The 72089-nt window shown below is 39.8% G+C and overlaps 2 protein-coding genes across 2 annotated transcripts; one reads left to right on the top strand and one right to left on the bottom strand.

Moving 5' to 3' along the window:
- The first annotated feature begins 45926 nt into the window (after positions 1-45926).
- LOC139467627 (uncharacterized) lies at positions 45927-59493 on the top strand. The gene is made up of 3 exons (XM_071249154.1): positions 45927-46436; positions 47349-47609; positions 59002-59493. Exons 1-3 carry the CDS (start codon positions 45927-45929, stop codon positions 59491-59493), a joined length of 1263 nt encoding a protein of 420 aa, XP_071105255.1.
- Positions 59494-63780: 4287 nt separating this feature from the next.
- LOC139467626 (death-associated inhibitor of apoptosis 2-like) lies at positions 63781-64260 on the bottom strand. Its single transcript, XM_071249153.1, has one exon. The coding sequence runs from the start codon at positions 64258-64260 to the stop codon at positions 63781-63783; it is 480 nt and encodes a 159-aa protein (XP_071105254.1).
- Between the last annotated feature and the right edge of the window lie 7829 nt (positions 64261-72089).

Raw genomic sequence — 72089 nt, 5'->3', positions numbered from 1 at the left:
AATTGTTGCTTATTCTGAACTTGTGTTTTTTCCTGAATTGCCGGATGTCTCAATATGGCGGTGTTCAGGACAATTGTCTGTCGACAGTGGATGTATTGCAAATGAAATCAAATCAGACCATGTGCAATGAACTAACTATTTTCTGTAAACCACATGTACCAATACCATTGCAACTATGTTGTGACATAGAACTGAATCCTGGCCCAAAAGTACGTAGTCAGAAGGGGCCAACTGAAAAGCAAACGAGACTCCCTTATCATACGAGTGTTGATAGCGATAATGACGAGCAAGACGACATTGTTTCTATGTTAAGAGACATTAAGAAGAAGATACAGTCTTTAAACTCAAAGTTTGAGAGTTTCAGGGAAGAGTTCATGTACGAACAAATTTGACAGAAGAAAATAAGGAACTTAAGACTAAACTTGAGAGGCTTGAAGTAAAGTTTGACAGATACGAAGCCCAGAGGAGAAGGAACAACATCATAACCCATGGCCTTGAGGGCGTGGCCGACACAGAGAAGTTAGCCCGTGACTTCAAGAGTGAGAACCTTGGGATGAAAGACGTAGATAAGTATTCAACTGAGCGAGCACACCGCTTGAATACTAAATCAAAAGTGAACCTGTCATTGTTAAGTTTACCTTTTTTAAAGATAAAAGTTGCGTTTTGGGTGCAGCCAAAACCAAACTCCGAGATGATAAATCACTGAGAGGGTAAGAAATGTTCGATCAGAGCTAATACCGTTCATGGTTCAAGCCCGAAATGATGGTAAAAGGGCATACTTAACATATGACAAATTGGTTATATCTGATCAAGTATATGTTCTGGCAGATGATGGAAGTTCACTGAAACCAGTTCCTCACCCTGGTCGTAGTGCTGGCAGAGTTAGAGCTGCACAGGGAGTCCACGAGCTTCATGAGGTGCTTGAGAACCAACCCATGAGCCACAAGGTGGGACACTCCGGGGGTGAGCAGGAAACTTAGGGACTCGGCAGTGGTCTGGACCACAAACCCATAGTGGACACTGATTCCCGCTTTGGTAGTTGCCACATAGATATATCAACTTGCCTACATATATGTTCATGGAACGTTCAAGGACTGTTACCAAAAATAAAAGATAATAATTTTAAAAGTTTTCTTGAAGGGTTCGACATATTTTGCCTAATTGAAACAATGGTGTACAACGTTGGTAAAATCCGTTATCTGTTTAATGATTATATCTGTTTCCCTGTCCCAGAAAAACGTATCAGTACAGTTGGTAGATTTTCTGGTGGCTTAGCACTGTACATAAGAAAGACATATGCTCACTACTTCAAGAGAATTCACCCAGAATGGGAAAACTGTGTGTTTGTAAGCTTATTAGGCTGTAGAGAACCCGTGATTTTAGGAGGAATATATATACTGCCAGAAAATTCCCCATTGTATGAAAATCCTAAAGGTAATGGTATTGAAGATCTTGGTGATAAAATAGCTGCCATTAAGTCCGAACATGATAGTGACACAGACCTACTCCTATTTGGGGATTGAACGCTCGAGATGCACTGCAGGATGATTTTATTATTGAAAGTGAAGAAGATGTAGATTTGCTGAATCTAGGTGAAATGTATAGCTCTGATATATTTTGTATGCCTAGAACTTCTCAGGATGAAAAAGTAAATAAGTTTGGTTTATCACTTCTTTACATCTGTAAACTTTGGGGTATCCATATAGTTAATGGAAGAAAGCTTGGGGACAGTGAGGGGTGTTTTACGTTTATCAGCTTGAATGGAACGAGCTTGATAGACTATTTTATAGCATCAACTACTATATTTGCTCATATTACCAACATGTTTGTGCATAGTCGTACAGAGAGTGATCAATTACCAATATCATGTCATTTTAGTTATTGTCCAAATCAAATACCTCAGTACCCAAAAGATAACGAACATACAACGAGTATCCCAAGATATATTTGGGAAGAAGGTGGAAAACAATTTAATGCCAATTGATCTTCGGATTAAGTACAATCAATTATTCAGAAATTCTCTAACTTAGTAGATGAGAACATAGATGAAGCTGCAGATGAATTAACAAATTTATTTTATGTTGCAGGTTCTCATTTTGAGAAAGTAAGGAAAGTACAATCAGATTCATATCAGGTTCATAATCAACCTCAGTGGTTCGATAATAAATGTAATGTATTTAAAAAAAGTTGAAATACAACTGTTTGCATCTTCTTCGAACAAAAAGAAATCCCCTAAATTTGAGGTTGTATCTTGAGTCTAAAAGAAATTTTAGAAAATTATGTCATGAAAAGCAAGAGTGTTTTAAGCAAAAAACGACTGAGTCCATAAATTCTACCCTACTAAATAAAAACTGCCAAACTTTCTGGAGTAGTGTTAAACGTTTATTACAGTGTCGCAGTCGAAAATCTAGGGTGCTACCGTCTGTATGGGTTACTTACTTTCATGAACTTTTAAATCCTAAACAAATTTCTGATAATGAGTTTGATAAATCTGTTGCATATTTTATCAGACATCATGATCCTCTGAATTGTGAGAAATGTAACGATACTGAGGTGCTTTCAGATATGATAACAGATGAGGAAATAAAACAAGTATTGAAAACTTTAAAATTAGGTAAGGCGCCTGGATCGGATGGAATACCACCCGAGTTTTACAAAATATTGCATGAATATCGTCCCATACTTAAATATATTTTTCAATGCCATTTTAAAGACAGGGACTTTCCCTTGTGCCTGGAATATAGGCCCTATAATTCCTTTGTATAAATCTGGTGAGTCAACAAATCCTAACAATTATAGAGGAATATCCCTCCTAAATGTAATGAAAAAAATATACTGAACCAAATTAAAAACTTCACAATCCTAAAATTTTAACATTTTGACCAGTTATCATTGTGGGCCCTTATTGTGTATTTAAACAGTAATGGCCACGTATTTTCTTCAGATAACACCCGTTTTTGTGCAGGTGAATCGATCAAAATCATTTGCACAGGACTACAGTGGCAAAAGTGTTTTTTCACGTGCAACTGGTCACGTGGCCATAATACCGCACGTATTTTCAGCCATACTTGTTAGCAGTCATTAACAAAAAAAAAGAAAAACATTAGAAAACAAAAGTCTTTACGGCCATTTGTCATGCCACGCCTTTCAAATGTTCAACGTGAACGTGCCATCGGCATGTTGCAGACGGGAACGTCCGTAGCTGAAGTCGCAAGGACGATGGTTTGTAGTCGACGGACTGTTTATGATTTACAGACGCGTCTACAGCAAACGGGTACCACCGCTGATCGCCCTCAGTCAGGTCGACCACGTGTGACGTCACATGCAGAGGATCGTCAGATTGTCTTACGTCACCTCCAAAACCGATTTTTGACGGCTACATCAACCAGAAATGAACTGTTTAGGGGTAGACTGAGAGCGCAAACTGCTCGAAACCGTCTGAGAACTGCTCACCTTCAAGCACGACGGCCATACTGCGGGCCGATTCTGACTCAATTACACAGACGTCAACGTCAATTGTGGGCACAGCGACACTTACGATGGACTCAGAGGAATTGGAATCAAGTCGTCTTCAGTGATGAATCCCGATTTAATCTTCGATTTGCTGATGGTAGGGCGAGGGTGTGGGGGCGCCGTCATGAACGTTACGCCCAGTGTTGTGTACAGGAAGTTGACAGATTTCGAGGCGGAAGTGTCATGGTGTGGGGTGCTTTCTGTGGCAATGCACGTTCCAGGCTTCTTGTCATCCGTGGCAACCTCAACACTGCTGCTTACCGCTGACCAGGTACTGGCACCAGAACTTCTGCCTTTTATGGCAGGACATGGACCCGGTTTGATCTTCCAACACAATGCCAGACCCCACACAGCAATTTTGACAAGGAATTTCCTTCAAAATGCGGGAGTCAACGTCATGGACTGGCCGTCAAGGTCTCCCGACCTCAATCCAATCGAACACGTCTGGGATGCTCTTGGCAGAAGTCTGCGCACTCTCCAGAACCAACCACAGAATTTGCAAGATCTTGGCACCATTTTGCAGCAACAATGGCGTCGTCTTCCCAATCATGTGTTCACAAGCATCACAAGGTCCATGCGGAGGCGTTGTGTGGCAGTTGTCAACGCACATGGTGGCCATACACGCCACTGAACTTGTGTGCCATCAGATTCTCGTGCTTGGGACTTATGATTTAAACTGTTGATGTTATCACCGAATACCGTAGGTGCTTGGAACAAATTATGGTTACCACCGTTAATTAAAATCCTTCTTTAGACATTAATGATTAAAAATTACCTTCTCTGATACATTTGTCCGTTGTATATCATATATGGGATTACTTTTAAAAATGTGAAGTTTTTAATTTGACTCAGTATATTTACTTCTGTTGTTGAACATAGACTTAGATACTGGGCTGAAATCAACGAGATGTTATCGGAGTCCCAAGCTTGATTTAGAGAGGATCATTCAACAAGTGATAATATTTTTGTTTTGCAGGCGTCGTGTCAAAAGTATTTAAGAAAACCAAAACATCGCTTTTATGCCGCCTTTATAGATTTTAGAAAGGCGTTCGATTTTGTTGATAGAAAGAAACTGTTGTTTGTACTTCTCCAAAAAGGCGTTCATGGTAAAATGGATAAAGGTATTGAAAATATGTATAAACATGTTTGTGCATGTGTGAAGATAAGTAATAGCAGATCGGATGTTTTAACACCTCTTGTGGTGTAAGACAGGGCTGTATTTTGAGCCCATTATTGTTTATCCTCTTTATTAATCAATTAGTGTCTGAAATTGAGGCAAGTGAATGCCGGGGCATTTTTGTAAGTGAAGTTATTGAAACAATTAAGCTGCTGCTCTTTGCAGATGATGTTGTCTTTCTTGCAGACCCGTAATGGAATTGCAAAGAAAATTAGATATATTAGAATTATTTTGCAATAAATGGGCAATGGAGGTAAATATGGAAAAATCAAATATTATTGTTTTCAGAAACGGTGGGTATCCAAAAAAAAGTGGAAAAATGGTTTTATAAATCTATGGAAATGTCAGCAACTTCACATTATAAATACCTGGGCATTATATTTTCTTCCAGGTTAATCTGGTCTAAAGCTTGTGAGACTATTTCATTACAAGCTAGAAAGTCATGTTTTCCGTTATTTCAACTTATGAAAACTTATCCAGATATATCTTTGAAGACAATTGTTGCTTTGTTTGATTCACAAATTGCACCCATTCTATATTATGGCAGTGAAATTTTGGGATATACATACAGACGATCTATAGAAAAAGTACAACGTTTATTTTTTAAAAGATTTTTGAAACTGGGAAAACAAGCACCTTCAAGTGCCGTTTTGGGCGAAGTTGGCCGTTATAATCTATGTATAAATTATTTTAGCAGGTGTCTAAAATATTGGTGTAGACTTATTCGAATGAATCCGAAGCGTTACCCCTATGCCTGTTATAAAATGTTACAGTCACACGATGCGATTGGGGCTTTGAACTGGGTTTCACATGTCAGGATGTTGTTATTTCAAACAGGTTTTGCTCATGTCTGTATTGCTCAGGATTGTCGAAACACGAAGGGTTTCATAACCATGTTTAAACAGATGTGAAGATATATAGATACAGAAATGGTTTCAAAAGATTACCAGCTCACATTTCCTGTCACATTATAATTCATACAAGACATTACTAGCGCCAGAGATGTATATCACATCGGGTGTTTTAGATAAAGACTTGATCTGTGTATTAGCTAAGTTCCGCACTCTTTCGCATAGTTTGAAAATACAAAAACTGCGTTATAGTAAAAATAATGCGAAAACAAAAGTTGATCAGCTGCTGCTATACTGTAACCATTGTGATGAATTAGTTGTTGAGGACGAGTACCATTTTGTACTAGTCTGTTCATACTATTAGCAAAGTAGAAATACATTCATTCCACAATATTACCATAAACATCCTTCTCGTAAAAAAATAATTGAACTAATGTCCTCTACAACACATTCAACAATCAAAGGTCTTGCTTTGTATCTAAAGAGAAATTTGAAAGACACAAGAAACAAACAAACATAATTATGCATTATGTATTACGTCACATATCATGGAAAAGTCAACTGTGTGAGATCCATAAATAAATTAGATGTAAATGTATTGTACTCTGGGCCGCAAGGCCTCCAATACTGAAATAAAGAATCTTGAATCTTGATTGACGTCACGAGCATCGATCCACGCAATTGGGTAACGATTACATGCATCAACCAAGTCAGCGAGTCTGACCAACCGACCCCGTTAGTCGCCTCTTACGACAAGCAAAGTCGCCTTTTACGGCAAGCATGGGTTGCAGAAGACCTATTCTACCCCGGATCCTCACGGGTCAGATTCATCACAAAATACTATACAATAACATTCATGCTTATAAGCAAATAATACAATATCATCATATATTTCTAATAATTAAGATGTTGTAGAATGTCTAGGTACAAAGCCAGATTGGTATTTATACAGAAGATTATTCATATTGAAATATATAATATAAGCGCTTAAAGACTGACAACAGGCTACTTGGTCTGTAGTTTAATGGTAGTACTTTGTCACGAGTTTCCAAGTTTTCTGGAAAGATTGATTCTTTTAACGATCGATTAAAAATAATGGGATAGCAATACATCTAAGGGTTTTAAATGTCTGTGGTTTACATGATCTGGCCAGCTTGATTTATTGCATGGAAGTGACTTATGGTAGAGATCACTTATTTTCCGATTCAATAACAGTAATGTCAGAGAGAGAGGTTTCAAATTGTTGATTGAAATCTGGAAGCGGATGATAACCATCGTCAACATTACAAATAGAAACGTAATTAACGAGTACATCCGACTTTTCAACTTAGTATATGCTGTAGGGATTATAAGGTCGGTACACAGAAGAGATACATGTTGGTGAATTTGCATTTCTCATAATAAATCTCAATAATTTCCAGCAGTTAGAAATCAAAATGGCTAAATTTACCTTTATCGATAACGATTAGGAGCGACAGAAAATATTCTATATTATGATATCATATGGAATGATAATAAGATTATTGTTAATAAGAAGAGTGAGTTTGACAAAGAATGGCAAAATGCTGGTATTACGTTTATCAGACAATTATTTGACGGTGTCGGTCACTTCCATTCCAAAGAATACCTGTTGCACAGATATAATATTGTCATCACTAATCATAAATATAGGATTTATAGAAACGCTGTACGAAGGGCATTTGTACAGAATATTTATTTTTAATGTCTATCGTATCTAGATAATGTTGATGAAGCCCCTAAAACTAATGGAGTAGCTGTATCTGACGTACCGGCAAATAAAATGGATTGGTATTCATATAGTCAGCCACATCAATGGGGATATTGATTTATAGACAGTTATAGACAACTACTATTCTAAATTCTTCACAGTATATTTATAAAAATTAGCATCAAGACCAGTAATAAATGTTGCAGATGTGAAGTGCCGGTAAAAATACAACATTATTTGTTTTACTGTCCAACTGCCCTTCCATTTTGGGTCATTTGTTTTAAATGGATTAAAGTGAATATAAATTATGGTATTTGAAAGTTACAGATATACGGTATTATTTGGAATGAAAAAGAGTGTGTCCATCGACGAAACGATATTCAGTGATCATCCACATACAGCAAAGTTTTATATGTCATTGTCAGTTACACTGAAGAGCTGTCATGAGACAGCGAAAATACTATGTCTGAAACTGATATAAAGAAGATGATGGACTAATGTGAACTTTATTATTTTATTATATATTACATGTACACCGAGTGAACATTTACCTCATTTTTGTATATATATATATATATATATATATATATATATATATATATATATATATATAGTAATAATTAAATAAGTGGGGTAAGATTGAACATAGTTTTAATTGGCTAGCGCTTTCAACTCGTACCACGTACGAGTCTCATCAGGCCATAATAGTCCAGTTCCTTATGTACTTTTGTTGAAAAAAATTGGAGATTAGCAAAACTATACATATTCTGAAAGCTTTCAATGTACAGATGAAGAAAACCAATGTTTCCAAATTTTCCCATCATTCATTTGGCGGCCATCTTGGATTTCAAGATGGCGGCCATTTTTGCCCATATTTGTCAAGTCTAAGGCTTCTGAGGTGTTTATTTTGTCATTTAATTGTTTATATGCGATATTATGCTTACTCATATGTAATTTAGACATGCTTAAGGTAATGATTTCACATTCTTTACAAAAAACTACCTCAATTTTTCTAATATCTTAGTTGGATTTTGCAATATTATCAGTAGTGTGGATAGAATCCTATACGTTACAACTGTCTATCACAAAGTAAAATTGTTAAAGAATATATTGTACCTTAATTATCATATGACCCCTTAAAAACTGTCATTTATCCAATAATTACCTATGGTTACATGTTTCTCCAGCAACTCAGCAACGTAAGAGCCATCTGTATCAATGCCTTGGCATTTAAATTTTCAAAATGTCACATAGAATTGTCATAGTCACATTACACCAAAATAGGTCCCTTAATGTCTTGAATGATAAAGTCACAATTCCTGATATGTGTCTTGATATCATATTCACAGAGAGTCAACAAACATGTCATTGCTGTCATCACCATCATTAGTTGACATATTTGTGTCATCGTCGTTCTCACACACTGAGGTGCAGAGGCAGAGTTCTGTACATGACAAGTTGTTTGATCGACATGTACATCTTTGGGTCAAACAGTCTTTCCTACACTGACACCTCACCATCTCAATAATAGCTTTGGGGACTGGGAGAACATCCATTGTTGTTGGTTGGATCCGGTTATCTTTGTCCTTATGGAATCCATGTTGAAGTGGATCTAATTGGATCTGATGGGCGATATTGGCTTGACCCCACACATAAGCTTGAATATGAACCCTCAGAATGTGCTGCTTTAGAGCACCCAGTGTTGGTGGTAGCTTGTCACTCTAATAACGGACATGAAGTAGTAACATATAGTTACGTGACGTCATAACATTTAGGAGAACTATGACGTCACAATACCAAGGTGACAATGGACAAATAACTTACGCCTTAACATTTAAATTAGGCGCATATTTATGAATAATTTCATACTTTGAAGTTTACCCTGTTTCTTTCTTGCTGATTGGCTGAAGGGGTAGTCACGTGATCTGATATTTTGAGTTCACACACCTGTGAACGGACAAAAAAAAGTTCACACGATGTGAACAATTTTTTTGTGAAAATGATCGTGTGAACTTTTGCCGGAACTATTTTCCGGGGTTTCCCCGTATTCTCGATCGATGTTTATGATCAACTCGTTTTTCTATTTTCTTTTTAATACCTGCATTTATCAGCAATATAATTAATTTAGTATTTTTGCCTCGTCTTGTAACATTTCATTTGACTTATAAATAAATAAATGCTTTGGTTCTGGTGATTGATGTCGTCTAGCTGCTACATGAAACAAAATGGATTGTCCTTGCGGTGATTTGGATATGGAATGGCTTTCTTTCAATACTAATAACGCAAGTGAAGAAAATTAATTCTGTAAAATTACTGAGGTGAACGAAATTGATTTATTGAGCGATACTGACTTTGATGCCTTGTTTTCGGAAATGACAGGAATCTAGCACCAATGAAAACAATGTCTACCCTGCTCAGACGTGGCCGCTGACACAGAGCAAACGCGACTTCTCCTGATCAATCCGAAACTAAAACTCGATTTACTATCGTATCGGGAAAATAATCTAAGATTTTGCGAAACCATAAAACAGAAAACGGTAAGGAAAGAAACTTAATAAATTTTTAAAAAAAACCCAAAACTTGCCTACCTGTTTTATCGATTGGTCATCGGAGACGAGAAAATATCCGTAGACGGAATAAGAAATCTACTATTCCGGTTTCTGAGTTGGCCGACCTTCTCCGTGCATTCTAGGCCGAGAAGCTGGCATCAGGTCATACAGTAGCTAGGTCCATCTGAGGTGACAAGAAACACCAGCTAAGCAAAGTAGTACAGCACACGCGACAAATCCCAAACTCCAAATATAACACACCCTGACGCTGAAAATTAACACAAAACACACACGTTTCAGTGAACTCGGTTCAATCCCCACCAGTCCATTCCGCATCGTCCGAATTGGTTTGCGATTATCCAAACACGTGCAACACAATCATAAATCGGTGATATTCCCAATTTGCTAGTGCCATGAGAGGGTTCACGCGTCGGGGTGTTTTCCATATAACTGCTCCATAAACGTCATTTTCAACAGCAGTCATTTTAAGTATTCATCCTCATGCTCCCGTTCGACTCGAAATGCACCTCTTTACAAACATATGTGACATATAAAAATACGCGCGTGAAGGTTGACCTCGCCTCGGTGCATCGAGGTCATGTTTATATTTTTGTTCAACTTCCTGTAACCTATTTTTAAGATTTGATTTATCCCAAATATTGTTTGTAGATTTGTTCAGAGAATGAAATTATGTTGACATATTTCTAGATTATGTTGTATATATTCAAAGAACTATTTTTCTTTCCGTAACTGAGTATGAGTGGGGAAACGCATGTGACCGAGAGCCGGCAAATACCGACAAAATAACATTGTTGCAATGTTCTTCGGCGAAACCAGAGGACTTCAATTTAAGGAAACATTGTTACGATATTATTCGGCGAGACCAGTAAACTACAAAGTATGAAATTATTCTTCCCCGCCCTTAAGGCGGGGAAGTATACGGGAGAGGTTAATTTTATAGCATGTAAGTCGACATGTTGGTTTCTTTGAAATTTCAAGCCACACAGTTACCGAAACGAAACATACAAATCATGTGAAATATGCGTGAAATGTTGATGTTTATCTTTTCCAGCAATAAGAGATACTTCAAAACTGTCTTGCTATTCTGAGACTTAGTCACTTTTCGTAATGCTGATAACCCATGAAATTTGTTTATTTCGTTTTTAAAAGAGCTAAAAATGATCCCATTTCGCTAAAGTTAACCGGTCTATATTTTTGTAAGAATAAACTATTGCGCATTGAGCGATTATCTCCTTTAGCTATAGGCGTAGTATAGAAGTGATAAATCACGCACTGACCTTGCATTGCTGTACATCGTATCTTATTCAAGCTGTATCACTGAGAGTGAGTGATTATCTCCCTTACCCGAACAGCTCAATTGCGCACTACCTTTGCAATATATCGTATGTTATTCAGGCAGCCATCGAGAAACGTTCCAGGAAGAAATTTAGGCCAAGCCTGTCACGCGCGCTCAATTTTCACACTGCTATTGCAACATATTGTTCAACACGATTAAATACCAGGCTTCTATAAAGTATGACTTTGTTCAATAAACAACACATGTAAAAGAACGGGTTTGATATGAGAATGTTTTTTATTAGTTGTCTTCATAATCACATGTATGACGCTTGCTGTGCATAGTTGAGCACAGCATTGTTTTGAATAATTCACTGTATGTAATGTATGGTACATACCGTTTCATGCGGCGGTTTACGTTTCTGCATGGTTTATTGCTTTGACCAAAAAAAATTAACATCTAGCAGAGATCATACACCCGTATATGTTCTTTGCTTCTGGATACATAGGCAATCAATAGGTTAGTCTGGAGTTTGCAGTTAGTTTCCAAAAAGATAATACGGTTGCATGATATCTTCACGATGTTTGGGTTGAACAAAGTAACATTCTTCTAAACAAATTTCCAATCTAAGCCGGAAGCAATCACAACACAAACCCAGTTAACCAAACGGAACCGTACACAAGAGTGAGTGAGTGAGTTGGGTTTAACGCCGTCTTGAATAGTATTCCGGTTCAGCTTGATGTGGGAGGAAAGTCTGAAGTGATGCAGGTCTTAGACGTTCACCACTTTGGTGAAACCAACGAGCAAGGGTTTTGTGCTGACAACAAAATCGGGGCGAACCGAGATTCAAACACACTGTCATAGGTTTCTGGCGTTCCCAAGGGACACAACTCTGCATAGCGAATTGCAGCGCCTTCGGCGACTGGGCCAACCATGCCCCCGTAAACAACTGTAAGAAACTATTATACAACAAAGATGTTTTAGATGAGATATGTATTGCGGAACATTCCATGAAGAAACAGTGGCAATATTACACAATAACAAACTACAAAATACATGCACAATAAACGACAATTAAAAAACACAGGAACATTCAACATTCAAAGGAGGTACATTATAACAATTTTATTTCAAAAACAAGTGTATTATAATGATATGGAAACAATATGAGAATTGAGCAAAACTATGGTAATGTTGTACATACATGTACAAGGAATTTGTTTGTAATTGTTGATATGTTAACAGATCTTGGAAGTTGATTCTGGATAACTGTTGGTAAACTTATTAAGAATCTGCTCCTTTTAACAGAGTGTACCAAATTCTTTATCATGATTGGGGATTATTCGTGATTCTCTTTCTTGGTTGTATTATGTAAGACAGTGCGTAATGTTGTTCATCTTCTTAGACATCACATGTTTCACAGAGACGTTGTTCAAATGGGGTTGGTGTTTTTGTATATCTACAATTTTTTCAATTTTTAGTTTGTGATTACTTTTACAATATGTAAGATAATTCTCAATATTTATTGATAACGTGACTAAACTGTATGTTCCTAACTTGCTGCTAGATAAATGGGAATCCATTAATGATTGCCTGAATTTTTACATTTGAACTGAAGTATATTTAGAGTGGATTCATTACATTTTTTGTGTTTACTATTTTAAAAGTTTGCTTTATTTAACCCAACCAACAGTTTGACCAGAAATATTGATATTTGCTGCAAAAGCATGCTTTAGAATAACATTTGTTGTGTTATCTATATAGGATATTTTTTATTGGTACTAATAGTGGGTATATATCAAGTTTTGCCTGACAGGCCCAGTTTTCTTGCCTGGGTTTTCTTTGTGCTGACCAATTAAAGACACTGTTTCTTTTATTGTGCTTTCCAAAGATAAGTACATTACTAACAACCAATTTGTACTTAACAAATATTCTCTCCTCCCATAGCTTACACTTCCTTCCTCTGCACATAACATTATATTGCGGGGAGCTATTGATGCTCTGCAGCAATCTCTACTTGTAAGAGGCTCGGAGGTTCACACGGTTTAACCATCGCTTTTCAATCGTTCACACTTCAACGAACCCATCCAAACTGACGTTCAATTCTTAAATGAAATGTTGCTCGTTTTGAAACAATGTAGGTTCATGATCAAACTTTAGCTTATATAGCGGGAAAACTAAAAATTTGCCGCTTCCACAGGTAATAAATGTTCACTGTGTGGAATCGTGCGGTTGTGAGGCTGCTTTATTTGTGAACGGTGAAGATTCATTCTTCTTTTTAATTTAAGTTCTGTCTTTCCGATATACTTTTCATTGCATCCACTACAGACAATCAAGTAAATAACATTTCTAGTATCACAAGTCATATTTTGTTTTACAGTAAATCTAGTGTCTTTGTAATTTGGACTGAACAGCCTTCAATTTTATTGCTGCAAGTTAGGCAACGTTTGTCACCGCACTTAGAAACCTGTGGAGTGATGACAACAGACTCAAATTTAGAACTTCTAAGATTTTTGGTTTGTCTTTGGCTGTTGATAATTTTGTATTTGCTCAATATCTTCTCCATTTTAATATTTTGATTCAAAATAGGCAGGTATCGTTGAACCATGGATAATGTTTTTTCATGATTAGGGTTGAAGGTAGCTACTAGAGTTGAATTATTCCCCATATTGTTTTCTTCAGTCTTTTTTCTCAGTTTTAGTTGCTCAATACTTAGCGCCTTCTGTATGCTATCTTCAATTAGCTTTGCGGCATAATTTTGATGCAGTAGGAAACTCTTAAGTTCAGCAAGGCGAGTAGTTTTAACATCATTCCCGGAAACAATGGTACAAATACATCTTGCGAGACAGTAAGGGATATTACGTTTTGTATGATACGGGTGACATGATCCAAAATCCAAATATTGGTGCGTATCAGTATCTTTATAAAAGATATCAGTTTGTACAAATCTCCCAGATATTAGATTGATTCTTACATAGAGAAAGGTTAAACTGGATTCGCTTTTTTCCATAGTGAAATTGAGTGACGCATTAAGTGAATTTAAAATTTCATGAACAGCTGTACGTTGACTTTCACTGGTTTTTAATATAATAAAACAGTCGTCTAATAACCTTTTCCATGAATATTCAATTTGTTCTTTCATAGATTCACCAAGAGTATCTCTCACCTCATCATAAAACATATTCTCTAACAATCCCAACACAAGGGTTGCATAAGTAGGGGCTACCTTAGTACCCATGGCTACTCCTTTCTTTTGAGAATAATAAGATCCATCGAAATAAAACATGTTATTGTTATAAATATATATATATTTCTTGAAAAGATCTGTACATTTAATGACGATGTTAAAGAGCTTGAGTTTCCTGTACATTAACAAACATCAGAAAATGGACCATGTAACGATAGAGCGAATATCAGAATACCATGTAATGTCTACTAAGCCTGCACATACTACGACTCGTTAGGCTAGCCACGGGGTCCTGTAGGGTCTGTTGTAAAATTGTGGCACCTGATGTGAAATAAAGTTTCAAAACCATGGTTAATCCGTTGGTAGAATAGTTATACACTTTGGGGGCATTCACTAGTCCATAAAATCTTTTATCCGAGAATCGATTCGTTCTCACTTTTCATTAACGCCTTTACATTATTTGAATAATTCATTCCAATTATTATGCATAATTTGCATATTCATTTTATCAAAGTTTGCCTGTTTGTAGAGGCATACTTGTCTTTCATATTTGATCTATTGGTATATATATTTTTTTACTGTTATTATTAAACTAAACAGGGGGCACGGGTGGCCCAGTCGTCTAAGGTGCCGCGATTCGCTGTGCAGAGTTGCGTCCCTTGGGCACACCAGAAACCTATGATAGTGGGTTCGAATCCCAGTTCGCCCCGATTATGTTTCTAGGTTTGTCAGCACCATACCCTTGCTCGTGGGTTTCACCGAAGTGGTAAACGTCTGAGACCTGCATCACTTCGGGCTTTCCCCTGCATTAAGCTGACACGCCGTGATATAACTGTAATACTGTTAAAAGCGGCGTTAAACACAACTCACTCACTCACTTTTAAACTAAACATTAATAGAAACAAAAACGCCTCAGTTGTCTAATACATTGCAATTACAATCAAGTACACCGGATAAGGAACAATCATTACGAACTAAAACAGGATCAATAAGTGTAGCTGAATATGTTGTAAATCGTGTTGTTTCATTTATAACACTGCGTATATTACTTATGTTGGTAATATTCGTATTGAAAAGATCTTCATTTAGGTCGCTAACAAGGACAATGACACGGGAAATATCAAGTGCAATTTCTATCCTGCTAAAGAGCAGTCCACTTTGAAGTTGGGTTAGAGTAGTGCACTTTTCTGAGGTGAATTAACTTTGATTAATTTGATTAATTTTAACCACATTGATTCAGAATTAATTACTTCCAAGTTTCTTTGAAACTATGAGTAAGCATACATCTATTATGAAATAATCCATCCGTTGCCCTTTACGACAACGATGAAAATGTTGTCAAAGTATTTGATAATTGTCTTGACGAATATGACTAATCAAAAATAAAGCGCACACAATACAAATGTAAAGAAAAAGAGTGCAAACGCTATTTGGACATATGCATGTGTACATGCAGTAAGGAGTCTCCATATATTTCCATGATTCTTTTTAGCAAATCAAATAAAGTATCAAAGCAAATATTTTGCAACCGAACAAGATGTCCCCAATATGCACTATGGCGTTCAGGATCATGGTATTATGTTAGCCAAAAGACATTTAGCACAAGAGGAATGGAACATTTTCGCATTCTGAAATCCTAAATGTTTAATTCAATAATTTGCCTAAGAAAGTTGTGTTACAAACATTTAATGTAAAGATATTGCCAGCCTTAATGTCTGAGACGGAAGTTTCCGGGTCTCATCCCATACACTGTTAACGTTCATGTTAAGTTTTGCAAAGGAGTTCTCCGTGTCTCCAGAAACCCACCAAATACTGGTGATCTTGCAAATGGTCGTCCTTCTATGAAAGGTAATCAATGTATTAAACTTTAAATAATAGAAAAGTTTGTTGGTTACAGACAAGTATAAGATCTGGAGAAAAGGTAGGGATCGATCGGCCGGATATTGGTACTATATATAATCTTGTTTCATAATTGAAACAAAAGTGCATTGATTTTTATTTATAAGATTCATATGTGAAAAAAATAATTATATTATCAATCATGTGTAAGTGTATCATTTTGTGTAAATGTCATTGTTTAGATCATTATTTAATGAATTTGGTAGAAATATTAAACGATAGGATCGTAGTTTAAAAAAACCCTCCAGTTTAAAAACCATAAATGATAGATGCATGAAGGAAAATATATAGAAAAGATCAAAGTCTCAACGATATCAACCATAAAGTGACAGTCATACAGCATCCGGTATTGGCATGACAGTTGCCCGAATTGAGGTTGGGTAGCAAACATAAGCTTTCAAGGAGTACACACATCAAATTCGCCCAAGTTCAATGACACGTCACATTAAAAGCGAGTATGACCATTCCCTGCTACAAGACACGGAAAAACCCTCCGGCGCAAAGGAAAAGTCAATCGTCTGATGACGTCAGGTGGGATACTTCGCCATTCTTCTTGGAGGGCCTGGATCGGTAGGTTGAAGGATGTAGTCGTTGTCGAACACGGCGATCCATGACATCCCAAGCGTGTTCTGGGTTATGTCTGGAATGCGAGCAGGCCACGGCAACGCCTTGACTTTTTTGGCTGCAAGGAAGTTCTGTACGATTCAGGCTGTATGAGATCTGGTGTTGTCATGGTGATACAGGAGTGAGTGAATGAGTGAGTATGGTTTTACGCCGCTTTTAGCAATATTCCAGCCATATCACGGCGGGGGACACCAGAAATGGGCTTCACACATTGTACCCATGTCGAGAATCGAACCGACCGCCCCGGTGATACAGGACACCAGGTGGCAGCTATTGTAGAAATGGAAGGACGATCGGACGAAGAATGTCATCGAAGTAACGCTATTCTGTCAAATTTCCATTAACGATGACCAGTGGTGATCTCTCCTGTTCACAAATTCCTCACAACACCATAACACCCCTTCTACCATACGGCATGAACTACTGCACGCAAAATTCAGCCGTTCGTACTCCCTTTTGGCGGTAAACACGCTGTCTTCCATCAGGTCTGAACAGACAGAACCGGCTTTCGTCAGTGAAGACGACCAGTCAGTCACGTTGCTGCAAACGACGTACAGTCCGGGCCAACCTCAATCTCTGACGACGATGTTGCGCTGTCAATAACTTCATCTGCAAGGTCTAATTCCTTGAGACCGGCTCGCATCGGTCGGGTGTCAGTCGTGGCATTTCTGTGGTGTTTTTTTGTCAGCGTAAGTGTCTGACATGCCGCCCGTATCATTTATATACTACTACTACTACTACTACTTCTTCTTCTTCTAAGGATAAGAATAAGAATAAGAATATATGCATTTGTATAGCGCAGCTCTCTGTGCATAAGTATATATACCCTTATTGCGCGTCTAGTTTCGGCTGCCTAGGCGGCACGTGTATTTGACTTTTTCGCATTTTCTGCACACAAAAAAACCCCTGCCGAGGACATGTTTCACTTTCTGCATAGAGCATTGTTGTGTTTGGACGATGTATTTCCATTGATTTAGTATCTATATATCGTTACCGAATTACTATCATAAGTATTTTCCCTATGGAGTGTGTTTGAAATAGAGAATATTTACTATGAATAGAATATACAGATCATAATATGAGGTTACATTTACATGCAATAAATGAAAAATAATTTTGTATAATTGTCAATGAAAATGTTCATATTTATGAACCATATATTGACGGAAAACAAATGGAATGGCACACAAGCCAAAGGTTTAACCAATGTATTTGCTGGAAAATATTCATTGATTTTAATAATCAAAGAAAAAATATCAATATATTTGTAATGACCAGGTACGTTTTCTTAGAGGAATTGTTAAAATGACATATCCATATATTTATCGCAAGGTATTGTGATATTGAAAGAATAAGTACATATTTGATTAATGATACATACGATAAAGGTCAGAAGACTTCGTTCATTAGTTTAGATATGCAAATCTTGGCGGGAACCAAGAAACACAATGTCTAAATATATTTCTGTACACACACATGATCTCTACCCTCGCAAAGTCAACATGGGTATCAGTCAAGCGGCGACATGTCATCAATACAACCAAAATACCTTTCCATTAGCCAATGTGTATATCTATTGGGATATGATCAACCAATAGGATCACAAATAGAAAAGAAGGGCATGGAAATAGTTAAGTAAACATGTGACAAAACAGCTCAGAAATTCTTTCTTCTGGAGAGGCAGACAAGGACTTTCTGAAATGACTGGGACCCGTGAAGATCTGTGTTAGAATAGTGCTTGCCGTAAAAGGCGACTATGCTTGTCGTAATAGGCGACTAACGAAATCGGGTGGTCAGACACGCTGACTTGGTTGATGCATGTAATTGCCCAATTGCGTGGATCGATGCTCATGATGTCAATCACGGGATTGTCTGGTCCAGACTCGATTATTTACAGACCACCGTCATATAGCTGGAATATTGCTGAATGCGGAGTTATACAACAAACTATCAAAGCGATATGACTAGTCACAAGACAGAGTGGACTTTTTAATGCATTGGTATGTTGATGAATGTAGTACGTAAAGAAAATCCTCTTCCATGTCCAGATGATAATGCAACTGTGCATTAGGAAGTTATGCAAATAACTACAACATATCTCTTAACTTAGTGCTCAATTTCATTGTGAGTAATGTGTATCGGGTAACGAGAAACAGCCTGAAGTGAAGCTTTTCGAAATCCTATTATTTATTAAAAGCTTTAGTTGAGTATATCAAACTCTTCAGACAAACATAGTCCATATTACAGTAAACTTTCAATATTGTAGCAAATGCGAACATATGGATGTAGGATTACTTCTTTCGGTGCGGTCCAAACATCTGTAGTCTTACGTGAATAACTGTAAATCATTCCGACCAATCTGTTCAGAAACGTTTTGTTAATTACTTACTGGTGCTAAAGTATTGACATGTTTGTAACATAGCCATAATATCCGTTTTACTTTAACCTATATGAATGACATGATGTTAAAACATGGATGATTAGGGTGATGATGTTTATAATTATTTAATGTGCAGTCAGTGTTTGACGTCTATTTTGACGTTGCGCTTAGAGGGAGAGCTGCGCTTCTTATGGTTATTTCAATAAATTTCAGATAAATGCATGTGTTCTTCTTAAAGTATTTTGGTGACTAAATTCAATTTCGTCTCATTTATCGCATTCTTTTTCTATGCCATATGTTGTGTTTTATCCTGCCAGTCGGACTGAAGTTTATTGACTGCTGTTATTTCAAAATTATGTTTCAAAAGTAAGCAAGTATAACTAACAACAAAGGATGTTCTCTTTATTATCTTATGACATCGTTGCCATATATAAATATTTTTTTATGATAACGGACAACATGATCAACGATTTTCATGTGACAAATGTTACTATGATTATCCATTTGGCTTTGGCATTTGAAACTAATTGGACATAATTCCTCGCTTTATGTTATCCATTACAAAACTTTATGATTCTTTCATTAAGCTGCAAATGTTCCAAGCCAATAATATGTGGTCCAAATACCAATTAAGAGAAATGATTAAGGTTCGTCGTATTTTAGAACGTGTAACTGATCTGTGGGAACATATTGAAGCAGATACGATTTACTCAGTGCACATACGGAAACAAGAATGTCTGTTTAAAAACTATTCTAAACGACATCCCAAACGAGTAAGCAATGCATACCCAGCAGGCACAACAATGTTGAGCTTATGTTGAATCGTGCTTCAACGTTGGAATGACTTTGATTTTTTGGTTGGATTTGAAAGTTGATAAGATGTTGATCAGATTGAAACAGTGTTGAACTTTGGTGTGTATTGGTTGGATATTGGTTGACTATTGGTATCATTGCGAATTTTGAGAGAGTCCAATATAACAATTTTTTTGTTGAGTACGTCGCACGGCTTCCTTCATTTGAAAAAGAAATAGCGCGATAAAACAGTGCGCATGTCTGTTTCAATCTTCATTCCATGGTGGAATTATCCGAGGACATAAAACCCAAATCAATTATTTTATGTCAATATTAATTCCTTATGTTCAGAAAAGTATGAAGTAAATTTTTATAATCAGTGTTCTTTTGTATAGAACATAAATGCTTGAGGCTATAAATATATTCATTAATAATTTTATTTCTATGAAACCATGAAAACAAAATAACCCACTTAAGTTGAGGGTGATACGATGACATCGTGGTTCGGGTACAGAGATTCAATGAAAGGACAACGTCAAGAAAAATGTCCGACATGTTTTTTTTTCTTTACTTGCAACAAAATCAGTAAATGTACTATCGTGCAACTGAAGTTTCTGGTTCATCGATCACTTGATTGTCTGGTTTGTTTACAAGTCGCCGTCACGTGGCAGGTAACGGCTATCAGGCTTCAAGCAATAAATAGTTATTTTTGTGAGCAATTTGTGATTGCCGAAATACTGCATATGGTATCAGTTCACGTGATTCACGTGTATAAAGTAAACGACGGCAAGAATAACCAACTAGCTCACCTCCATATGAGCAACCTGCTAATCATGTGCTCATAAGGTATTAAGTCAACCTAAAGGCTGAATGAAGGTAACCAAGTTCTGAACCTCACTTATTATTAACACCTAGTGATGTCATCTAGAGTTCTATACCGAAACGTTTTCCTTTTACTTGGACTAAACTTGAAAGCCGGAAGTTAGTTTGAATGTATATGCGGAGGTTTGAATTTTAAGTAAGACCTGCTTTGAGGTTTTATTTCTTACAAAAGGACCTTCTTTGAGGAGGTACGATCTAAAGTTTTACGTTATATCATAAGTAAGACAGAGGGTTTACTTCAAAATATATCAATGTATTCTCATCTAATGTTGATTTTTGACTGGTTAAAAGTTAAGTTTTTCACATGAAAATATTCCATGCTGTGAATAGAATATGAAAACACATCATGTTTAATTTAGCATTGTAACACAGTGTTACCGATGCAGTGGAATGCCATTGCTACACATGCTAGGATAGCAATTAGGGTTGGACGAGACAATAGTAAAAAAGGCCTATCGGTATCAAATAAATACAACAAATTTTATTCATGCGTATATCAATCGAAGAAGATGTCGATGTGTAAGTCTATCTGCTCTCGATCTTACTTTTTTACCTATTCCCCTGAAGACCTTACAACTCTCAACAAAACCGACTTCGGTCGCAAAATCTTTTGCTGTGGCCATTACATGAGTGATATCTCATACAAAAGGCTACAAAAAGAATGTCCGATGCAGTTCCCTATTTTGACATGTGCCATATGTTCCCGTGTTTAAAAAGAATAGCGGTTTAACTTTTTCTTAGTAAGACCAAGTTTGATGTTTTACTTTAACCCTGGTAAGACCTGACCAGTAGAGAAGCAGATGGAGTTTGGGCTTGGTGTTTCAAACGTCCAGTGTTCTAAATTCGAAGACAAGAAGTGAAATTGAAGACGGACATCGAACCCGTAATCTCCTGATTTGTGGGCCGGCACTCTAACCGTTGGACCACAGATCTAATGGAATAAATGTGGTGGTAACCTCCTATTTGTTAGACAGCCCGTTGTTAGACACCTTAAAACAAGGTGAAGGTGCCATCCATGTACACAGTATCAGCGGACTGGGGGGCTTGTAGATGCTCAATGGTAGAGAAGGCCAGGATCTTGTTGTGCACGCCATCACTAAAAAGAAGGAAGGGCCGGCAATCAAGGGTCTCAGTCTTGGAGGTCAACTTCTGAGAGGGTCTGAGGAAGAGCAGGTGTAGTGGTGCAGCGATGTCTGTAGACATCTTCTTCTTGTGATACCTGGTCGTTGTATATAGGGTGTGCATTTTGGGTCGTTTCATCTCGAGCCCGCTTCCGAAGTGTGCTGAGGAACTTGATTTTGCCGACGTGTTCTGGTTGATGGTTGTGCTCAGTCTGGTTATAGAGTTAATGCATCTCTTGGCTTTAGGATATATACGACAGATAGCTGATCTAACTGCAATTCTTGTTTTAACTGATACCGGGCTAGGGCGTGGTCTTGACATTCCAGTAACAAGTGAGCAATGGATTCAGGTTGATTGCAAGATGAACAAACTTTGTCAAAGTGCTTTTTGTAAGCGAGTCTGTGGCGTGAGATGGCAATTTCAACTTTCCTTTCATTTGAGTATGAGTTTCGCTTTTGTATGATCTTGGGTTGAATGTTGTGTAGCCATCTGCCAATCTTACTTGTGTCCCACTTGGCTTGACATCTTTGGGCTATAGAGGCTTTGATTTTGCTCTTTATCTTTAGTTTACTAAAGGCAATAGGCTGTATCTCCGCTTTGTCTAGAGCTTGCTTCGCCAGTATGTCTGCTTTTTCATTTACATGAATATCTATGTGACAGGGGATCCAACACAGCTCCACCTGTTGCCCTTGTTCCTATAGTTTTATATATTCGTATGTTGACTGTGTTTGGCCTGGAGTTTGAGTTTCTGCCACTGGTGGCTTGAAGTGCACTTAGCGAGTCTGATAGGACGACTGCCAATGCTTCCAGAAGTTCCGGTATGAGTTTGAGTGCCTGATGAATTGCCTCTAATTATGCAGTGAATACTGACTGACCATCAGGCAGGCGAACCGAATGTGTTTTGGGGCTTGGAGCTGCGGATATTAAGCTCTCGCGAAATTAATAGACGGCGTATAGTGTCAAATAGAGGAAATGCGGTAGTTTGATATCGGATGTTTGGGGCGTTCTAGGCCGCAACCCTGACTGCTTCGATGATGACATTGAAAGATTCAACGAAGGCATATCTTTTGCATACAAATGAAATGTTTATGAAACTGTTAGAGAAATGTTCTATGGTGACCAGAATCGGAACAATTTAACCTATTTCCTCATTGAAACAACCGACAATGTGTTGATATAATGTTACTTACGGCCGGCATGACAGGTTGTTTTTGTGTGAATGGTGCAAAGCTAAGGAAGAATAAAAGAAGCAAGTGTCTACAGCGGTTGGTTTTAGTTATTGGACCTGCATTAACAATGGTAGCAGAGCGTGGTTGCTGAAAGGATTGATAATTCCCAGACGTAAATATCACTTCTTCTCACTTCATGATAGAACGGATAATTTATCACCGTTCGCAATTTGTTTGCAAGTGTCACATATTATCTTAAATTCCAGACCTCTGGTTTATCACTACTGTGAATGATAGAAACATTTGTGAGTGTCTTTCAACAAACAAGTAATTTTTGTGATTGATGCGGCGAGATAAAAGCGTGTTTGAGAGATCGAAATCTGGACAATTTGTTGACATTTTGTTTACGAGTGCGTTCGGCGTTGAATAGAAGATAGAATGGCAGCGAAACTGAATCCCACGGAATTCTGCAAAGGGAAAAGTTATGAGAGATACAGACAGGAGCTACTTGCTTGGCGTGAAATTACTGAAGTTAAGAAAATGAAACAAGGAATAGTATTAGCTTTATCACTCCCAGAAAATGAATGTGGTATACGAGAGAAAGCATTTGATAACGTTCCTCTTGAAGATTTGAAGAACGAAAATGGTTTTGAAACTCTGATAGATTTCTTTGACTCTCAGCTTGGAAAAGATGATCTTGTCTTGAAAAATTTGAAGATTTTGAAGATTTTTCTAGGGAAGTGGGGCAATCTATCAATGAATATATCTCCAAATTTGATCAAAAATATAATAAGATATTAAAAAAAGCATGAGTTTGCCACAGGAAACTTTAGCATTCAAGCTCCTCAAACGTGCTAAAATAACCAAAGAAGAAAAAATGTTAGTGATGACAGGTATGGACTACTCAAACAAAGCCACATTATATCAACAGGCCAAATTATCTTTGAAGAAATATCTTGGACAACAGTCTTGTGATGGAGGAAATGGTATGCAGTCAATTAAAGTTGAATCCTCAACATTAATCATGACAATGAGGAAGCTTTTGCCAATCAGTATACAAGTTCTGTAAGAGGTCGGAGTCGAAGTTACATGTATGGCAGAGCCCGTGGCTTTCGGGGCAGAAGACAAGACTGTCCCACTATATTTTCCGATTTAGAAAAATCAGAGAGATTAAATGAATATTTCCAATCCATATCTACCCTAACAGAAGAACGGGAAGAATTACCATATTTCAATCAACGCACTAAGAGTATTTTTGACAAATTAACTGTCTCAGAAAATGAAATATCTGACGTTATAAAATGTCTTCAAATTAACAAGGCATCTGGTCCAGACAGAATAAGTAACAACCTATTAAAGAAAACAGTAAACAGCATTAGTATTGTTTTATGTATGTTATTCAATCATTTAAAAGCATATCCAACAGAATGGAAAAGAGCGCATGTCATGCCATTGTATAAGAAAGGAGATCATTCAGTTGTGACAAATTACAGACCAATATCGCTCATTAGTTGTATTGGTAAAGTATTTGAAAGAGTTGTATTTAAGCATCTTTATAACTACTTTCATGACAATAAATTGTTATATAAATACCAGTCGGGCTTTCAAAAAGGCCATTCCACTGTCCATCAATTAATTGAATTGTATAATCAAATTTGTATATCTTCAGATAATAGAGAAAAATATTGCGTGTTTTTTTGCGATGTGTCAAAAGCATTTGATCGTGTCTGGCATAGAGGGCTTATGTACAAATTAGAAATGTATGGTATAAAAGGGAATTTACTTGAATGGCTGTCCAGTTACATAAGCAATCGTTCTCAATCAGCGTTTGTAAGCGGGGCTCTATCCAAGCCAAGGACTTTGAAGGCTGGCGTTCCACAGGGGTCGGTGTTAGGTCCCTTTTTATTCATTGTGTTTGTTAACGACATTGCTGATGAATTAGATTGCATAACAAGACTCTTTGCTGACGATACAGCACTCGGCTTTTCTTCACCAGACAATCAACTTGTTGAATCAACTCTAAATTTAAATCTGAGCAAGCTGTGTAACTGGGCAAAACGCTGGTTAATTAAATACAACCCAGATAAAACAGAAGCGGTTATATTTTCCTTAAAAGATGAATCAGACCTCATTACCTTGTACTTTGATGAATGTAAAGTTAAGAATGTTCAAAATCATAAACATTTGGGTATAACGTTTGCATCAAACGGAAAATGGTCCTGCCACGTAGATAACATAATTAAGTCAACATCAAAAATGATCAATTCAATGAGAAAATTAAAATTCATATTGAACAGAAATACATTAAATAAAGTATATACAATCTTCATAAGACCCCATTTCGAATATGCGTGTGAAGTGTGGGATGGGTGTAATATAGAATTATCAACTCAGTTAGAAAATCTCCAACTTGAAGCTGCCAGAGTAGTTACTGGGCTCCCAAAGTATACTTCGCACACACATCTGTATTATGAAACAGGATGGGAAACGTTAATAGAACGAAGAAGGAAACGCAAGCTATGTTTGTTCTACAAAATACAAAGTAATATTGCCCCAACTTACCTTAAAGACATTGTACCAACCACTGTAGGTTCAAATATATCATATAATTTAAGAAATTCAGACAATATTGAGATTCCATATACTAGATTAAAACACTCAACGTGTTCTTTTATTCCATCAACTGTAAGGTTATGGAACACTATTCCTGCAGCAGGTAGAAATTGTACATCTAGATCCCAATTCAAGACATACATACAAAAAGAGCAAGTCATTGCACCTCCATACTTTTCCTATGGTGTTAGAAAGTTGAATATTTATCATAACCAATATTATCTGGACCTTTAGCTTTGGTAGTATTTAGACTTAATAAAATATCATGGACTTCTTTTTCAGACAAGAGCAAGTCGTTAAGTTTATTTACCGGCTCATGTAAGTTATTAGTTTCCTTCTCGGGTTCTTCAACTTGGGCTTGGCATTAAAAGCCTCAGCAATATCACTGGGATGATCAACAACGTTCCCATTAATCATAATAGGAGGAGATTGTGTATTTGAATTTCTATTATGCTGTATAATTTTTTAATTAAGCGCCACCATGATTTAGTACCACATTCTGAATTAATAGTATCATCTAATTTCAAATCATAAGCGCGCTTAGCTTTCCTAACTTCAGTAATAACTTTGTTCCGTGCTAATCTGAAGCGCTCCCAATCAGTCTGTAAATTTCTAATTTTAGCAGTTCTATGCAATCGATTTCTATTCCTCATCAGCTTACGCAAGTGGCCATTCATCCAAGAACAATCCCCTGGTCGTACAACCACTTCTTTTTGGGGTATGTACAGATCTATCAACTGTAATAATTTTGAAGTAAATAGTGAAATAGACATGTCAATATCAGTGAGTAGTATAGGTAATGATGGTTCTGGACCACTTCCACTGGAGCCGGATTTATATATCTATACCACCACTACAGGGGGAATTTTTTATGCCAAAATGATTATGCGATTCAACGATAGTCATAAGATTCAGCTAAATTGACCACCACCTGGAGCCAATGATATAAATGTTTATAGGTAATGATGGTTCTGACTCACTTCCACTGGAGCTGGATTCATATACCTATACTGCTAATACAGATGGAATTTTTTATGCCAAAATGATTATGCGATTCAACGATAGTCATGAGATTCAGCTAAATTGACTCTAGCTCACCAATACCTGGGGCCAGTCATTGCTTTAGACGAGCCTAAATGGTAATAAAAATATTCTTCATTATTTTTATCGATAAAGCGATATTCAACATTTTTATTAAGTTCTTCGTTCATTTTACTAGGAGACCAGACTATATAACTACACTCTTCTTGTAAATTGATAAGAAACAATTGATTACCGTATTTGGTTGGTTTGACATCACTGATATAATAAAAACCTTGTGGTAATTCTCTCCATTTAATAGTTTTTTTTCCATTATTATATATATTTATGTAAGCATTTGTCTAAATGTGATCAAAAGATAGTAAGCAATTTATTTTTAATCTCCAACCAGTTCTTTGGTTTTGGCACGGAATAATTGACGCGCTTGTTGCCTCCCCTGTTCTATGAACTTTTTTTTCTCGTCTTCGCTAATACCATTGGTCTTACGAGATTTTGATCAAATCTCCTGCTTCATTACGTTGTATTTGGTGAGTTCCGACAGCACTCAACGAAACTCATCCTCGGATATCTTACAATCGGCCATTGCTGTCGAAATATGATCCTCAATGCTGTTCAACTTTGCTTCGGCGAGTATTCGAATCATATCGTGTTTTAATGCTTTCTTTTGCAACCTACGAGAAATGAATTTTATCGCTATTCCTGCCAGTCCCGAGACTCCGGCGGTTATTTCCATGCCGAGCACGATAGGCGCGGCGATTATAGTTGATAGTAAACCGACACCGGCTACACCGAGTCCCATGCCAGCTACTACAAGAGCGGTGTCAACTCCGTCCAGAGCATTCACGGCTCTGCGATACTTTTTATACAAGCCATAATTAACGCAAAAAATAAATCCGATGACTGTTTAAGAATGATGATAAGATCTGCATTGTTCCCCGTAGACAAGCATCCGGATAGACCTTCTAGCTATCCCCAAAACGATGGACTCAACTTTCATGGTATAGACGAACCTACACCAATATCACAAATTGATAAGGTGGAAAAGCAAAATAATTAAGCTATAAATGTTTTCGGACATTCTAAAGGAATTGTTGTACACAGGATAAGCTCCGCTCCGGAACATATTCCCAGAATCAATTCATTTCTGATCGAAAAAGATGAAAAATATCATTATACATGGATAAAGAGTTTAAACAGGCTATTATACGATCAAACAAAACATGCTAGAAAGAAATATTTCTGCGAAAGATGCCTACATGGGTACAGCAGACAAGATCTATTAGAAGCGCATAAAGAAGACTGTAGAGGTGTTGGACAGAATGCTATCAGGATCGATATGCCTAAAGAGGGGGAAAATATATTAAAATTTGAACATTATTGTAATCAAATGCCAGTACCGTACGTAATTTACGCCGACTTCGAAGCGCTTATCAAACCCATAGAAAATACCAACCAAGATAATAATCAAAGTAGTAGTTTTACAAAAACTCAAGAACATATTCCTTGTGGGTTTGGATATATAGTTGTAAGGTATGATGGGAAAACAAACACTCCCGTGATTTACAGAGGTCCCGATGCAGCGGGAAAGTTCCTAGAATATCTACAAAATGAAGAGAGAATAATCAGGGAAAAATTATCGTGTAAGAAACCCATGCGTATGACGATAGATGATTGGAGGGCCCACAAGAAGTCAACGAGTTGTCACGTTTGTAATAAACCCCTGGATGGGGATTCCGAGATCATTGTCACGTCACGGGTAATTATCGGGGAGCCGCTCATAACGAGTGTAACTTGAAACTAAAAATGAATGCTCAAACAATACCCATCCCCGTTGTGTTTCATAACCTTAGAGGATACGATTCACATCTCATTATGCAAGCTATCTCAAAGACCGACGACGGTTTAACGTGCATTCCTAACAATATGGAAAAATACATATCGTTCTCGTTAACTAAACCTATACATTATAGGGACAAGGATGGGAAATCTAGAATAAAGCAAAGTAATGGGCTTAGATTCATAGACTCCGTACAGTTTCTGTTATCTTCCCTGGACAATTTAGCTAATGAGAACAATCCCGATGACTTCGCGATAACAAATCAATATACCAATAAGATAACTCGTCATTTGTTGCTGAGAAAAGGTGTATATCCTTACGAATACATGGATGATTGGTCTAGATTCGAAGAAACTGAATTACCACCCCTCGAATCATTCTATAGTAACTTAACGGAATCTAGAATAACAGATGCCGATTATGAACACGCTCTGACGGTCTGGGATAAATTAGGTTGTAAGAATTTAGGCGATTATCACGATCTGTACTTAAAAACCGATGTACTGTTACTCGCCGATATATTCGAGATATTTAGAAAGACGTGTTTAAAACAATACGGCTTGGACCCGGCATGGTACTATTCCTGTCCCGGACTATCGTGGGATGCATTGTTGAAGAAGACCGGCGTAGAACTAAAATTACTCACAGATTACGATATGCACTTGTTTATTGAGAAAGGATTAAGAGGTGGTATATCGATGGCGGCGAAAAGGTATTCTAAGGCTAATAATAAATTAGTGGAAGGATACGATCCGAGTAAACCCGACACGCATATATTATATATCGACGCTAACAATTTGTACAGATGGGCTATGAGTCAACCTTTACCCACGGGTGGTTTTCAGTGGGTCAATGATATCAATAATAATGATGAGAATAAAGGGTACATACTAGAAGTTGACTTGGAATATCCGAGTTCCTTACATAAAGACCATAACAGTTATCCGCTAGCTCCCGAAAGATTAATGGTTAATAAAGACTGGATGTCGGAATATCAACACTCCTTGATGGGTAATAGTAGGTTAGCTAATGTAGAAAAACTCGTACCAAATTTGATGGATAAGACAAAATATATAGTTCACTACAGAAATCTCCAGTTGTATCTATCGTTAGGTATGAAACTAAAGAAAATACACAGAGTTCTAAGGTTTGATCAAAGCCCTTGGATGGAGCCCTATATAAGGCTGAACACAGATTTAAGAAAGATAGCTACCAGCGATTTCGAAAAGAATCTGTATAAGCTCATGAAAAACTCGGTATTCGGTAAAACTATGGAGAATCTAAGGAAGCGTGTTGATGTTAAATTAGTCAGATCTAATGAGGAAAAAAGACTCAGGAAACTCATAGCCAGTCTGGCTTTTAACAGAAGCAAGATATTCGATAACGACTTAGCAGCGTTGCATATGCAGAAAAGAAATATAAAATTCAACAGACTGGTGTACGTCGGTATGAGTATTCTCGACTTGTCAAAACACTTAATGTATGACTTTTATTACAACGAACTTAAGAAGCAATACGGCGATAGATGCGAGGTGTTATATACCGACACAGATTCTTTGTTGATGGAAATACAAACCGAGGATGTGTATAAAGATATGGCAGAAAAAATAGGTATGTACGACACGAGCGATTACCCAAAAGATAATCCACTGCACAGCGTAGTAAATAAAAAGGTGTTAGGTAAGATGAAGGATGAATGTTCTGGGACTCCTATAGCGGAGTATGTGGGATTGAGACCTAAGATGTATTCTATAAAAAAGTCCGATAATGGAGAGATAAGAAAAGCTAAGGGCGTTAAGAAGTATGTTGTAAAAAAGCATATCAAACACGAACAGTATAAAGAATCATTATTCAACGGTAGAACGTTCAAACACAAGATGAACTCTTTAAGAAGTTACGATCATAGGATATATGGATTAAGAATGAACAAGACATCATTATCCCCCTTAGATACAAAGAGATGGATTGATAATGATGGTGTAACTACCTATGCTTATGGTTATGGTGGTAATACCGTACCGTCGGGAACTATGAACAACTCTTCTCGTACAAATGCCCTACCCGGTCCATCTTGAAGATAATAAAGAATAGGCTCTCCTTCTTTCGTAACCAATCGACTAATGTTATACGTCTTGAGGGACCATATGGGATCGGTTGCGCGACGTAGGCCTCCCTCGAGTTCACCGGGCTGGTATAAATATCTTACCCTTACTCTATCCGGAAGTTTTCGTTCTTTGCCTCTCCTCGGTGCTGAAGATTCGGAAGTCACGGATTTAATTTTAATAGCATCGGATGGTTTCTTCCCTATTAATCTCGTTACTTCATTATTCAGCGCTGATACAACGGCTGATAATCGTGTCACCCATTCGGTTGATCTTAATCGCTCGGATTTCATTTCGATCCCATACTGATAGCCAAACAGACTTTCGCTAATGTCCTGTTAAATCTTTCGACGATAGCTTGACTGCGGTGGGCCTCTCTTTCACCACGGACGATTTTGACGTTGTGCTTTGTTAACAGTTTAGTTATTGATCCCATAAACTCGCGACTGGGATCTACTTGAAATAGCTTAGGCCATTTTAGTGGTCCGCGTTTATATATGCGGCTCAGTGCATTAGCTACTTCTGTTGAATCTTTCGAGGTTAATGGCTCAGCCTCTTTGTATCGACTAGCCACATCCACTACTGTTAAAGCGTATTTATACGTTTTGCGTTTTACCTTATCGTGAGGAAGAAACAAGAGGTCAGCCTGATGAACATCATTCGTCGTAAAAATATCAAATTTCTTCCTCGGTATATAATGCGGTGCCGGTAAATATATTTGCCACAACGCTTGTTTCTTTAACCAATCCTTGGCCACATCTTTAGATACCTTTGCCGCGGAGGCTAATTTTTTTATTGCTCCTACACCTTTCCAATATCCTCGTGGGCTATAGTAAATTTTATTCATTATTGATTAATATTGATGTTTCGTTTAATACAACTCATGACTATCGTTGAATCGCATAATCAGTTTGGCATAAAAAATTCCCCCTGTAGTAGCAGTATAGGTATATGAATCTGGCTCCAGTGGAAGTGGTCCAGAACCATCATTACCTATACTACTCAGTGTGGTCAATAATACTTCCCCAATCAGTGGCAGCAATACAATCACTTAGGCCATCGTAGTCAGCATGGTTATAATCATATATAATTCGTATAAAAGATTCCTTACGTGCCTTTCCAAACCTGAGGGAAACGAATACTGGACTATGATCACTGCATACTGGAGGAAGAACACCTGATTCATGTACAATGCTATAAACAGAGGTAAAGATGAGATCATGTTAGGGTTGTTTACTTAATTTGGATAACAAATTTGGAATTTTGAAATATGCCATGCAAAAGGTGGAGGGAGGACTAAATGTAGTTTTAGTAGTTGTAGTTCTAAGTGCGTTTTTGTAGATTTAGAATTTTAAGGTTTATTGGCAGCTTATTTGTTGAACTTTGTTAGATGCGGCCGAGTTGGCCTGTTTTGATTAGATATATGCCTAATGCTTTAATGGTTTGTAAGTCATTTAGGGGGTTTAGTACCGTTGCTAGTGTCATTTGAGTGTTGCAGTTTAAAGTGGATTGGAGTGTTGTTCTATATTGCTGGTACTGTGTGCAATATAGTATTATATGTTCAGGAGTTTCTTTTAAGTTGCAGTGGGGGCATTTCCCGGATTGGTTTTTTTTAGTTTGGTGTAGGTGGGAGTTTAACTTAGTGTCGCCTGTTTGTAGTTTTTTCTGATAGTTATTTTGCCACTTTTGTATTACTTTTAATTTAGTCTTTTTACATTGGTAGGTTGATGCTTACTTCTTCTAATTTTAGTGCAGATTTGGCTGCTTTGTCTGCGTGTTCGTTGCCAAACACTCCAACGTGGGCAGGGATCCGTACTATTTCTATGTCTTCACCTAGTTTACGTAGATTGTTGGCGCTTTTAGTTATCTGTTGCATTAGGTATGGGCGTTTGTTTTTTGTTTCAGTTTTTTATAGCCTGGAGCCCACTTAATGAATCTGAAAGGATTAGGGTTTTTGGTGGCGGGGTCTGCAGATATAGTTGTGATTTGATGAATTCTTTATTCCCTAGACATTCGAGAACGAACCAGACTGCAACATTATTCACAATGAATATACTCAGAATATCTACTCCAATAAAAAAAGCACCCCACAGTTTATTATGTAACTTAAAGCGAGACAACTCGGATAGTTAATTACATTGTTTACTCACAATGCTAAGCAGGTGCACGAAATAACATTACTTACTTACTTACTTACTTTGGAGATTTAACGTGCGCTTTCCGACTGATGCGTATTTCGCACACGGGCCCGGCCAGGCCATTTAATGTGTTTCCGAAAGGGGCGAGGGTGGTCTGTGCAACCCAAGAGGGGGCTTTAGGGGTTGCTTATATAGAATTTGGGAATTTTGAGATTTGGAATATATGCCGATGGGGTTGGGGAGGAGAACTAAGGTAGCTGGGTATGGTGGATGATTGTTTGTTTGTGTGATTTTGATTTGGTAGGTTATTATGGTTTTAGATGCGTTTTATTAGTTCCGTTTTTATTAAGAATACGCCTAAGGCCTTGAAGTTTTCTAGTTTATTTTGTGGGTTTAGTATTGCTTCTAGAGTGAGAGCCTTGTTTAGATTGAGGGTGGTTTGTAATGCGGTTCGATGTGTTAGGTAGTGTGTGCAGTGGATGAGTGCGTGTTCTGGGGTTTCTGGTTGTTTGCAGTGTGGGCAGTTACCTGTAGTGTGTTTTTTAAATTTTTTTAGGTGGTTATTTAGGTTGGTGTGTCCTGTTTGGAGTTTAGTGATTACTCTGTCGATTTTTTTGGATGGATGGAGAATTTTTGGTTTGGTTAGTGGTTTGCTGAGCACTCTTTTGATTTGGCTATTTGAGTTTAGATATAGGTTATGCCATTTTTTTGTGATTTTTTGTTTGTTTACACTTTTAATTTCTGATTTTGAGATGGGTAAGTTTAAGCTTATTTCTGGGATTTTGAGGGATAGTTTAGCTGCTTTATCGGCGTTTTCATTACCGTATATTCCTACGTGGGCGGGTATCCACAAGAAGGTTATTTGTTTGCCTGCCTTAGTTAGGTCGTTGGAGCTTTTAAGTATTTGATTTATTATTTTGGTCGTCCACTTAGGGAGTCGGTAAGTATTAGGATTTTTTTGGTGGTTTTTGGATTCTTGATTATGGAGGGCTGAGGCCATGCCCATTAGTTCTGCCGTGAATATTGATTTGTGTGGTTTCAGTTGGTTGTGTGGTATAGACTCCGAAACCTGTGTGTTTGGAGGTCGGATCTGAGGATCCGTCCGTGTAAATGTGACACCAATTTGGCCAATTTTCGTGTATGTATGCTAGTGTGGTAGTTTTAGCTATGTTTGGGTCGGTTTGTTTATTTATTTGGCTAGCTAGTGTTGTGTCTATTTTGGGTATTTTAAGTTTAGGGGTGAAGATATTTGATTGTTTGCAGTTTTGTTTAAGATTTTTAATTTGGTGTACATTTAGGTAGTTTGTTATTCTTTGGGATATTGGGGTAAGTAAGGGGTGTTTACGAGCCAGAGCTTGGTTTTTAGGGCTGATGTTTTGGTTTATTAAGTTTTGGATGAGAGGGTTTGATTGGGACGCGGCCCAGAAATTTAAGCTTAGCTGTTCCCTGCGTAGACTTAGTGGCATTTCTCCTGTTAAGGCCTGAAGTGAAGTGTAGGAGGTGCCATGTTGGGTGCGTGTAATGAGTTTGAGGGCCTGATATTGTATTGAGTCAAGTTTTTTAGATAGAGAGTTGTTTAGGGTGTTGTATATGGCGCAGCCGTAGTCTAGTTTTGATCTAATTAGGGATATGTAGAGAGAGAGGAGAGTATCTTTGGAGGCTCCCCAGTTAGAGCCAGTTAGGCATCTTAGGGTGTTTAGGTCTTTACTGCATTTAGTTGTTAGGTTTTGGATGTGAGCATCCCAGGTGAGATGTTCATCGAAAATAAGTCCTAAGAATTTGGTTTGTTTTTGAAATTTGATTGTTTGATTGTTTAGCTGGAGGATTGGGGAGGCGGGTTTCATGTTTTTATGTTTGAATACTATTCCTGTTGTTTTTTCTGAGTTAAGGGAGAAGCCCCATTTGTCAGCCCATTGTTGTATTTTATTGAGAGATTTTTGGAGTAGATTTTTGGCCATTTTCATGCTTTTAGTGCGGATCCAGATGGCTCCATCATCCGCGAATTTTGATGTGTTTACTTTAGGGGATAGACCCTCGAATAGATCGTTTATCGAAATAACAGGAAGAGTCATGCGTTATATAACACCATAAACGTGGAGGATGAAATGGCCTCAGCCCTCCACAATCAAGAATCCAAAAACAACCAAAAAATCCTAATACTTACTGACTCCCTAAGTGGACTACAAGCCCTCCAAAACAAAAATACCAAAAACCGACCTAAATTAATAAATCAAATACTTAAAAGCTCCAACGACCTAACAAAAGCAGGCAAACAAATAACCTTCTTGTGGATACCTGCCCACGTAGGAATATACGGTAATGAAAACGCCGATAAAGCAGCTAAACTATCCCTCAAAATCCCAGAAATAAGCTTAAACTTACCCATCTCAAAATCAGAAATTAAAAGTGTAAACAAACAAAAAATCACAAAAAAATGGCATAACCTATATCTAAACTCAAATAGCCAAATCAAAAGAGTGCTCAGCAAACCACTAACCAAACCAAAAATTCTCCATCCATCCAAAAAAATCGACAGAGTAATCACTAAACTCCGAACAGGACACACCAACCTAAATAACCACCTAAAAAATTTTAAAAAACACACTACAGGTAACTGCCCACACTGCAAACAACCAGAAACCCCAGAACACGCACTCATCCACTGCACACACTACCTAACACATCGAACCGCATTACAAACCACCCTCAATCTAAACAAGGCTCTCACTCTAGAAGCAATACTAAACCCACAAAATAAACTAGAAAACTTCAAGGCCTTAGGCGTATTCTTAATAAAAACGGAACTAATAAAACGCATCTAAAACCATAATAACCTACCAAATCAAAATCACAAAAACAAACAATCATCCACCATACCCAGCTCCCTTAGTTCTCCTCCCCAACCCCATCGGCATCTATTCCAAATCTCAAAATTCCCAAATTCTATATAAGCAACCCCTAAAGCCCCCTCTTGGGTTGCACAGACCACCCTCGCCCCTTTCGGAAACACATTAAATGGCCTGGCCGGGCCCGTGTGCGAAATACGCATCAGTCGGAAAGCGCACGTTAAATCTCCAAAGTAAGTAAGTAAGTAAGGATGAAATCCCCAACACCAGTCGCAGTTTGTACTCCAAGCTAGCAACACCTCTCCAGCCTACCAAGCCACCCAAGCCAACCAGTCACCAAGCCAACCTCACCCAGTAAAGCCTCCCAAGCCAGGACAGTTTCACTGATAGCTAACTTACTTACTTACTTACTTTGTTGGGTCGGTTTGTTTATTTATTTGGCTAGCTAGTGTTGTGTCTATTTTGGGTATTTTAAGTTTAGGGGTGAAGATATTTGATTGTTTGCAGTTTTGTTTAAGATTTTTAATTTGGTGTTCATTGAGGTAGTTTGTTATTCTTTGGGATATTGGGGTAAGTAAGGGGTGTTTACGAGCTAGAGCTTGGTTTTTAGGGCTGATGTTTTGGTTTATTAAGTTTTGGATGAGAGGGTTTGATTGGGACGCGGCCCAGAAATTTAAGCTTAGCTGTTCCCTGCGTAGACTTAGTGGCATTTCTCCTGTTAAGGCCTGAAGTGAGGTGTAGGAGGTGCCATGTTGGGTGCGTGTAATGAGTTTGAGAGCCTGATATTGTATTGAGTCAAGTTTTTTGGATAGAGAGTTGTTTAGGGTGTTGTATATGGCGCAACCGTAGTCTAGTTTTGATCTAATTAGGGATATGTAGAGAGAGAGGAGAGTATCTTTGGAGGCTCCCCAGTTAGAGCCAGTTAGGCATCTTAGGGTGTTTAGGTCTTTACTGCATTTAGTTGTTAGGTTTTGGATGTGAGCATCCCAGGTGAGATGTTCATCGAAAATAAGTCCTAAGAATTTGGTTTGTTTTTGAAATTTGATTGTTTGGTTGTTTAGCTGGAGGATTGGGGAGGCGGGTTTCATGTTTTTATGTTTGAATACTATTCCTGTTGTTTTTTCTGAGTTAAGGGAGAAGCCCCATTTGTCAGCCCATTGTTGTATTTTATTAAGAGATTTTTGGAGTAGATTTGTGGCCATTTTCATGCTTTTAGTGCGGATCCAGATGGCTCCATCATCCGCGAATTTTGATGTGTTTACTTTAGGGGATAGACCCTCGAATAGATCGTTTATCATTATATTGAAGAGGGTGGGGCTGAGGATACTGCCCTGTGGAGTGCCATTTTCTAGGGGACATTGGTCCGATAGAGTTTGGTCTATACACACGGTTATTTTACGATTGTTTAGGAAGTCCTGGATGTAGTTTATTATCTGACCTTTGAGTCCTATTTTTTTAAGTTTTTGTATTAGCCCATCGTGCCATACCATGTCGAAAGCTTTAGAGAAGTCTAAGAAGATGCCTGTGGTATATTGTTTATTTAGTTGTCCTGTCTTAATATCTTGTTCTAGTCGGGCGAGGTTATCTAGGGTTGAGCGGCCAGGAGTGAAACCGCTTTGATCTGGGTCACTGATAGCCAGCAAAGGAGGTAATTATCCAAACACACACCCACATTCTCTCTTAAATCTACTCACACCCAAGCCCGCAAATCCACAAAAACACTAAAAATCCTCATAGGTAAACAATAGGATAATCCACAACCCCTAAATAACAATCTCAAAAACCTAAACACATCTCAACAAACCTGCTCAACCAGTACCCACCACCTACTCCCTAAAAACACACCTCTCACTTCCAACTCACTCCACACAAACCCACTCACCACATCCACTCACCTCACCCCACTAGCCGCAAAACATGTCCGACTCCCAGGCAGACATCCACCAAACAGAATCACCCACACCTTCTGAAGCCCACAACACTTCCGGGAGGACATCCATCCCACTCATACCTGACGGTTTCGGTTCCAAATCACCAGTAGCTTCACCCACCAAAACAGCCGTATCGCCGATCCCCACAACAAACACCAAAAAAAAGGAAGCTGGACAGTTCCAACACACAACCACCACCAAACATGTCGCCCGCATCCATCATCACCACATTCGCCCTTTACTTTTGCGCTACAGGCCCCATAAACGTCCTTTCTAAATTTCTCACAGCCAGTAAAGTAGGAATCTGGTTCAAACAGCACAAAATTCACTTCGACAAAATTAAAGAGGCTAACAAAGGTTTCCAAATATTTTTCCCAGACCAGGACTCCCTAAACGCAGCCAAAAAAATCACCCAAATCTTCCAATACACAGTAACTCATCTAACCCCAAACTGGCAGCCATTCACTAGGGGCGTAATCAGAGTAAATCCTAAAGAAAACAACGAAGACTTAGACATGTACGCACAAGACGCTAACGATAACCAAGATATGTACCCCCAATCTAAAATAACTAGCACCCGAAGAATAACTTCAAATAGAAACGGTAAAATCTCAAACACACCAATAGTCATAATCAATTTCCAAAAATCAGCTAAATATCCAGAAGCACCTAAATTTATCTCCTTCGGAGGAACCACTAAATTAGAAGTCAAACCACACATAAAACAAGTTAAACAATGCTCTAACTGTCTCCAATACAACCACACAGCCAATCAATGTAAATTCCAAAAAACTAAATGCAGGAAATACACCCAAACTGACTGCCCAGGGACATGCACTCAAAATCAGTTAAGGAAAAAGGTAATACAATATATTGTACCGTACATTTAGCACAACTGTCACAAGATAGCTTGACTATTCTGTCTCGAAAGTGGCGCGATAGTGCCGTGAAAGTGTTGCGAAAGTGCCGCGATCTTGTAAAATGTTTTCTCGAAAATGGCGCGAAAGTGTCTCGAAAGTGGCGCAATAGTTTCGCGTTAATGGCTCAAAGGTGGCGCGATAATTCCGCGTTAGTGCCGCAATAGTGGCGAGAAAATTTCGGGGGAAGGGGAAGTTACTTATGAAATGTAGTGTACAGTAGCGTGGGTGACAGATACAGTAGAGAGAGTGACACGTACAGTGGAGTGAGTGACACGTACAGTAGAGTGAGTGCCAGGTACAGTAGAGTGAGTGACAGGTACAGTGGAGTGAGTGACAGGTACAGTGGTGTGAGTGACACGTACAGTGGAGTGACTGACAGGTACAGTGGAGTGAGTGACAGGTATAGTAGAGTGAGTGACACGTACAGTGGAGTGAGTGACAGGTACAGTAGAGTGAGTGCCAGGTACAGTAGAGTGAGTGACAGGTACAGTGGAGTGAGTGACAGGTACAGTGGAGTGAGTGACAGGTACAGTGGAGTGAGTGACAGGTACAGTAGAGTGAGTGACAGGTACAGTGGAGTGAGTGACAGGTACAGTAGAGTGAGTGACAGGTACAGTAGAGTGAGTGCCAGGTACAGTGGAGTGAGTGACACGTACAGTGGTGTGAGTGACACGTACAGTAGAGTGAGTGACAGGTACAGTGGAGTGAGTGACAGGTACAGTAGAGTGAGTGACAGGTACAGTGGAGTGAGTGACAGGTACAGTAGAGTGAGTGACAGGCACATTAGAGTGAGTGACACGTACAGTGGAGTGGGTGACAGGTACAGTGGAGTGAGTGACACGTACAGTGGTGTGAGTGACACGTACAGTGGAGTGAGTGACACGTACAGTAGAGTGAGTGACAGGTACAGTAGAGTGAGTGACAGGTACAGTAGAGTGAGTTGACACGTACAGTAGAGTGAGTGCCAGGTACAGTAGAGTGAGTGACAGGCACATTAGAGTGAGTGACACGTACAGTGGAGTGGGTAACAGGTACAGTAGAGTGAGTGACACGTACAGTAGAGTGAGTGACACGTACAGTGGAGTGGGTAACAGGTACAGTAGAGTGAGTGACACGTACAGTAGAGTGAGTGACACGTACAGTGGAGTGAGTGACAGGTACAGTAGAGTGAGTGACACGTACAGTGGTGTGAGTGACACGTACAGTGGAGTGAGTGACAGGTACAGAACAGTGGTCGGACAGGTACATTAGAGTAGTGACATGTACATAAGTGACGGACACAGTTGAGTAAGTGATATGTACAGTAGAGTGAGGATCGCGCACATTAGAGTGGGTGACAGGTACAGTGGAGTGGGTGACAGGTACAGTAGAGTGAGTGACATGTTCAGTGGAGTGAGTAACAGGTACAGTTGAGTGAGTGACAGGTACAGAAGAGTGGGTTACAGGTACAGTAGAGTGGGTGACAGGTACAGTGGAGTGGGTGACAGGTACAGTAGAGTGGGTTACAGGTACAGTAGAGTGGGTGACAGGTACAGTGGAGTGAGTGACAGGTACAGTAGAGTGAGTGACAGGCACATTAGAGTGAGTGACAGTACAGTGGAGTGGGTGACAGGTACAGTAGAGTGAGTGACACGTACAGTGGTGTTGGTGACAGGTACAGTTGAGTGAGTGACACGTACAGTGGAGTGAATGACAGGTACAGTAGAGTGAGTGACACGTACAGTGGTGTGAGTGACACGTACAGTGGAGTGAGTGACAGGTACAATAGAGTGAGTGACACGTACAGTGGAGTGAGTGACAGGTACAGTAGAGTGAGTGACAGGTACAGTGGAGTGAGTGACACGTACAGTGGAGTGAGTGACAGGTACAGTAGAGTGAGTGACACGTACAGTGGAGTGAGTGACAGGTACAGAACAGTGGTCGGACAGGTACATTAGAGTAGTGACATGTACATAAGTGACGGACACAGTTGAGTAAGTGATATGTACAGTAGAGTGAGGATCGGGCACATTAGAGTGGGTGACAGGTACATACGAATGAGTGACGGACACAGTGGAGTGAGTGACACGTACAGTAGAGTGAGTGACAGGTGAGTGACAGGTACTGTACCTGTTACCTACTCTACTGGGGACGATTGTCAGTCGGTAGCCATTTGTGTACTTGAAGAACCATCAATAATATCTCCGTAAAACAGACCAATCGTTACTTACGAATTCAGTTAGGGTCACCCCGCTTCTTTGTTCATTGGTGAGAATGCCCGTGACGTGTACTGCTTGCGTTAGCTTTCTAAAGATTCATTACCATTCGTCGTATATAACCTACACCAAAGAAAGTAATAGGATCCAATAGGACTTTCAAATCGATCAAACATTCAGTTGAGGGAGAGGGAGTAGGGAATAAGCAGAAGGTGTTGGTTTCTGAGGCAGCCTCTGTCTCTCCTGGCCAAGGACAAGTACAAATCAGAAGCAGGGTAAGTTGTTTTACCCTTTCATCGTTTCTTTTAGTAGGGTAACTCAGGTAGCACTCAATTGCGCTAACACGCTTCAGTTATTAACTGATATTATCTGTATTAATCTAGCTATTTTTAGAAATAGATAAATAACATAGAAACCTATCACTTATACATTGGTGGGATAGGCGTGTGTAGAAAATAGACATTGACGAAGACGGTATTTGGAGTATATATGTGTATGTATGCTTGTATTATATAAGAATAAGGAACTTCTCCAACGCATGTGACAAAATGTCCCTTTTTTTTAATGCTGATACTAAAATAAATCGAATTAGGACCTCTGTAACAATGATAAAAAGTATACTTCAAAGCCGTAACTTGAAAATAAAAGATATTACCGGTAACACGCACCAAATCTGACTAATGTATTAAGTCTACAGTATTCAGTGTCTCAAAATGTAAACGGGGAAATTGTGGAAAGGAAAGGATATCAAATTTAAGATATTCCCTTTCCTTAAAATGAATACTGTTGATGCTATGCAACGTAAAGCTAAAGAAAACATTTTCATTAAATAGTTGTGTCCATCTTTAAATAGGTAACGCAATGTATATGAATTATATTTGTTTTCATTGTGAATGTTACCACTGTCACTTTAGCAGCTAATGTGACGGCTAATGTGAACAGCCTTCAATTACGAGTATATTGTTGCAAGTTAGGCAACGTTTGTCACCGCACTTAGAAACCTGTGGAGTCATGACAACTGAATCAAATTTAGAACTTGTCAAAATCTTTCTAAGATTTTGGGGTTGCCTTTGGCTGTTGATAATTTTGTATTTGCTCAATATCTTCTCCATTTTAACACTTTGATTAAAAAATCGTTGAACCATGGATAATGTTTTTTCATGATTAGGGTTGAAAATCTATCTGGTATCTGGTATCTATCATGGCGGTATTCTTTCTGCCAGTATCTGATAGCTTCCAGTCCGAGCGCAGTTTCAATATTACTATGCAAACTAACAACATCAAAACTAACTAACATAGATCCAGTATACCCGTGGAAGATGCCAGTGACGTTTTTAATTTAACCCAGACCATGCACATGTTAGGGAAATAGTCCAATGATTTACTAATTTCATCTCTGATTTTTTGGGGAACAAGAAAAATGATGCGGAAGAGGCAGGAGTACTGTTGTGCGGCTTCAGACAACAGCCACTTACTTTTTTATGCAAATTATTGATGCGGATGCTACCTGTGGAGCAGAGTATGATTTCCCTTCTCGCGAACACATGGTGTCATCACTTATTTTCTGGCCCCTGAAGATCCGGGACAGAATAGGTCTTCAGCAACCCATGCTTGCTGCAGAAGGCGACTATGCTTGTCGTAAGAGGCGACTAACGGGATCGGGTGGTCAGGCTCGCTGACTTGGTTGATGCATGGCATCGATCCCAATTGCGTGGATCGATGCTCATGATGTCAATCACTGGATTGTCTGGTCCAGACTCGATTATTTACAGACCGCCGTCATATAGCTGGAATATTGCTGAGTGCGGAGTTACACAACAAACCAACCAACCAATCTTATCTTGGAGTCAGGTCAAAAGTTGTTAGTACTTAGGAAACATACTGGCTTGTCGCATTAGTTGATATGTCACTTGTCCCAAGTTCTTTCATTAACAAATCATGTAGTGAGGCTAACTTTTTATAGTTATATCATTTCAGGTCTTGTCAGTGGAAATGGCGACATACTTTTCATGTAGCCAGTTGGCTGGGACAAAATGAGTTTATTACAATTCTGTTACCCCCTTTTTTTTAGTTTTTTTCCATTCTACTAATGATAACATCAAGCACTGACTTAAAACATCATAGTTATTAGTTGTTGCAAGCGATAATCGACCTCCTCAATGAAACACTAGAGTCTATATTTCGGAATAAGCAGTAACATACGGTTATTCTGTTTAGAACCACATTTTGTCATAATACCTATCATAAAGACATTTTCATAATACTTTAATTTATCTTGTACAATGGATGAAAACACAAACAGTCAGTTTGGGTCAGTGTGTAGTCCTTAAGCGTGCCGTTTGAATTTGTAATTTATATATTAAGGAAAGGGTGTTTTGTAAAGTATTAATTTATCGTACTCGTATAATGATTAACAGTAAAGGTGCATATTGTAAGGTTTGATATATAGTTCAGGCATGTGAAGGAAACTGTGAACACAATCACAGCGTTTGTTATAAACATCTTCTTTTCTTTTAAAGGGGGAGTGTTTGTGTCCCTCAGTTTCTGGACCAGCCAACGCTGAAAAAAAGACGTAAAAATAATGTCATCCCCTGGCTTCATCCGCTGTCATCAAAAAACCAAAACACCCCCCCAAAAAACCCAAAACAAAACATAGATCCTTTCGGTACCTTAGTGGGTAATTTACATAATAAATCAATGTCATCTCTGAGAAAACTTTTTACATGTTTACATAAAGGCTTAAGAATAATATCTATGAAATTGCTAAGACGCTGAGTACAGCTCTCGGGTACTCCCACAATTGGTCTATACGGTAAATTTTCGGGATTTTCAATAGAAATAACTTCACAAATTTTATCAATAATTTCCTTTTGAATATATTTACTTTTATGTACTTTTAGCGGTTTTAGGTTCAAAATTGGTAAGATAGTCCTTTTCTAGGTCTAGAATTTCGTCATCATACTTATCTAACAATTTCTTAACCTTATTCTGGACAGATTTTTCTTCTCTTTTACTAGAATTACTATAATATTGATCATCATTTAAAATGGACATTATCTTTCTTTGATAAAATGATTTATTCATAATAACAATAGCACCCCCTTTATCGGTTTCTTTAATAACGATATCTGTATTATTTTTAAGATTAGTAAGGCCTTTCAATTCACATTCAGATAGGTTTTGTTTTGTTTGTTTTACATGAATAGGAGCACTTTCAAGTCTATCACAAAAGTCTTCCAAATATATTTCTCTCCCGCGTGGAGGTATAAAACTGGATTTATTTTTCACCAGACTTTCACCATTTTTCTTATTGCCTGCGTCATCATCCAATTTCACGTCGTTGTCCTCTTGTCCTCTGATATAATTACAACCAGTCTTCTTAAATCTGTCTTATCATTAAACTAAACATCGATTAGGAGTTGTTTATTGTACACTAAAACACTGCAAGGAGAATAAACCACGAGAGGCGCGTTTATTTCTTACATGGGAAATCAATATTATGTACAGCCTCTTTAAGGATGTTAAATATCTGTACGAAATGTTCACCCATATTTAAATAATGATGACTCCGTGAATGCAATCCGACCTAGGCAATGTCCTTTTTATGAACAGGGAGTTTGATATTTCCCGGATATTTTCATAATTTTCACGCCGATTATCTGTATCTTTCTCCTATTACCGATTTTCATATCTCTCCCAGTTTTGGATGTGATCGTTCAGCCATTGCGTTTACCTGCGTTACCCACCTATATCTATAGGGAACAACTCACTGGACGCTTCCCACTCCAAATTAACGTCGTTGCTAGTGCATGTTCGAATCTTCAGAAATGACGTCATAATAGAACAAAAAAAATTATCGTAAAATAAACCTTTCATTCTGAAAAATGTATACCATATATCCAATATACACTCTCCCCCTGGCCTTGTCATGTATGTAATATATCTAATTAATGTATCTATCGTTTTCAGTTGTGTATAATATATCCGATACACAGGTCACCTTTCACTACTCAAAATTAATGATACCCACTTTAAAAGGTAATACCTCAAATTGTGTTCATCTGTTTAATAGCCAAAGACAGTATCGCTTGAAGACATGTTTAATGAACAAAGGTCCGTTGTCATGTGCCACACAATGCCAACAAACAAATTGTGACCAATAACCAAACAGATCACCCGTCAAAATGATACTATGTGACCAAAACTAAAACGTAAAACAATCAGCAAATGAATTCATTTTCAAAAACCAACACTCAGTAGGGCGTATGTGATCCATGTGACGGAATCATGCCCCTAATACATGTCTGAATGGTTGCCAAGGGGAGGTTGTTCCACTTTTCATTTAGATCATTGGCGAGTTCCTGCAGAGTTGCCTGAAGGACAAGGAGTCGTGAGAGGGCGATCTGCAGCTGGTTCAACATGTTTTCAATTTGGTTGAGGTCTGGTGACTGGGCTGGCCCCACCATGCGGAAAATAGTCTCGTGCTCTAAGTAGGGATCAATAACCCTGTCATGCTGAGGTCGTGCGATATCTTTCATGAGGATGAAGTCCGATCCACTACCAAATACGGGCTCATGTACACATCCATCATGTCATCATGCCCCTCTGTAGGACATAGAGATCGGTTCTTCCAGCTCTATTGATCCAACCCCAAATCATGATTTAGCCCTCTCCATACCGGTCATGTTCAGCTACGTTGAAATCTTGAAATCTTTCTTCTTGTCTATGCCACACTCGGGTACGATGATCTGAGAAGTCTAGACAGTATCTCGATTCATCGGTGAAATTACATCAACATCATGAAAATAAGGTCCCATTGCATATTTAAATTTTTATTCGTTTGATGACTTTTTTATGTCATCAAAACTAATATTAATGTTTTGTTTTGTTCATTCCAGGTATTAGCGATGAGGATAGCCATGACAATTACTGAATTACGGAACGCTCAAGGGATGTGCTCTGTTCTTATCTGTATACTGGTTCAGATATATGGGGTTTCGTCAGTCGGAATTCGGCCACTTCAGGATTTGCCAAACATTTTCTACACCATGCAAGCCGATGTAAACATTGGAGTTGTCATACCAGTTCATCGATACAATAGCCAGACATTTTGCAGTTCTGCCATCAGAGAAATGGGAGCTCTGCAACGTGTTGAGGCAGTTGCATTTGCTGTGAGAGAAGTCAACAGTAGAGAAGACATACTCCCAAATGTGACACTTGGATTCACAATGATGGATGACTGTTCCAAAGATACAACAGCATTGGTCCGAGCTTTGCATCTGATTCAAAACAATGGTGCAAGTAACATAAGCATCAAAACGCAGTTGCAGCCTATCAATGTTATAGGAGTCATCGGCTCCGAGAGTAGTAAAAATTCAGTCCAGATAGCAGATTTGCTGTCATTATTCAAAATACCAGTACTAAGTTATCTATCAACAAGTCCCTTGCTCAGCAATAAATTTGTCTATCCGTATTTCTCAAGGATTGTTCCCTCAGACACATTGCAAGCTAAAGTCATCGTTGATATCTTGAAAACGTTTGGGTGGACGTATGTGTCTATCGTCTATGCGGAAGGCAGTTACGGCAGTGAAGGTTATAAAGCTGTGAAGGCTCAGGTCGAAGAGATAAGATACTGCCTTGCGGTAATTAGAGAGATGAGACAAAGTTTCACCGATAATGATTATGATGGAATAATGCAGGAACTTGAAGACACTCCTAGAGCAAAAGTTGTGATAATTTTCGCCCCTCTTGCTCAAACCCGAGCCTTATTAACTTCAGCAAAACGTAATCGTGTCTATGGACAGTTCACATGGATAGGGAGTGATGCATGGGGTAGAAACATTCAAGATTACAAGGATCTAGAAGATGTTTCTCTGGGTGCATTAACAGTCAAATTCTTTTCCGAAACGTCTAACAGGTTTGATGAATACTTCAAATACCTCACACCTAGCAATTCTTCAAATAACCCATGGTTTCAAGAGACGGTTGAGTCCGAAACTGGATGTAGCTTTAATGGACAGTCTAGAAAACCACCCTGCTTGCTGAATTATAGCTTTGGTGAAACTGGATCATATAAACCGGAATCAACCGTTTCTCTTGTAATAGATGCTGTATATACATTTGCTAGTGCCTTGCATTATCTACTATCACATTGTCCAGAGACTGATATGAATGACTGTTTTATCAGTGAAGATTTTTTGAGAATAATAAGAAATACTTCGTTTCATGGAGAAAATGGTTTGGTATCATTTGATGAAAATGGAGATGGAAAGGCCACATATGAAGTACAGAACCTTCGCGAAATAAACGGTGTGTACAGTTTATCTAGTATTGGATTGTGGGATAGCTATAGGGAGACATTCACAAGATTTGATATGGGTAAGGTCACGTGGAAGCCATCTGTGTTACTTGAAGGGGAAAGTGTGCCGACGTCAACATGTAGTGATGACTGTCCCAAAGGATTTGAGGCCGTTCGTACACAGCCGCACTGTTGCTGGTATTGTAAGGAATGTCGCAATAATGAAAGAACGGTTATGCAAGATGGTTTACCGCAGTGTGAAATATGCCCTTCAAAAACCAATTACACCTGGCCTGACTTCGAGATGCGGACTCAGTGCTACCCAATAGAGCACACTTACACAGGCATGCATGATTTTACAGGCATCGTAATTGTAACTGTGGACATTTTCACTGTTTTCGTGACGATTCTCGTTACGTTTTTTTATATCAAAAACAATGAAGAGAAGTTGATTAAAGCCAGTTCTCGTGAATTGTCTTATCTCATGTTGGGTGGCATTTTCCTTTCGTGTGTGTTTGTAGCTATGTTAGCGACCCGCCCAAATGATACAACATGTAACATAACATATGTTGGCTTCCATCTAAGTTTCACTTTGACATATGCGCCTCTTACTGTGAAGACGAATAGGATATACAGGATTTTTACAGCCGGCAAAAAGTCTACTAAAAGGCCTCTATTTATCGATTCGAAGTCACAGATTATTTTCACGGTGACCATACTCATTCTTCAGGTAAGTATGGTGCATTATGAACATTATTACACTTTGTGTCCACATTTGCTTTTGCCACGACTACTCCTGCTTAACAATGCCTAATTATAAAATTTGTAAATATTTCAGTTATTTTACAAACCAATGATTGAGAAACATGTCCATATTTTTGACAGATTGACTTATTCTAAAAAATTGTAAGAATTTAAAAAAGGCCTAAAACATTACAATATACTAATTATTAAATTGGGAACAGAAGCCCAGAAATGAAAAAAATATACATTAACTTTCTTTTTTTATTAATCATATATTTTTTTGTCATTGTGTGTTGAAATTAAACATAAAAATGTTTTAAAATTCATTATCATCATAAAATAAAAGGAAAAATGTCGACTTTACATTTTGATTTTCATTCTATATGCATTTCATAATTTCTTTGGAAATCAGAAGATTTAATGAACTTTGGGACTGCTAATTGTTATGGCGTATTTATTTCCAAATGAAACGAGAATGTTAAATCAGTGAATAACCACATTAGATCAATGAACAAGCAATAAATTATAATGAAATGAACAGGCTCAGATTTACAATAATAAAAGGCGATATGACGTGACAAAACATGTGGCAGCAACAATGTAAATATCAGGGCCTGTAACAAAAGTCCGTGCTCTGTTGAATGTCTTAAATGAGACACGTGATCCATTCTTGAATCCAGGAATCAGAATTTGAACCAGATAGAAAAAACGGTGTTTTCCGATCGGTATCCCGCCTGCTCTGAGCAAATAGATGAATCAAGTCGTAGAAGGAAGGCATCGTATCGCCCTTGTCTCCCTGTTGTTTGGGAACAGACAGGCAGACTTCTAAAAAATACTGCCTTTAAGCGTCTGGTATATAAACTCTTCCTTCAGCAAATGTAAACAAGTCAGTAGACAAACTCCCTACAGCGGAGCTCTCTATCCCGGGAGGGTAATGAAGGTGTCAACCGCTGAGACGGACAATACTCAAATCAGGGATGTTACTCTAAAAAAAGTCACTACCAAGTCTCGATCAACTTTCTGCCACAAGCAATCATTGGCAGTAACGTTACAATTTACACTGCCACATGACATCATTAATTTGGTCAAATGCAGCCTATTCAACTGCAAAATGCCGTTTGGGCGGATTTATCAGTGGATTCTAACAGCGATCAGTAATCCCACATATATTATATATAAAGGATTGATAAATGTGACGGTTTGATTGTCTAAATATTATCTGAACTTTTAATTGTTAATTGTAAACTCGTGTCTCTAGACAATTCATTCTAGAATTGGAGCATTTCAAGTAGAGGACAAATGTCGACGTCAAGAATTTCCAGCACAGATTTACATAAGCTGAGCTTAAGTCCAGCTCCACCGGGCGTTTCCTCTGAATGGCATATCCTGCTCGCGGTCGTCCTTACACAAGTAGTAGGGATCCCTGACTACCTGAAGATAAGTACAGTTATACATAAACGTTGACGTGAAGCCAAACAATTTGCAATTGTTCATTTATAGCTTAGACGAACCGAAATCACAGTATACAATACAACTATATATCTCCTTTCCTCTCGTCACTCTATGAGAGAAACATAAAATTTACTTGACAGATGAAATATCCTCTATATCTTGCATAAAATATATAATTTTTATATCATGCAAGGTACTACTTTTACCTTTATACCACCCAAATCCAACCTACATAAATTGTTTCCAAATTTTCATCTTAAAATGGCCAGACAAAATTACAATAGCGCAATCATACTTCGGATTGGATATTTTCAGCCTGCTCTGTATTATTGATACACCTTGAAATTAATTAAGCACCCCCGAAAAAAATAAAGAAGAGTGATATATCCGTTTTAAAATTCAAGTTAATTGATACTCATTCATAGAATGGCTGTCGATCTCGAATATAGTCATGACAATAACTGACTGTGCATATGAATGTGAAGCATCATACCCTCGAATTTCAGGGAAAACACTTTGATATTGATACAAATAAGCGTATGCCATCGCGACCGATTTGGGACACCCATTGTCTGAATGGACTTTTAATTCCAAAGGATAATTACCCTGGAGCCATGACATCTATATGCCTTGAAACTCTTCATTACCGTTATTTTTAAGATGCTAATCCCAATTGCATTGTACATACAATATGTCTGCCATCGTGAATAAGTATGTCACGGATGAATTACTCGTAAAGTGGAAATTATCCGATCGTTTAGTCAGCACATGTAACCATGGTATGCAGGAGGCTGTCAGGGGCACTGGCAAATTATTGGTATGTCATACAGAGCCAAGGACGTCCATGCGCTTGGCTATAAACCGTCATTAACTCACACGTAAGAAAATAAAAGCGAGACACAACCTTCCATATGCAACAGAAATTATCTCTGCTAAAAGCAAAGTCGATTGTACGATACCGATTTATGAGCAAGTGTTCAATCAATTAGTGAGGATACCAGGTGTTGATACCACCGGTGGCACCCGTCACAAACACACATGCAAAGGCAAGTCAATTGTTCACCTGAAACAAACACGGGAACATATGGCACAGATCAAAATAGGGAATTGCATCGGACATATTTTTTGTCACTGATGTCAGTTTGGAATTATCCTCCACAAACCTTTTTACCTTCACTGAGGCCTTGAATGCTTAACCTTGATCAAACAACTTCTGACGCTCTTTGAAAACATACACGTGAAGTAAAGGACCACCCACGACCAGGGCCACCACGAAAGACAACTGTACGGGAAGACAGGGCTCTAGCACGTCTTGCGAGGCAACCCGAAATTTCAAAGTTGACGTTTTTGGATCAGTAGTGCGTAATACCGCCACGATTGGTTAACTCGACGAGGCACACTGTGTATGAGTTTCCTAATGGCGATTTGAGGGAGTCTGTCCCTCCCCTCTTGCTGTGTCTGGCCAAGTTCAGCCAACGTGGTCGGCAGCCAATGACGTTGGCGCACACGTCGCTCTATCATGTCCCAATCGTATTCGACTGCCTCCGTGGTCTAGTGGTAGAGCGTCCACATGGAGAGCGGAAGGTCGGGGGTTCGATCCACGTGCACGGCCGCGTCATACCTAAAGACGTTTAAAGATTGGACTTGCTGTTACCCTGCTGTCGCCTAAAACAAGAACTGGTCGGCTCGGAGTCAGTATCTCTGTGGCTAGCACTATAAAATCGGCATTAGTCCGGACTAGTACAAGCAGCCACACACACACACACACACACACAGTCGAGCATGCACGTCTATATATAAGTGAGACGTCAAACCCCATTTCACCTCACCTCACCAAGACGTATTAAATGTATTCTTGTCATTGACCTGGGTGTATATGAATTCGGTCGATCGTCAACATTTTGGATTTGTTGGTACCTGTTCCATAGTTTTAACTGTGAAACATTGAACATTGCAGTGACCACTGCACGCTGACTTCGGCGTAACCGCATTATCGGTGGTTACCGCTTGCCTAATCGAAAGTTTGAGGTGGGCCCACACACTTGTTGTAAACTAAACGCACTTGTTGTAGAGAATATGTACTACTGCAAACTCTATTATGTGTTTCATGTTAAGGTTAACAGATATAAACGTTCCTGTATAGGATGTTTGTCGTCAACACTTTTCTTTGTTCTCATACTTGATATTAACATTTATATTCCATGATGTGAATACCAACATTTCCATTTATAGTCCATTATATTTTACCGATATAGGGTGGAAATCCTGGAATTTACAAACATTTCATAACCCGTTCAGCATCTGGACATATCATGTTTGTGTGGAAAGTTTGGAAGGGTTTCACCAGGTAGTTTCAAATGAGAAGTGTCTCGCAGAAGGGTACTCAGAAAAGGATAAAATTCATAGCCAAAACCTTCAATCGAATAAGACTTCCAAACCTTGTGACTTTTATCAAAAGCCTAAGGTTAATAATACGGAGCATCTGAAGTCACAGAAACATGCAAAGACTAACAGTCATTGTAGTAGCGGAAACAGGACAATAGGACAAAGATATTTATTAATTGCTTTTTAACTATTTGCCCTTAATCCCAGGAGTCTTGACTTTTGATCTATACTAGTTTCTGTTGATCCACATAGACATGGTTTATTGAGATAATTTGGCCCTTGGCTATTGCTTTGTTTGTTGTTTAATGCCGCGGTCAGCAATATGGCGGTCTGGACCAGACAATTCAATGATTGACATGTATCAACCGTGTAAACAAGTAAGGACTATGCTCACTGAAATTGTTTAGCAATATATACTGAACCGCAAAAGAAACGTCACCATGGATAGATATATTGTGTGTGAGTGAGTGAGTTGGGTTTAACGCCGCTTTTAACATGATTCCAGTTATATCACGGCGTGTCAGCTTAATGTGGGAGGAAAGCCCGAAGTGATGTAGGTCTCAGACGTTAACCACTTCGGTGAAACCCACGAGCACAGGTATGGTGCTGACAAACCTAGAAACATAATCGGGCGAACCGGTATTCGAACCCACTATCATAGGTTTCTGGCGTGCCCAGGGGACGCAACTCTGCACAGCGAATCGCGGCGCCTGAGACGACAGGGCCACCCGTGCCCCCGATAGATATATGAGAAACCCTATTTGTCCAAACACTGTAAATATACTTTGAGAGATATTAAAAAGATGAAACTGGATGAGGCGGTTGATGAAGACCATTGGCACTTGAGCCCACACTCTGAAGAACGACTGACGCAGTTCAGCTGCAGTTGTCGGACTTGGTCGGACGTCATTCAGCCGTCTTAGAATCTCGTCCGACAGGTGCTCAGTGGGATTTAAATCGGGAGTGAGGGCAGGCCACTGCATGGTTCTGATGTCATTCTGCTGGAGGAAGTCACTTGTCGCTCTCGCAGTGTGGGCATGGGCGTTATCATGCTGAAACTCGTGGTTGCGGCGATGTGCCAAATGAGGTATGGCGTGTGGTCTCAAGACTATATCAATGTACCGAGCTGCTGTGACACCATTGCCTCTCAGGGGCTCTGGATGCCGAGTATTTTTCTGACGCATATTTTCCTCAGATCGGAAAAGTGAAGGTTGTGCGAGAATTGCGGTCACGCGGCACTGGATCTACCTCTGGCTATAAAATTACGCAGAGGTGGGGGAATATAAAATTTCCTATGAAACTTCAAATATTAATCCGGTTTAAAAAAGACACTTCTAAGTGTTTTCCGAGAATTGATTCTGCGTTGAAAAACAGCAAATTTCTCCGCTTTTTTTGTACACCGATAAAAGTACTGTGCGACGATTATTTTTTATTTAGAAGCTTTACGGAAATTGTGAGCGATCAAAATACTGCCTAATATTTGTGTTGGGGATCTGTGCTGAGGAGGTCCACGATAATAACCTTCCTCTTTGCTAAGCAAAAAGCTTAAAGGATTTTGTGAGGAAAAGAAAATCAAAGGTCTTAAAGAATCGCCCTGAAATATTACTCTTCTAATAGAAATGGGTTCCGAACGAAGTCACCACCTGCCCCTGCGAATACGTCTCAAGTTGAGTTGACCTGCAATTCATTAAGTAGTCACTCGGGAGGTCAATACATTCCAGTGACTTCGAAATCGATTCGTGAGGTACAGAATCATAAGCTTTCCTGTAGTCTATCCACATTGAGAGGTTACGGTGGTAAGTTTCAGCCTGTTCAAGAATCATTTTCTGAACCAGCAATTAGTCCTTACTTTCTGGCTCCTTTCTGCTCCATGTAGATAATGTCATTCGAAGCGCTGTACGATGACACAAGATCTGTAAGACACGCTGTAAATATTTTGTACTGTGTGTTCAAACAAGTAATTGGGCAGAAGCTTTTAGGATCAGATCACGTTTCTTTGGGAGAAGTATTGTTCGCCCTTTGCACAACCAAGGCGGAATATCCCCTGTATCTAAAAGAGAATTAAGAGAGGGACTCAAAATCTTCGAGGCCATCAGGAATTTCATTTTGTGAGCCCATGAGTGGGTCATCAGTGACAACTGCATCATGTACTTTAGGGAAAACAATGCGAACGTCCATTTGCAATTTCGGGTCTGCTGCTGTTGGAGCTGGAGGTTCATGCAAAGGCGCCTGACGAACGTTGGCCGTTAGCTCACCATGCCTTGGCATGGCATTGTCCCAATGTTGCTTCAGTAATTTGCCATGTATACGTGGTATGTCTGACCATCCTGTTACTTTCGCATACTCAAGAAGTGTGGACTTGAGATGGTACGTCCAAGATATTCTTTTGGATGGGTTCTGTGCCTCCCCCTGGGGCAAGTCCCATGTCCAGTTTGGTTGGTTTGTATACCGGAGGGAGCCTGACTGGCCTGCGTTGTCAAAAGATGATTTTCTTCATGACGTTCTGTAACCCATTGTTACCCAGCTTCGGGGGGTTGGCCCTAACTGGGTGATGTACGTTTGTTTCGGGGAATTAATTCCTCCCTATCTAGGCCCACCACGGAGAGCCGTACATCATCCGACCCTTATTAGGGCTCCAAGCCGAAAGGCTGTATTGTAATCGTTCGATTTATCATTACTATTATTACTATTTACTATTTATTATTCCGGCGATTTTTGTACCACTGTAACCACGGGCTCAATTTTGTTCAAATTTTGTATGTGTATGTGCCCGCCCAAATCCCAAGGCCGTAAGCCCAAAGGCCAAGGCCAGATAACTGAAAAAACAAGTATTTTTTAGGATGTATTTCGCCCTATTGCTCCGCAACCGCTTGTCTGATTACTTACAAACCTTGCATGTATCTGCTGCTTTAGTTCCTTGACATTTTTTGTTCTTTGATTTTGGTCATTGGTCACGTGGTTTGGCAGCCATATTTATGGAGGCAGTTAAATTCTAGATACAAAATAAATCCCAAGGCCGTAGGCCCAACGACAAAGGGCAGATAACTCAAGTTTTGAAAATATGCTTTCCCCTCTTTCTCCTCAACCGCTTGTCCAATTACTTTCAAACTTTGCATGTGTCTGCTGCCGTAGGTGCTTGACATTTCATATAATTTGACTTTGGTCATTGGTCACGTGGTTTGGCAGCCATTTTGGATTCAAGGTTTTCACAGTATCTTTTGGGTACCTGTCTTCAAATACTATCTCCTCTGAATCCACTGCATGAAATGATTTCAAACTTTCTGAGAATTGTCTCCATACATATCACATCAAACCCCGTTAGCCGATTTTGGATATCGTTTTTATTTGCGGCCATATTGGATTTTGAATTTGATAATTTCTCTCTCATAAATTTTACTTTAAAAGAAGATATCTCGTAAGGTTATTCACAGAAACCATTGAAAGTTTGCATGAAGTTAGTTTACCATATGAACCTAATTTTTGACCTGGTTTGCATGGTGAAAGTACCACCGTTTGGTGGTAATATTTGATTTAAGATTTTCATTGTGTTTTTGGGGGGTACATGTCTTCCAACGTTATCTCCTCTGGATCCACTGCATGGAACACTTCCACACCTTCTGAGAATTGTCTCCATGCATAACATATCAAACTATGTTAGCCGGTTTTTTATATCTTTCTTAGTGACGGCCCTATTGGATTTTGATTTTGATTTTGATGATTTCTTTTCACCGAAAGCGCTCAGATAACCTAAGATTATCTCCCTTTCACTGCCACGTGTCTTCTGCATAATGTATACTATCCTTGAAAATGAGGGTTAGAGTTGGTCTTCAGCAACCCATGCTTGTCTTAAGAGGCGATTATCAGGATCGGGTGGTCAGGCTCCCTGACTTGGTAGTTCATTTCCCAATTGAGTGAGTGAGTGAGTATGGTTTTACGCCGCTTTTAGCAATATTCCAGCAATATCACGGCGGGGGTCACCAGAAATGGGCTTCACACATTGTACCCATGTCGGGAATTGAACCCGGGTCTACGGCGTAACGAGCGAACGCTTTAACCACTAGGCTACCCGACCGCCCTCATTTCCCAATGGCCAAATGCTACCGTACGTTACTGTTGATGGCATTTGACGGAGTTGGTGCAAGCAAACCCTTTAGGGATTCGAACAACGTTCGAAGTCAAACATGGGTTAAGAACACACTGGGACACATGTGGTGATGTCTCACAAGAGGTTTATGACGTTTTCCGGTGTTGGTACAAACAAACCATATGCGGACTCGAACATGGACGGCGTCTGAAATGGGTTTAGAACATCCCGGGACGTTCTGGGACACGTCAGTTTCGTAGCGGCGATGTCTCGCAAACGTTTCCTTACCTTTGACGGCGTCGGTACAACCAAACCATTTTGGGATTCAAACATGGACGCAGTTGGAAACAGGTTTAGCACTTCATCTCAGCAATGCGACAAAAAACCCGGGTCCTGACGAACTCAGAACGCTAATCCGACTGACTGACGCCTAAATGACAAAAAAGTGACAGCCTGTTAAAAGAGTCACCAAGCCGAATGGCTGAAGAGCCCTTGTGTTATCGTTCGATTTAATATTATTATTATTCCGCCGATTTTTGTACCAGAGCTAGCAGCATTACCTCTGGCTCGATTATGTTCAAATTTTGTATGTGTATGAAGGCCGTTGAGTACTAGAATCCGCCAAAATCCCAAGGCCGTAGCCCCAATGGCCAAGGGCTGATAACTGAAAAACAAGTATTTTTAAAAAATATATTTCGCCTTATTGATCCGCAACCGCTTGTCCGATTACTTTGAAAACTTGCATGTGTCTGCTGCTTTGGGTGCGTGACATTTTTTTTTCTTTGACTGTTGTCATTGGTCACTTTGTTTGGCAGCCATATAGGATTCAAGGTTTTCACAGGGTTTTTTGGGTACCTGTCTTCAAATCCTATCTCCTCTGAATCCACATCATGAAATACATCTAAACTTTCTGAGAATTGTCTCCATACATATCACATCAAACTCTATTAGGATATCTTTCTTAGTGACCGCCCTATTGGATTATTGATTTTTTACACGGAAATTTTACTTTAAAGATCATATCTTGTAGGGTACTCCACAGAAACTATTGAAAGTTGACATGAAGTGTGTCGGACGTAGCCGATTTTGGACATCTTTTTTAGTTGCTGCAATATTCGATTCAAGGTTTTCACAGGTTTTTTGGGGGGTATATGTTTTCAAATCCTATCTCCTCTGAACCCACTTCATGAAATTCTTTCAAACTTTCTGAGAATTGTCTCCATACATAACACATCAAACTCTATTAGGATATCTTTCTTAGTGACCGCCCTATTGGATTATTGATTTTTTACACGGAAATTTTACTTTAAAGATCATATCTTGTAAGGTACTCCACAGAAACTATTGAAAGTTGACATGAAGTTAGTCGGACATATGTACCTCATCTTTTGTTCTTGCTTGCATGCTAAAAGTAACACCGCTTGGTGGTTATATTTGATTAACATTTGGGGCACTCCTGGAACACGCCAATTTCGCAGCGGCGATGTCCGGTGACTAATTTTGAACGGAGTTGGTACAAGCAAACCTTTTGAGGATTCAAACATGTTCAAGTTTGGAAATGGGTATAGAACAGACTTGGACACCCCGGCACACGACAATTTCGAAGCGGCGATACCCTGCAAGTGGTGCCTACATTTGACGAATTTGGTTCAAGGAAACCTTTTGAGGATTCGAACATGGACGTTTGTGCACAGTGTCACTTGGAGCCCGACATTGCTGCTTGCAGCTTTAATTATTATTATTATTATTATTATTATTATTCACTAGTTACACACATGGTGTCCTTTAGAATGGATATTACTTTTGTCATTGTTGCCTGCACAAAAAGCTCGCTTCTTTTTGATGAGCACAGACTTGAATTCCTTTGATACCCAGAGCTTGTTGTTCGGGTACACTTTGAGTAATTTATCTACACAGAAACATATGTGATCAGTGATAACATCAGTTCGTTCAACTCGGAGTTTTATGAACGGTTTGCAGTCGACTTTCACATTCACGACACATTCAGATCGAGCGTTTTTACCACGTCTTGTAGGGCAGTCAACATACTGATAATATTTAGTATGAAAATTGTTCAGCTTACAGGAATTGATATTTCCCAAAATAAACTCAGGTGCCCATAATTGTTCAAATTCTGTGGGTAGATATGAAATACTCAACATCTCGATGTCTTCTGTGTAAACTGTATCCCTGGTGACAATACACTTGCACCATCTCTCGTTTACATAAATACAAACGCTTCCTAACATAAACTTCCCTGTGCTCTGAGTGTCCCTATCTAGTCGTACAGGTGAACCAAATCCCGGAATGCCAAGGCTTCAATTATCAATAGTTTCCTCTGACCACGTTTCAGTAAAGCATAGCAGACAGCTTTCCCAGAATTATACAACAACTTCACACGGGCTGCTCTTTCTGAGAACTTTACATTTGTAAATATCATGTCAGGTCTGTATGTCAATTCTCTGAGTCCACCCTTGTGCCTTCTTTTAAACACGTTTTCTTCCATTCCGGTGGTAAATCTAGAAATTGTTGACGGAAGAAAAACCTCTTCAGTAACTCCGACCGTACATGTTGTTGCGAATGCAATGTTATGCCAAAAAGTGAGGCATCCACATTAATCCTCTTCTCCGCGTTTGTTTCGAAAAGACTTATATTTTCAATAAAAACACATACAAATACTTGTTAAGGTTGAATTTCTAAGAGAGCAAATTGATGAGTGTCCCAACAGATCTGAGCCTCCTATCTTAGCCTTGAATAGCAGTATCACCATTGGCCACAAGAACACTTATCATTTTATTAGCACCATATTTTTCTTCCACTTACACTCATCAGTAATAAACATACATGATATTGCCATATAGAAGTATATGAATAGTAAACGAAAAAAGGAATCAATAAACAAATTCTGTGGAGCAATGTATATTTTTCTGGCATTTGGTACTGATCTCACAACCTCAGTTAAAAAAACATAGGTGAACCACGACTATGACGTAACGAAGAAGGGATTTCCCAGGATTTTCATACAATGTAGATTCATTTTACTTTTAGCTTTAATATTAAAGGATGAGCATTGTTTCCAGTCGGAACCTTAACAGCGTTAAACCTAGTATGGATTCTTTGCTACATGTTACATGTTTTCTAACAGAAGCACAATTACAGTGACACTTTCACAGAAGTGATTTCCATTGTAACCAATCTATTTCGAATGACAATGTGTATTTTAAACAAATTGGTTTCGTTGCAGACCCTGATAATAGGGATTTGGATCATCCTGGACACTCCTCGTGCCCTCACTGCCATGCCGAGCTTCTCTGAGAGATACGTCGAGGTGACCTGCAAACTTCCCGAAACTGGCTTCCTTGTGTCTGTTGTCTGCAATTTAACGCTTGTTCTCGTCTGCACCTTCTACGCGATGAAGACGCGTAAACTTCCAGATAATTTCAATGAATCTCGCTTTGTAAGCTTTTGTGTGTACACAACCATTGTCCTGTGGTTAGCATTTATACCAACCTACTTTACGACAACAAAAACCACGCTTCGATCTCTGTTTCTAGCAGCTGCAATGGCTGCCAACTCTAACGTCATTTTGTTCTTCTTGTACGTTCCTAAATTGTACGCATTGTATTATCTTTCAACTGAAGCACAAAATCTGGCCATGGGTACCTCCATGCCTGTTGCAACCAGCTCACGATCTCAGGGAGTCGGTATTAACAAAGTTATGCCAGGAAGAACCTGATAGGGCAAGTGACATGCAAGAATCCAAAAGATGTTGGTATGTGACTGCTTAGTGCGTAAAGCTCCTCGCACATACCTTGTTTTGTGAGTGAGTTAGTGAGTTAATATTTAACGTCACATCGGCAATATTTCAGCCATATCGTGACTTGTTTTGTGAGATTGTGCCATGTGTTATTATTACGTGTCTCTGTGCTTAACTAACGATTACGTCACCTACACTGGAGTAACGCCTCACCCACAGAGGTGCCGACTCAAATTTTAATTATCAAACAAAAATAATAAGCCAGTGAATACAAACGCGTGACGTTGACAAAAAACATAAATAGACAGACAGACCGATTGCATTAAGGCACATTGACAAATATTTACCAACTGAAGTTTAGGATTTCTTAACACTAGACAATAAGCAACCAAGCTAAAGCATTAAGGCTTTAAAGAAAGCAATTAACAATATAACCCACACAGCATGAGATATATCTAACAGGCGAAAAGACACAAGTTAGCAACAATGATAGTAACCTTTCAGTTCTCATATCCTGCTGACCCGATCTAAATACACAGAGGGAATTAACACAGGTTTAAGTTGCCAGGGCGCCAGTCCAATTAGAATAACGGACTTCGGTTCAAAGGTCTCTTCCCATTATGACTACTGTTTCAATATACATACTTCATAGCTCAGTGATGGCCAATTACAATCTATTACCCCTATACCCGACAATGGAATTAAACATTTTATGCATAACCAATAAAGCAATAGGACATACCATCACAGGTCATGTCAGAACGACCTTTTGTGTACTTTGACCGACCAATAAAATCACGGACAGAAAGGAGACATTAGCAGATTTCTCGAGCTTTACGGCACTGCTTTCCAAATGGCGTCTTCCATTCCAGACTACACTTTGAAAAATATTTTGACAAAATTTTCGATTGAAACTTTAAAAACTGAACAAAAGAAAATTCTGGAATGTCAAATAGATGGCCGGGATGGTATGCCACTACTTCCGACCGAGCTATGAACAATCTTCATATGTTTATCGCATTCATGCGTGAGAATCAGTGGTGCAGTTTGGAACTGTTGTCAACCCTTTCGCTGATGCATGATTACCAAATTCGTTCGGACTTTCACTTTCAGCTATCTCGTAAGCTACGCTCTGATTGGTCGGATGAAATATCGTTGGACGTGACTTGCAATGGTATGTCCTCAGATCTAGCGAGCACTAAAATCTGATCTTAACGACATTAGTATTTTGTACATCCAACTTAATAAAGTTTATCGAAGTTCATGCAAATTGTATATAATATGTACACTAGGGACAAAAGAGAATAAATGATAATAAATAATGATAATAACAGTGTATTGACGATAAATGCCTGTGATATTAATTTCGGGCGATAAGATAAATGTCTGGTGTGTCAACCAAGTTGGGCGACACATGCACGGCACCTTGATGGCAGACTGTTAATTAACTCGCGTATGGTTGCCCTTGGTATTGCCCATCATTCCGCTTGAAGAGCTACCCCTAATTGGGCCACCTTGTGAGTTGCTGGGTCTCTGGCGTACACTCTCCAACCAAGAACATCCCACAGATGCTCTATTGGGGACATGTCAGGGGACTTAGTGTGCCAGTCCAATGTCCGTGTGCCTTCTCGTCAGAAATAATCGGTGACCACCTGGGCACGTTGTGGTTTGGCATTGTCATCTTGCAGTTCGAAATTTCTGCCGATTATTTTGGCGAATGGAACAACAACAACTCGCAAAATTACGTCAATATATCGCTGGAAAGTCATATGTACATTCACAATAAACCAAATGTATGATACCGCCCCACATCATGGCACTAGACCCACAGCCGATCATGGTCAAGAATGGTTGCCCTGACATACTGCACGCGCACACTTTGGCTTCTATATGATCGTCCATAAATGTATATCTAATTATGTCTTATTCCGCTCTTGTACCATCAGTGGTGGTTTATGGAAAAATAAAAGCGTTCTGATGGTAATCTAGCACTATAACAATCCCAGGATATTGGGCACAAGGTATCCTAGGGTCCAAAGAGAATCGTCACGGCACTCTTTGCTGTTTTGCTGGACATAGGAGGCAAATAAACAATGCAGATATAGCATATATAGCGCCTATTGATAACGCCATATTCATGACGGTATAACTTCAGGGATCATTGCTTTAATCCTATGAGATGCGCGCAGGTAACTGCTAACACCAGATTAATACATATGTGATATATAGTCTGTCAGATACCACTGATCTTACAACGAGTCGTTTCAAAACGTATCTAACGAGCGAAAGCGAGTTAGATTCGCTTTGTTACAACTCGTTGTAAGATCAATGGTATCTGACAGGCACGAGTGCAGTAATCTGTTTCTTACACACCCTAAAATCGCACCTTTTTAAGCATCGAATCGATGCCTTTTGTCTATTCTTATGATCGCAGTAGCGCTTTAATACATAAAACCACTGTCATATGTGACGTCATCCTTTGTACTGCATACTACATATAAATAATGTGACCCTACACAAAAAGGTTTCCGCCATATCTATGGATTACAAAGGCGATGATAATGCAAACTAGACAAAAACAAAGAACACGCTGGATGCCGAGTTAAAAGTTTACACCTCAAAGAAATTACCAAATATATACAACAATGTTTAGTTCCGTATGACATCACTACCAGTGACCGACTCTTACAAAATGGCGTGTTCACTGACAACAGTACGCGGGATTTCCAGGAGGATTTTCGTTGATTGACTGATCGTATATACATAAATGTGTCACGTAAATAATCATAAATATTCTGACAATCTGCGTACTTATATTTGTTTTTTTTAATTTGCATTGATGACAACGACTTTTTGTCATTTGTTTCTAAAATGTATGAGGAATTCAGGGATGCATGTATAGCAGCAGAGTTTGAAATATACCTGATCGAATAGGCGTCTCATAACCCGCATTATGTAAACACAATCCAATATGGCGGAACGTACACTTCGTGCATATTTCCAAAACATTCTGAACGATTCTAGGCTTATCGGCAAAGTTTCAGAATTGGTGATTTGATACCCGTGATCACTAATATGCTATTTTCTACTTCATTATTCGAGTAAATATCCGATATTTAGATTTCTAAGCACACAGTAAATAACGCCGTGAATTGTGATTTGGCGAGATTTACATTTTACCTAATTTTCAGAGGCCACTTTCAGTCATTTTGCTTTGCCTAAAGTGATTATTACAATTACACGGTCCTGTGGTTCAATACAGACGTAGGCGAACATTCGACTAGTACTGAAGCACGAGCAACTTATGAATGGCTTACACTAAGGAAAGTTGTCCCTCATCATCTGACCTCAGGTCATCACCATGGAGTCCAGGGGCCTGGAATTCGATCTAACACATAATTATGTTTGATACCAGTTATCTCAAATGGGTTTCTCACCCGCAGGTGTGTAAGAATAGTTGTCTCATAGTCTCGGGGATGATGCGAGGCTCGCATTCAGTTGTACAGTTGCTAAACAATTGGGGAGTTGAATCTACTTGACCTTTGAATGAACACGGTACCTAAATACTGTTTATTAGCTATTGAAGCATATATATTTCATGAGGCTATTTCCTTCAGCGTGTATATTTCATGAGGCATTTTCCTTCGGCATATATATTTCATGAGGCAATTTCCTTCAAAAAGCAGTGCTAAACCAGTTTCAGGACGGCTGAATAAGTGAATGTGGAAAACATCCATAAAAATATAAATCAGAATGTGTCAAATAATATACACAGCTTATCATTCTAGTTGTCTTTATATATTTAATCAGGCTTTTACAAAGCACATGTAATTATGGTGTACTATATTTGCATACAGTAAGAACAACATATGTTTATCTTCGTGTTATGTTGTTATGTATAAATAAAATTACCATGTGTGTTGATTTTTATCTCAACTTATTATTCTCAAGCGGATCGTTTGCCCCTGAAAAAATGTAAACAAAATATGATAGAATGGAAACACTTTACTTGGTGTGAAAAAAACAAGGTACAGCAATACTGTCTCAGATTCACTGACCTCTTTTGGTTTGGTGGAGGTTGTGGTGGAGAGGGTAGTCAAAGCAAGGATGAAAGCGATCTTTCGGGAGAGATGGGTGGCCCTGAAAAGGGCCGTTTGGAAGGAAAGATGATGAAAAAACAGGAACGGGAACCGGAAAACGAGACACAGGAACGGGAACAGGAACAGGAACGGGAAACAGAAACGTCATCCTAGGAAGGCGGCCATACTACACCATTCGCGTTGCTCTGATTCGCAGGCTCCTGGTAGATCTGATTCTCACACAGATAGCTGCCACGTTCTTGTGTTTCACTACCCCCGTCAGCTTGAGGTAGGGGCAGTGAGGGGACCGCTTGAGGTGTTCCAGCCAAGGATCGTCGTGGGTCGCCCATCTTCTCACCCGCACACCGCAATGAAAGCAGAACACGCTATCGGTGCTTTGCGTGTACACGAAGCCCGCATGTGCCATGTCTTCAGCAGTCTGGGCCATCTGAATTGGCCACGCCTCAAACGAAGTGACCCTGCTTTCAAAAGATTGATGAAATGGCGACATCGGGTTCCTGGATGGCGGCGGTGGTGGTGTCGGCAGCGTCCTATCATCACAACCATTCATACTCCACAGATAAATCTTGGATCCATAAGCATCCGTCAGCACAGTCACCATAGTTCCCTCACTCGTATTCGTACTGCTGCTCCTCCTTTCTGCCATTCTCACGATGCAATGATTTTTTTGCACAAGTGACTCCACTCGAGTGGGTTCACTCTTAATAGGAGAGGGACCGGTTCGAACATCGCTGCCCGCTGATTGGTCCAAAACGCAGCACGCTGATTGGTCCACCACGTGGCGCACTGATTGGTCCGTTCCATGCCCGGCCTAAGCCCTGGTTTTCCAGACCGGCCAGACCCCTTGTGTTTGTTTTCCATAGGAAATGGATTTCACCATGGGAGAGAAAGCACAACCCCGGTTCGACCAATCAGAGGCCAGAACAGGGCAAGCGCATCCTCTGATGGGTCCAAAACCCAAGCTTCTGATGGGTCAGATTTGATCCTTTTTTTTCGATTTTTTTGTCGATTCCCCATCCTAAAGACAACACAACACTTATTTTTTTCAACTTTTTTTTATCCCCACTCACATGAACCAACAAAACAAAATAGGGGCGACCTGTGATTTTTGTGAACAGGAAACTTTTTTTCTTTTTCTTTTTTTTTGCCAGTCGGGTGTGAACGTATGTACATTCCTAAAACGTAGTGAACAAGTGTGAGGTCAATAAGGGCAGAAAGGTTGGTTGTTTTGATGTAGGGTACGCGTCTGGGCACTCAGTCAAAAGGCAGGCATCTCATCCACAGGAACGGAGATAGACACTTTGGTATGAAACCAATACCGTGGCATCATTCTTGACGGTGTCCTTCCAGTCCAACGTATCTAACACTTGATACGCGATAGGTCAGCATTTGGAGACAGTACACCCCCCACAACGTGCTGTATTCATGTTGTAAGGTGCGTGTATTCCTTCGTTGTTCCATCTGACCCATGCGATAGGCACTATTGTCCACCAGTCCCTGGACCATGCGTGTTGGTAATTGGCCACCGATGAGCTGATTCTTGTGAAAGTCTCTACTGCCTCTCAGAATGTCATGGGCGGTCACTTGCACACGGGAAAGGGGATACTTGGCAGTCACCCCAGCGTTAAGGCTGGACACATGTGTTTCTCGGACAGCAGGATCGATGTTGAGTTGACGGACATAAAATTCGGCTTTGGTCAGGGCTAGTTTGTAGATACCATCAGCAACACACATGAAGAAGAACTCATCGGGACTTCGTAGCAATTCCAGTTTCATAGGGACACCATCCACCAGATAACGGTCTTGAAGAAACAAGTCACAGTGTAGACGTCCTGTCAGTTCCACTTCTTTGCTGGGCACAATAAGATCACGTCGCGTTCTAACGCCCCTGTTTTTGCATCTGCATTTGCATCAGGATTGAAGGTGTCCATTTTACCAGCATCGTCGGCAAACCATCCAGGACATTGAAGGTGAGATGTTTTGGCTACTGTACCATAACTCAGAAGGGTTTCCAAGTATGCTCTGTAAGGGTAAGTGCCCATGGATGGTGTGAGCTCCAACTGATTGTGACCCACTTGCACCAGCACTTCGCAACACAGGGAATGCATCAAGTTATTGACTGTAGATACGGGGCTACCCGCCAGCGTGGTATCTTCCATCGTCTTTCGTCACAAGTAGACATACTCTCAGGTAGCACTGTTACAAATCAATGTAAGCGTTCACAGGATTGGAAATGTTAAACTGAAGTGGTCATGCCACAGAGGGTGGCGCCAAGGGACTATAGCGAATCCACTGACCATCTTGCACTGAGGTGGACACGGGGGGTATGGTAAAAAGATCCAACTGGGCCTTCGCAAGCATCTCGGCGCATAATGATGGCGGATGGATGGATGATGGGATGGATGTTCCTCCCTTGCTCTGCCTTGAAAGACGACTGGTCAGGTTGAAAGTCTGACGAGGACTCACCTTTAAACAATTCTTCTTTTCCTTTTACGCTGTTTCTGGAGGGGGTGGGGACAGCTTTACGTCTTTTAGGGGGTCTTGGCTCCTCACGTTCCTCCAAGACATCCATCAGGGCTGCTGTTCCACAATGTTTCAGACTCTCTGACCATTTGCGTTTGCTAGCAACCACATCACTCACCAACCCGGGTAGGATCTTTTTACCCATCTTGAGCACCAATGTTCCAGCAGATTTAAGGAAAGGCAACGCCATCTTCAAAATACCTCTGAGGCCACTGCCACGGTGATGATACCGTCCTTTGTGTACTTTGATGCCACTCCGACGCTGACTGAACTGTCCTCGATCCATCTGGTGTACCAACACATGTCCCAACATGTTGCTTCTGTGTTAGCAGCGACATCTGAAGTGAAGTGTCACAATGGCTTTCACCATTTGAAATGGCACAGTCACCCTGTGTCGTCCATGGTATAGTTTTATACCGTCGAGGGAACCATGCCGCAGTCCGAGGTAGCGAATGTGCTGAGGGCTTTAAATCACCACACTGTCTTGCATCATCTTCTTTGACACAGGCACGTGGATCAGCAATGGCGCCATCGTATTGCCCACAATTTGATCTTCGACCAGTTCGGTGTAAATGTACATGGTATCAAATCCTGACAGGCGATTCGCTTTTGTATCACCTATGATTTCCACATAGCCACCTACCAAGGGAGTAGCCCCCTCTTGCCACTGGGCCAAGGCACTCAAGGGAACAGACGTCTCTGTGTAGGTTTTATACTCCTCACCGAGGAGTGGTAGTTGAATAAATCCAAGCATTCTCGAGAGTGGACTTGGCATGATCACTTCCGTGTCATAGAGTGATTCGCCCGAATGGAGTGCTACTTCTCCAGAGGGGTGGAATCGCACCTTTCCATCTCCAAGCATGTCAAATCGTAGACTATCTTGAGGATACCTGGCAGCAATGACAAACCATCTCCCATCTTTCAGGACACTTGTAATATGTTCCTGAATCAAACGGTTGAAGGTTTTCACCAAATCTGCAGATGAATAGATGCCTTTCTCAATAGACATCTTCTTGCTTTCGTAACGGACGGCTCCATACTGTGTCTGTGGTATAGCGCTCAATGCGCTTTCATACACAAGGGATTTTTTTCAGGGAGAGGTTCAGCGCAAACCAGTCAAAGGGTGGGGCGACAATGTACCATGTCATCGGAAAGTGAATTTCGCTGACGCCAACCTCCCACTGTTGATGATCCAAATGCAGTGGATAAGGCAACTTGATTTCATATGCATTGACGGTGTTCTTTGGATAGATTTTGATGGAGGTATCCCTGGGCAGGCTCAAGTAAAAGTCTTGTTTCGAAAAAAAGGTGGCAGCCATGACGTCGTGAGCTAGGGTAGAAAACTCTGGGTGGATGAGGTATCAGGTTGAAGTCTTCTGGCGGATGTCGTGGGGATGTCTGGTGAGGCAGACAAGGTGGGTTGTGGAAGTATGTATCCCAAACATCTGGAAAGCAGGGCTGTCCACAACTGTTTCTCTCTGTGATCCAAGGCCATCTGAACCATGCTCATGATGATCACGCCATATATCACCATGATCTAAGCAAAAAACACGACTTCGCTGTGGGGTAACGTCATGCCAAAACAACACCAAGGGGAGTGTCGAAGCTGGGGATGTCGTGATGCAGCAGCAAGGGGAGGTTCATCGGTATCCACGGATGCAGAGAAGTTACTCTGCAGGGGCGGCGGCGGTGGTGGTGGTGGAGGTTCTGTCATTGCGTGTGTCCCCCCTCTGAATGAGCCTGAGTGACAGCAGGCTCCTTATTTTATCTGTAAATGATCTGCAGGGATCCACGAATTAAACCTGGCAGGGTAACCAGACCATGTCACCAAGACCTCTTCTTGACCCTGTTTCGGCCCTGGATGTCTTTTCAGCACGCGATCCACGGCATACATATCGTCTGTTTTCAAGATGGGCTGTGTTTCTTCAGGGTAAAAGGTTCCTTTGAGGACTTCACCATGATCATCTTTGATCCGATACACTGGAGGTGTTCTCCCTGTGACCAGACGTTCCACCGTAAACAGTTTTGTGGTCCAGTTGGGGCGATAGCCTTTCTCAAAGGTGCCTTTGGTTTTGTTGAGACGTGAAGCATCACCTTTTTTCTCCTTCTTCTTCTTCCGCTTAAGGATCCATCTGTCGTCGTAGCCTTCTTCTCTTTGGGTGACTTTGCGGGAAGAGCTTGGGGAGGGGGAACAGGGTGTGGGGTGTCCTTGGTGTGGCGTGAGGAGGGTGTTGCTGCTGCTGCTGCTTCTGCATCCATTGCCATCATTGAGGATTTCCAATCATTTCATGGGGAACATGACAGCTGGCAAAATGGTGACTCAAAAGGGTCCACCCTGCCGGACCCTCTTTGGTTTTCCGGTGACGCACTAAATCGGTGGTTGTGGAGGTGTGGTGCTGTTGGCGCTGCAACTCTAGCATGCATTGCAACAGTTGGTTGTATTCTTGTTCCTGCAGGTGAAAAGGCTGCTGGGACCTCTGCATCAACGTGTCCATCTCTTCCAAATTTTGGAGACGTTTCTTTTCCAAGAGAGGGGTGTGAAGGGTCTGACGATGCTGTTGTTTGGTGGCCTGTAGACTTTGCCATGTGTCTTCAGGCACCAACACCATCTTGCGTACTTCATGGTGACACACCACACATTGATCCCGACCTTACTGGTGTCACCCCTTTATGACCTTCCTCCAAACAAAGAGGCTAGGGCAGAACCAATAAGAGGAATGAGTCCTCTTGATAATCCTCCTCCACGTTGAAGAAGTTTCCGTTTCTTGCTAGGACTTGTTTTTTCATGAGCGTATTCAAGACTTTGCCATGCCAGTGCAAGTGTTGATGTTGAGTCATGGTCACTGGAATATTGCCTGCATACAAGTTCACCACAGATTCACAAAGGGCGTGGATGAGATTGGTAGGAGCATGTTTGAGAACATGGAGCGGCAGCACACAAATGACACAGAGCATGTTTCTGTTTCCCGAGGCACCGAGACATCTTTCCTGCATGACGGTGTTAGCCTGAATGAGACCCCTGATCTGCAGCCTCTCTCTTTTATCAGGCAGTGGCAGGAGGGAGTTGCAGCTGTTGTTGATCTGCCTTCTTGGACTTTCCTTTTGTGTGCATTTGCACCATCCACATGATGGCATCAGCTTGATACACTTTTGTGGCTTTCGTCGACGTTGTTGTCGTCGTCAAAGGTTGGCGATCCTGTTTTTTTAGGAGGGGTGCTTGAAGATAATGTTGCCATTGCAACAGGATGCGTGTCAAGACTTCTTCTGCTGCTGCTGTTGATGCTGCAGAGGTTGAAAGCGTTGAAAATCGGGTGGTGGTGGCGAGAGTGCTGATGATGTTGAAGGACGTGGTGGTGGTTGCTGCTGACGATGCATGTTCACGGGTACCATCGAACTCTTGGCGACACACAGCCCAACTGTCGAGCAAACATTAACCTCTGTCAGTGTCAGGCAGGCTGTATACTAACCTCTGATGATGTACAACATACTGTCTAACATATGTCAATCTCTGACAATCCATGGCAGACTGTCTTACACATGTTACATACATTTACATATGACGGCGTACGGCAGACTGTCTAATGTATACACTTATCCCTGTAATGTTCTCGGCAGAATAGACTGTAATGTAGACTCCCCAAGATAATATAGTAACCTCTGACGGCGCACGGTGGTCTGTCTAACATACAAGAACCTCTAACATACAAAACATATAATCCCCGTACATTCTTACCAAAAATAGTTCTGTTTTATTTTGTTTTGGGAAAAAGAAATTGTCTGCCACAAAAATTACATTACTTGAATGTGTTTTTAGAAAGAAATTGGCTCCTCAATACAAATTAACTCCCTTACTACAGACTCCATATCCTGTACTATGGCTATGGCTAGACACGTGTAATGGAACAACCATCCCTCGTTTAGTTATTTTCTAAGATGCACATCTGAAATTGTCTCAAATTGACTTGTTTCCTTTGTACGATTAGATGTTTTATGAAGATTTCTATAGTCCGTTTCAGACTTTTCTCATTTGACTTACAATCTGAACTTGCTGTTTTTGTTTGTAGTTTTCTCCCATAAAATTGTCGATAGGACTCCTTGAAATACTTAAAATCACAGGAACACAATCTGTGAAACATTCTCCCTTGTTTTAAAGAACATTTTCTTACATCTCCGACAATACTTTAACCTTTCATATACCTCTGATATAACCTGGCATAAACTGAGCAGAGACAGTGCAGGATGGACTTTCTAACATTCTCCAATACTTAATGGTGCATTCCAGTCAGCCCAACATAAACTAACCAACGACCGTGCACACGAGACTTTCTTATATACACGAAGCACATGATACCCATGTATAGACACATATTGGTCGTGAACATTACAGGTACACATTTCTCAACATAGGCTGCATGCTCATTACATTGTGTTATCATGGAACGTTTTAGATTGTCTGAAGTACTAAGATGGCAGGTTAATGCAGAAATGTTTTGGAGGGAAATGGACTCAACTTGGACGCCACCATACTGAAATTTCGAGAGCAGTGCAGAAGAACCGCACCTAGGTCAGCCTCGCAAGTCATCCAGGAAAGACGATGCAGCGTCATGAAGGCTCAAAAGACGACGACGGCCATTTAATGACGGTGCGGTTTTAAATGCACAGTGGTTTCCAGGCAGAGTGCTATTAGAAATCATCTGAAAACAGCTGGACAGAGAGCCAGAAGACCAATCAAGCGTCCCTTGTAAACTCAGACCCACAAAGCGGCTCGTTTGGTATGGTCTAATCAACGCCTTAACTGGAATATTGCATCATGGCAGGGAGTCCATTTTTCTAATGAAAGTCGGTTTCTGTTACACATGGTAGACGGCCGTACACATGTCTGGGGACAGGACAACCATGGCTGCACACAACGTTCCAGAGACCCATCCATTTGGCATGGCGTCCTGTAATGGTATTGGGGTGTGCTGCATTCAATTTATTGTGCGACAGTAATAATTTCCAGTTTTTTTCTTTCTATGTTATAAATGTTTTATTCAATTCAGGATATTATGTCACATAGTAATACATAGAGTAGCACGTCATGTGGCATACTTATTAGGTGTAGGTTACATACCTATACAGCAGACAGCAAATTAAAGTTGGCTACAGGTGTACAACAATGTTTAAAAATGGTGAAACGAGCAGGCTATATTTGCCATGGTTATTAACTAAGTGTGAAGCTAAATCCTTACAGCACATTAGTGGAAATTGTTCTTTTTCAAAATAGAGACATACACTGAAAGGCAAAAGAAACGTCATGTGGGTGTATCATATAAATATCTTTATTTTCAAATGCTTATATATGTACGTAAAGACATCGGAGAAAGACAGTGTTTGATCCACATGAAATTTACACTCTGGGGAATGTGTTTGTGAATTGTGAATTTGGGGAGGCACCAGAAGACATCACAGCTGGGGGGGTCAAAATCAGTACCTGGTGTGGCCACCACGGGCGTTGACTACAGAAACACATCTCCTGTGCATGGAGTGGACTAGCCTGTTGATGAAGGCCATTGGGATATGGGCCCATATCCTCAGGAACGCTACACGCAGTTCTGCTGCAGTTGTCGGCCTTGGGCGTACGTCGTTGAGTCGGCGTTGGATCTCATCCCACAAGTGTTCAATGGGATTCAAATCCGGACTGAGGGCAGGCCAAGGCATGATTTGGATGTTGTGCTGCTGGAGGAAGTCCCTGGTGACTCTGGCAGTGTGGGTACGGGCGTTGTCTTGCTGAAAGGTGTGGTTTTGATGACGGGCAAAAAAAGGCATATGGGGTCTGAGGACTTGGTCAATGTAGCGGAGAGCTGTGATGCCATTACCCCTGCCTGGACCAATATTCTGAAAACCCACAGGTACCACTATCTGGTTCAGTCCGATTCCACCCCAAACCATGATGCTTGGGCCGCCCCACGG

This window comes from Haliotis cracherodii, unplaced genomic scaffold, assembly GCF_022045235.1.
Source record: "Haliotis cracherodii isolate W230 unplaced genomic scaffold, xgHalCrac1.p SCAF_2, whole genome shotgun sequence".
NCBI classification, from domain to species: Eukaryota; Metazoa; Mollusca; class Gastropoda; order Lepetellida; family Haliotidae; genus Haliotis; species Haliotis cracherodii.
This window is presented reverse-complemented; position numbering and strand designations above follow the sequence as displayed.

What these genes read in the sequence shown, in the direction of transcription:
- LOC139467627 (XM_071249154.1), top strand. Translation starts at nt 45,927, where the DNA reads ATGGGAGCTCTGCAACGTGTTGAGGCAGTTGCATTTGCTGTGAGAGAA. An exon ending in AGATAAGATACTGCCTTGCG is followed by an intron (nt 46,437 to 47,348) that starts GTAATTAGAGAG and finishes GGTTTACCGCAG; the next exon opens with TGTGAAATATGCCCTTCAAA. An exon ending in TTTTCCTTTCGTGTGTGTTT is followed by an intron (nt 47,610 to 59,001) that starts GTAGCTATGTTA and finishes GTTTCGTTGCAG; the next exon opens with ACCCTGATAATAGGGATTTG.
- LOC139467626 (XM_071249153.1), bottom strand. Translation starts at nt 64,260, where the DNA reads ATGGCAGAAAGGAGGAGCAGCAGTACGAATACGAGTGAGGGAACTATG.